This window comes from Siphateles boraxobius, unplaced genomic scaffold, assembly GCF_051911475.1.
Source record: "Siphateles boraxobius isolate OS27281-9 unplaced genomic scaffold, OSU_SipBor_1 12, whole genome shotgun sequence".
Lineage (NCBI taxonomy): Eukaryota > Metazoa > Chordata > Actinopteri > Cypriniformes > Leuciscidae > Siphateles > Siphateles boraxobius.
In genome coordinates, this window is record NW_027508722.1 from 3,099,412 (window position 1) to 3,171,500 (window position 72,089).

General features: G+C 42.8%; 7 non-coding genes across 7 annotated transcripts; all 7 read right to left on the reverse strand.

The window, feature by feature from the left end:
- Nucleotides 1-34,957: 34,957 nt before the first annotated feature.
- On the reverse strand, nucleotides 34,958-35,038 carry trnal-uag (transfer RNA leucine (anticodon UAG)). The gene has a single exon. It is a non-coding gene; the product is annotated as a tRNA-Leu (tRNA).
- A 220-nt stretch (nucleotides 35,039-35,258) lies between these two features.
- On the reverse strand, nucleotides 35,259-35,340 carry trnal-aag (transfer RNA leucine (anticodon AAG)). Its single transcript has one exon. It is a non-coding gene; the product is annotated as a tRNA-Leu (tRNA).
- Nucleotides 35,341-36,736: 1,396 nt separating this feature from the next.
- On the reverse strand, nucleotides 36,737-36,818 carry trnal-aag (transfer RNA leucine (anticodon AAG)). The gene has a single exon. It is a non-coding gene; the product is annotated as a tRNA-Leu (tRNA).
- A 3,340-nt stretch (nucleotides 36,819-40,158) lies between these two features.
- Nucleotides 40,159-40,240, reverse strand: trnai-uau (transfer RNA isoleucine (anticodon UAU)). The gene has a single exon. It is a non-coding gene; the product is annotated as a tRNA-Ile (tRNA).
- Nucleotides 40,241-40,704: 464 nt separating this feature from the next.
- On the reverse strand, nucleotides 40,705-40,786 carry trnal-aag (transfer RNA leucine (anticodon AAG)). Its single transcript has one exon. It is a non-coding gene; the product is annotated as a tRNA-Leu (tRNA).
- Nucleotides 40,787-44,534: 3,748 nt separating this feature from the next.
- Nucleotides 44,535-44,616, reverse strand: trnal-uag (transfer RNA leucine (anticodon UAG)). The gene has a single exon. It is a non-coding gene; the product is annotated as a tRNA-Leu (tRNA).
- Nucleotides 44,617-44,836: 220 nt separating this feature from the next.
- Nucleotides 44,837-44,918, reverse strand: trnal-aag (transfer RNA leucine (anticodon AAG)). The gene has a single exon. It is a non-coding gene; the product is annotated as a tRNA-Leu (tRNA).
- Nucleotides 44,919-72,089: the final 27,171 nt, after the last annotated feature.

The following is a 72,089-nucleotide window of genomic DNA, read 5'->3' on the forward strand; positions in this document are numbered from 1 at the left end:
GCTCCTCTCAATGCTACGGGAATACTGACTAGTGCAGTGGACGTAAGTCTATGGAGCACGAACTGGACACAGTCATTGAAGTTTCTACTGCTCCAGTGTACTAAAAGACAGAGGACTGAAAGCTTCAAGAATGACCGGATGCACGATCGAAAATGGTAGATGGAACTTTAGCTAGATAGTCAGGGTGAGAGTGCAATATAGCTCATGTGCCAGCTGATATCTTTTCCTGCAGAAATTCTAGCACTGAAACAATCTGGCAATTAACTGGGTCTACACAGCGTGCAGTACACTACCTTTCAAAGACACCCCATTTAGTGGAATAGATTCTTCTTGTCGAGGGACCTCTAGTACTCAGAATAGTTTGTACAACATCAGCTGGAAGCTCAGCATCTCTCAGTTGGTCCCCCCCAGGGGCCAAATGTGAAGGTTCTGAAGCTCGGGCAGGAGATGAAATATTGTCCCCTGTGCCTGAGACAGAAGGTCCCACCTGTTCGTAATTGCCGAGGGTGAGCTGTCAAGGAGGGATATTATTTCGGTTGGCCGCCGAGGTGCTATCAATAAGAGGCAAGACCCTTTTTGATGGACATTGGCCAGGACTTTTGGGAGCAGAGTGATCGGTGGAAATGCATACAGGCACATTCTGAACTGTATATACGCAATAGCATCCAGACCCAGGGGGGCTGAGTGACTCAGAGAGAAGTAGAGGGGACATTGCATTGTCTATTGAGAGGCGAAGAGGTCCCCTTCTGCTTTGTAAAATCTTTTCCAAATCTGTTTGATTATCTCGGGGTGGAGTTTCCAATCCCTGTGTGTCACAGCCTGTCTGGATAATAAATCTGCATGGTAGCCCCTTAATTGCTGGAGGAAGTACTTCAGAGCCAGAGTACTTCAGTACTTATCAGGATGAGAACCTGGGCTGGATGGACATCTAAGACCTCTCCCCAGCCCGTACAGGAAACATCTGTTGTTAGCATCATGCGACTACAACATGCACCTAGAATGGGACCCAAGGTGAGGAAATGGTGTCCCCTGAAATCCCCTGGCTTTGAGCCACACCTGCAGAAGGCCCATAGGTATCACCGTGGATGCAGCTGCCATTCTTTGAATTGTTTGAGATGGTCTTGACACATGCGGGAGACCGTTTTGCCCGCATGGTGACCGAGTCCCATACAACCCTTAAGAACGGTCCTCTGGGCAGGAGAGAGACTGCTTTTTTCTTGTCATTGAGTCTGAACCCCAGAGATACAAGATAGTAAGGATGACATCCCGATGTGGAAGCTCAAGCTCTTAAGACAAGGCCAGGATGAGCCAGTCGTCTATGTAATTCAATATGCCAGTTGATGCTGTTAGCCAGTTGCCGTGTAGCCAGAGCTGCATCAATACATTTTGTATATGTGCAGGGTGACAAAGCTAGGTCGAATGGAAGAACCTGATATTGGTAAGCTTTGCCCCTGAAAGCGAACCTCAGGATCTTCCTGTGTTTTCTGGGCAGGGGTGGCAGTGGATCAGTTGCTCATGTATGTTGTCTACAAACCGGAAGGTTGGTGGTTCAATCCCCGGTTCCACCTGACCAAGTGTTGAGGTGCCATGAGCAAGACACCTAACCCCGGCTGCTCCTGACAAGCTGGATGGTGCCTTGCATGGCTGACACCTCCATGGGTGAATGTGAGGCATTATGTAAAGCTCTTTGGTGGCCATGGTTCTGTTAAAGCGCTACATAATATTATATAATATTTTCTATATGAAAACATGTGTACTTGAGAATGCCTGTGACAAACCAATCTTTGTGTTGGATTTGCGACACAATCATCTTGAACTTGTATGTTCGGAGAGAATGCTTTAGACCGTGAAGATCTCAAATCGAACGCAACCCCCATTTTGTGACAGCAAATGCGTCTTCTCTGGTTCCACGGTACTGGAGATCAGGCCGTTGAAATGCGGAGAGCAGTGTGCAAATTGTATTCTGTAAACATTTTTACTGTTTTTAGGACCAAAGGAGAGATATTTGGCAGTAGTTCCCACGCTGCCAACTTCTCTGAAAGGGGTACTAATTCTGATACTTGGTCTTGTTTGAGTACGGCAGGAAAGAAACTTGATGAAGCCTCCTTATGCCCTTTGCCTCCCGGAATCTGCTGACGAAAGTGTTTACTGAGTCCCCAAACAGTCAAGAAGGCGAAACTGGGGCATCAAGCAGGGACCCTTCTGTCTCTTTTTTTATCGACAAGAATTGCGTTTTTTAAAACGCTCTTTAAGTCCAGAAAAAACGTGAGACTTTTCAGACGCACACTCAAACTTCACCTCAGCACCAGGCACAAGTCGAACCAGTGCGGAAATGTACAGGTGCTGAATGAGCTTCAGCAGAACAACTGTGAATGGCGAATAGTAAATATAGAGTCAACAGTTTTGAGTGAGACGCATAATGTGCAGTCAAAGAAACAACAACCAATGTAATTCTCTGTTTTTCTGATTCCACTTTTATTTTGAAAGATATGTGTGAAAGCTGGTGACACTTTTGTCAGATGCTGAGAAAAAAGTGTTCTCCTTATTCAGTAGGCTATCTGCAGTAAGATGAGATGTTGCCAGGCCAAATGTCATTAAAACTCAGAAAAACTATCATTTCTGACCTGTCTGCCGTTTTACTGTGCTCGCAGTATTCACATCACGTGCAAATGTGGTGTGCTGTAGCCGTAGTTCTCATGAAATAATAAAAAAAGGCAATTAAAGCTGTGTCAAAACTGTCAGCATCCATGTATTTGTTATATATGCGTCACATGTCTTTGGACTAAAATATTCTTCTATGTGAGATCACAATATACGACACAAACTGATATGTAATTGTTTAATGCACAACTTCATTAACTTTCTTTTCCCGCCGTACCATGCTTTGGAATCGGTCGCTAGGACATTCTGATCTGAAGAGAGAGCGAGCGAAAGAGCGAAACCATCTCTAGCTCCTCAGCCAGATCGACTTGCGAGCCCGACAATCTCATTGTGGGAGCTTGCCCTTCAAAAGATGTTAGACGAGCAGAAAGCACTTTCATAGAAAACAACTCACAGTGCTCACACATGCCATGCTTGAACGCAAGGGCCGCATGTTCTTCCCTAAAACACTCAAAACCAAACTCATGTGTGTCATGAGTTTGGTACCAGGGATGGGCCGTGAACAGGGCGGCACGCATTTCCTAATTGTTTGTGACATGATGTTCTCTTTTTCTATTTTTTCACACTGAGAAAGATTCTGCACACTGACAACTGGAACTCTTAACTCCTACAAAGTGAACAGATAGAGAGGTAATTTTCACACACGCACACACACACACACACACACACACACACACGCACGCACACACACACACACACACACACACACACACACACACACACACACACACACACACACACACACACAAAATGCGGTCTCTGAAGACAGAGAAACCTGAAGGCGCACCTGTTTCACGTCTATTTATAGCCTTTCACGAGAGTGCATTCTTGTGACGTCATCATCAGAGGTTATTTAAAGTCAAGTTCTTGGTGTGTTTGCCACACATACTTCACAACCGGTCAAACAAAGATGTTTTCCCGTAGCACATTGAACAGCATTGAGAGTAGCTTTTGAAAGGGAATCAGAGATACAAACAGTGTAGTAAGGAACAAAACAGTGACTGCTCTGTGTTCTAACAACTTTTAACCGCAGTGAAGAACAAATATCATCAGAAGTATCTAGGAAGCCTTTTTTCCATAACTGCAGCCACATTACTAACTTTAAAAAGCCACCAAAAATGACATTTCAGTAAAATCACACAATGTTTCGCTGACAGATTAACTGAATATTAACGGTATGAATGTGAACGAACTACAAATATACAGTATAAAGAAATATATAAACACAATGGGGTCCAAAAGTCTGAAGAACATTGAAAATCTGGGATTCAAATATAAATAATTAATTAAATCCTGGAAATAAAGTTGCAGGCTTTTGGAAAATTTTGAACAAAAAAAAAATGTCAGTCATTGTTTAATCAAAAATCAAGCCTGAGTGCTGATGTCATTAAAGAAAAGGACAAACCACATATTGATACATTCACAAATTCATTTACATTTCCTTCAATAAACTTCACAGTTTATATACACACACTATGCCGGTCAAACTCTTGGAATAATTAAAATTCTTTAATATTTCTTGAGCAGCAAATCAGCATATTATAATGATTTTTGAAGAAGAATCATGTCTTTCTTTCTTTGTTTCTTTCTTTCTTTCTTTGTTTCTTTCTTTCTTTCTTTCTTTCTTTTACAAACATTCAATGTTTCTCTCAATGTCTTTAGACAAATCCTTAGACAAATACAGGCAGGATGTGATAAGGGTAGATGAATATTTGTCTTCCTTTATGCGGCTGATAGCTGAGAAACTTCAGCTGGGCCAGACACCTGTCATCCGTGCAAGGGAACATGGTTCCTCTTCCACTTCTCAATAGGGTGGATTCTGTTACACACTAAACAGGATACTGATGCTACTGAAGCTAACCGATGAGTCAATCGCTTCATCAACATTACTAAGATTTTATCTTAAACAGTGATCGTTTTCTGTTTGCTCTTTTACATCCTACCCTTCGTATGAAGTATATGACACACATAATTTCTAAGCACAGCTGCTTTACGCTCAACTGAGGTAGAATACATTATTAAGGCGATCAGGCATGTGTCTCGCCACAGTCCTGACCTCATGACTACATCACTACTCCCACAGAGTTCCAGATGAAAGTGCGAGAGGAGCAGTAGATTTCTTCCAGTACAAAATTACATTCTGCAATGGAATCTATACAGCATTTTTTTTTTTAAAGGAATTAATTTTTTTAAATAAAAATAAATTGATGAAAAGTGATAGTAGCTATGTTTCCATCCAAAGTTAAACAAAACATTTGTGAATAAAGCAGCGTTTCCATCCAGGGAGTTGAAGAGAACAAAATGGTCACATCCTGATAAATTGGCGCCAAATATCACTAAGAAAAATGGAAGTTACTGCAGTAGGAGAAGCCACTGTGGGTCTTTTTTCATATATATATATATATATATATATATATATATATATATAATGACTTGCGTTTTAGAGCATGCAGATAAAACACAACAAACAATGTCATGTTAGTTTTCTTTCTGAGGCGGATGCCTACTGTTGGAGAACACAGTCGTTTAAGACATTTCTGGAAGGTAATTATGTCAAACCAGACTTTGGCTAAAGAATTTCAGTATGACCAAAACAGCATTTAAGATGCTGTGCAATAAGATCAGTGTGCTGGTTTGTCCATTTATGCCGTCCCATCGTGCAAAGTCACATGACCTTTTTTGATGCCCATCGAGTCATTTTTTTGGTAAATATGTTTCCATCGTAGTTTATGCATATGTTTTCTTATCAGATAAAAATATATCTACAATCCAATTTTCGCCCATACATATTTTATGCACAATTTTTAGAATTTATGCGAATCTTGACTTTACCATCCATTGTTTTCTTTTTTTTATGGGATATTTAGTAAAGTCATTTGTAATCTTAAAAAATATTTTTATTTAACTTTGCAACTCAATGTCAACTAACGCACAGTTGTGTACTAACGTGTGTAGTAGAATAAGTTGACAAGTACTTGCAAAGTTACTTATAGTCAGTTGAATGTCTGTTGGGAGCATCAAAATAAAGAGTTAGAATATTAATCAGACAGTCTAATACTCTAAGTTAGCTGACATGGAGTTGCAAAGTTACTAATAGCTACTAGAATATCCAAAGTGGGCCATCGAAAAAAAGTGTTACCTGAAATAATTATTAAAAAACAATGACACAGCATAGAGATTAATAAACATCTTAAAAAGGTGAGTTTGTTCACATCTTATTATTAGATCTTTTAGAAGCACCATGGGTTCATCGGGTTTCCCTCTCGTCTCTCACACACACTGAAACACAGTGTTTATAGGCTGTAGTTGTTTAGAGCACTGACACTTAGACCCTTCAGTAGTCACTAACCCTCTGTGATTTGCGCTTCAAACTGATCTGTGGTGAAGTAGTGTATGTTTTCCAGCAACCACTGCTTTCTCAGTTCAACTTGGATTAAAGTCTTCGCAACCTCCGTTAAGATGCTCTACATGCTAATGTACTTAGTAGACACTGTACACAGATTACTTCTTTTGCCTCTGAACAAGTCTGGATTTTAAAATGTTCTTGCATAAATTAGTTTTAAATGACATTTTGGGAATTAAGTGACTACGACATAGTAGGCACACATAACTAGCTAGACGCGTTATTTCAAATCCCAAGTACGTCATAAAGTGCATGTAGTCCATTGGGTTGGGGCCGGGGAGAGGAGCTATGTGTTCTTCCTCTCGTATGCACACCATTCGTGAGCAGTTGCATTTTCCAGATGTAGATGATGACTCATTGCAGTAATGCACTGCGGCCACACGCACGCACTGGATGAGTCCTCCTCTGTTTACACAGTGATGTCTTTCAGTCTCGTCTGCCATATGTACACGTGCTTCCAAGCACTCAGGCAAGTCTCATTTTCCAGCTTCACTTTTACTCAGAGCAGGACGTTACATCACTGCACCTCTGATGAAAGCATGACAAAGATAGGATGCAGAGGTGTCATTTCCTCTTTGGGGTTTAGTGAATATTTGGCTAAATCCTCACACAGTGCAGTCCAAAAGTCTCAGACCACATTTAAAATCTGGGATTCAAATCTAATTTAAAGAGAAAGTTTTAGGGTTCCCTTTCAAGGGAACTCGAGCTGCGTTTGAGACGCGGTGGGGACGCTCTGCGTGATATGTCGTGAAGCACGTGTAAAATCAGTCTAATGGAAGCCCGCTACGACATAGGTGACGTCATTGACCAGGAAACTATAAAGCACCCTTGAAATCAGACCGCGACAGCTTCTGCACCTTCAGCAAGCGCTCTCTGTATATCTGTCCTTGTCTATTTATTGTTGTCTGTCAAGCCCAATATATCTATCATTATTATGGCGAGCAAGCAAGATTATAGACGGTGTGTTGTTCCCTGCCCTCGTTTTATACGGGTGGGGACACACACATCAGCTTCGTGTTGCTTGTTTGGGAGTGGAGCATGCTCAGTCAGTCCTCGAGGGGGCTGATTGTGAGCATTGTATGAGTCTATCTATGAAGACGCTCCGCTCTCGCCGATCGTTCTTTGAGGAGGGCGGTACGGTTTGTGCTCCCCGCACGGGTCCCGCTGTTGCCTAGACACGGCGGCGACTCGCATTTTGGGGTTCGAAAACGGATCTGACAGCGTGGGTTGGGACGGGCCCCGCCCTATTTCAGCTTTCACCTGCAGATCCAGTGTGCTGCGATTTCCAGTTCTGAGGAATTGGTATCGTTAGTGTTTTGTTAAGAAAAAGTGAACAAAACAAATAAAAATATTAAGAAAAAGGCAGATGTTTGATTTTTCAATAAATAGGAAGCTCATAACTCTGTTGAATAAAGAGGAGCTTTTAAAAGGAGGTTTTTCTAATGCTGTTGCTCGTTAAATATTTACTGGACAGCTGAACATTATGAGAGTGAAAATAAAAAGAGTTTATTAGATGAAATACATCAAAAAAAAAAAAAAAAGAACAGGAAAACTCTGTATCTCAGCCTCCTCGTCGGGGACTACTGGTTTTTCCCTATCTCCACACTTAGGTGTCGAGATCGTGGAATAAACCGGTTTCTATTTTATTTGTTTAATACCCAAACGTCTAACTAGAGTAATGTTATGGGTATTAAGTATCATGGTATGACAGTGCCTTGGATTATAGAGACGCTTGCGAGCTTTCTCTCTCCTGAGTCGGCGTCATCATTTTTAACCCCGACGTTACCCATCAGCCATCTTTAATAATAAATAAATTGTATTAGCTAGTACTGGTGGGTAAAGTATTTAAGGACATAGATGAATGTGAGGATGTCAGCATTGACTCTATTCGAGAATATATATATATATATATATATATATATATATATATATATATATGTGTGTGTTTATATGTATACGTTTTTCTAATATAAAAATAAAGAAAAAGAAAGATAAAAATGACTGTTCTTCTGGACGCTCCGCTTTCAAGAAAACTAAACCTTTCAGCGGCGTTCCAGAGGTTTCTTCCTCACCAATCTATGTTCCTGAAACTGGCATAGAGTGCAAAGAAGAAGACCTGATGCCGAGGCTATCAGGCTTCTAAGGGTGGTCCCCTCCGGGGTAGGGACGGTTTTGAGAAATCGTTTCTCCTCGGCGCCCTCTGGGGTGCGACTCTCTGAGGAGGGTCGCAGCGCTGCCAGTTCGGTTGTTCCCTGCCGGTTCCCTGTTCAGGGCACCGAGGTGTCAGCGTCCCCATACGATCCTCCGAGGAGGGTCGTAGAGCAGTCAGTTCGGTCTCCCTGCCGGTTCGCCGTTTCAGGGTGCCGAGGTGCCTGCTTTTTCCTAGGATCCTCCAAGGAGGGTCGTAGGAACTAAGCTAGTTAGAGGTAGGCAAGATCTGAGGACTGTCGTCATCTCTGATAAAGCTTAGACAAGAAGTCCTGTCGAATGAAAAAAAGAAAAAAGAGGGACGGTTTTGAGAAATCGTTTCTCCTAACGGCGCTCTCTGGGGTGCGACTCTCTGAGGAGGGTCGCAGCGCTGCCAGTTCGGTTGTTCCCTGCCGGTTCGCCGCTTCAGGGCGCCGAGGTGTCAGCGTCCCCGTGCAATCCTCTGAGGAGGGTTGTAGAACGGTCTGTTCGGTTGTTCCCTGCCGGTTCGCCGCTTCAGGGCACCGAAATGATTGTTCAATCAAATCCAGAGGCCAGTCTCAAGAGACTGGTGCCCTTATCGGAATTTCTGGCAGCGTGGAAACTTCTGCCAAATATTTCTCTATGGGTCCTGCACATAATAGAAAAGGGTTAAACGGAGTTGTGGAAACGGTGGGCTTGGCCTCTGAGGGGGCCCAGCTCATAGAATCCGGTCTCTCGACTGAGGTCGTTGAGACCGTCCTTCAATCCAGAGCTCCTTCCACGAGAAAACTATGTACATTGAAATGGAAACTGTTCTCTACATGGCGTGGAGAACGTTTTTTAATCTTGTTAACTGCCCGGTTGGTACAGTTCTCGATTTCCTACAAGACCGTTTTTCTGCTGGATTATCTCCCTCCACCTTAAAGGTGTACGTAGCGGCTATATCTGCTTATCACCCCTCTCGGGGCTTCTTCTCTTGGGAGAGATCCTCTTATTATTTGTTTTCTCCGTGGTACATTGAGGCTCAGGCCTGCACTGCAATCTAGAGCACCGGCTTGAGATTTGGCCATTGTACTTGAGGGTCTGGCCTTGGCTCCCTTCGAGCCCATCTAGGAGGTTTCAGAAAAATTCCTCACTCTAAAGACTATATTTCTCCTTGCTATTTCATCTATCAAGAGAAATGTTGATTTACATGCTCTGTCGGTTGCTCCTTCATGTCTGGAATTTGCACCTGGTATGGTGAAAGCATTCTTCTACCCTAGACCGGGTTATATTCCTAAGGTCCCACTAAATGTTGGGGGCCCAATAGTGCGGCAGGCCTTTTATCCTCCACCCTTTAATACCCCAGATCAGGAACAGCTTAACCTGTTATGTCCAGTCCGGGCTTTAGATGCCTACGTTCACAGAGCTGCTCTGTGGCGTAAATCTGAGCAATTATTTGTTTATTTTGGGTCACTCAAGAGAGGATGCCCTGCATCTAAACAGGTGATGAGTAAATGGATAGTCGAGGCTATTTCATTGGCTTATGAAGCGGCCGGACAGCCTTCACCTATGGCTGTGCGGGCCCATTCTACTCGGAGTATTGACCTCTCCACTCCTGGGGCGAGGTTGCTTGCTTCTTAGTGTGCGCAGGACTTCACACAGAACGGGCATTTGTCATTATGGCATAGTGGGGATGGGGTTCCCACCGCGTCTCAAACGCAGCTCGAGTTCCCTTGAAAGGGAACGTCTCAGGTTACGTATGTAACCCTGGTTCCCTGATAGGGAACGAGACACTGCGTTTGCCTGCCATACTTCCTGCATGCCCTGATCGACTTGCTTCAGGCCTTTCAGAAGCTGTCGCGGTCTGATTTCAAGGGTGCTTTATAGTTTCCTGGTCAATGACGTCACCTATGTTGTAGCGGGCTTCCATTGGACTGATTTTACACGTGCTTCACGACGTATCACGCAGAGCGTCCCCACCGCGTCTCAAACGCAGCGTCTCGTTCCCTATCAGGGAACCAGGGTTACATACGTAACCTGAGACGTTTTTGCACCATTTAAAATGGTCATGATGCTATTTTAAAAGTTCATTATTTTGTTTATTGGGTGGAAAAGAATAAGTTAACATACTTTAATGCTAAAAACCTCATTATGTTTCACATTCTGTACATAATTGCAGTACCTCTTCACAGTCTGTCGGAAGCACGCTGATTTCTATAAAGTCCCGAGCCAATGGCAAAGAAATGCCATGGGTCTGCGGAATTTGCATGGCGCAACTCCGCCCCACCTCGTGGGTATAAAAGGAAGACGCTGGCAACATGCAGATATGTTTTCGCTTCGGTGCCAAGAGTGTCTCTTCACTCTACAGCCATTTCTGACTTCACTCTACAAGACAAGCGACTCTCCTGTGTTGGTGTGACGGCAATCTCCAGCGAGTTCACATTGCCTGCTGATCTGTGCAGTATCTGCCAGCGAGTGTTTTCTCCCTGCTCGCTTCAACATACGCAGATTTTTTTCTCTCACAAAAGAGCTTGCATGCGGCACGTCTTGGCCGCTTCTTCAGACTGAGAGCATCGGACTAGAGTGGAACCTTCCACCCTGTCCTGAGTGCTTGCTGCTGGACGATTGGTTTTTTGGTGCGACCGCTGACAACTGTCAGCGTCCAACCCCAATACATTTCTTCCCAGATGTACATCAGGAGATCTCAAAAATCCTCGAAGACCCCAATGTCTTCCCGGGATCCCTCGTTGATCTCCTCCGCCTTTCCTCCTCTCGACGGTGCCGCTGCCCATGGGTACACTGGGGTCCCCCCGATTGAACGCTCCATTGCGATGCTACTGTGTCCTCAGAGTGCTTCTTCTCGGCGCAATCCTAAGCACCCGTCCGAGGGTGCACCCAACACCGAGTGCACCCTCCCGCGGCTCCCACCCCGCCCGTTCACCCGGGCTGGCTCTGGAGGACACTACAGCCCTCTCCAGCGCCGCCCCCCGCTATGCGCCAGGCTAAGCGGCGCTCCTGAGACGGGCTGCTCAGATGGGACTCAGTTCTTTCCAGGAGCTGGTAGCAGGGCCACTCCTGTCTCCGGTGGAGGGCCGGTGGCGAATCCTTATTCTTAGAAAGAACTGACTCTCCCGTCTCTGAGCACACAGATTTCTCAGATGACAGTGCTTGCCGCCCCTGGGCCCCCCCCGCCAAAGCCTTTTTTATCGATGAGTGATGTAGAATAGAATGACTGCTGCGCTTGACAGGGCGCGCACTCTCACGTCTTCAAACAACACGAGCGCTGTCTTACTCTCTCTCCCTCGCGCATATTAATCAAAATCAATTGCATTTAGAGCTTTTAGAGATTAGAGACTCTAGGAACAACATCTCAATGAACAACATCTCAACACTTAATTATAAAGGCCTGTCTCATATAGATGCCTATCTCAAATACAAGCCGGTGCAGTTCAACGATTTGGGAAAATAAAAGCCTGGGCTATTATTTGAAGTTTTACGGTATGTCTGTAAGTGGGCATTGTGCTCATATTTCACATTGTGAGGAAGACGCTTGAGGAAGTAATATCTGGACTTGGATCGAGGTGTTTTGGCAGGTCTGGATCAGTGTTCTCTGTTAGATGCAATAAATCCCTTTGTATAAGACTATGAGCTGTGTAACTTTGCTGATCGTATAAACAGATACATTACTCTAAAGAAAGCAGAAAACAGTAAAAAGCATTATATGACCCCTTTAAAGTCACCATGAAATCAAAATAGACAACTATTGTTTTTTTAACGGAATATTGCGGTATTTATTATAAATGATTTATCAGTGCACATTATTTGTTAAACTCAAGCGCCTTGTAATCTTGAATCAAAACAACTTCTCCCTCTTGCAGTGACATCTCTTCTCTTCTCTTATGATGTGTTTACAGGCGCGAGGGTGGGATAACCTGTCAATCACAAGAGATCCACCAATAGCAAACCATCTAACCATCCAATCAATTCCCCATGGACAAAATCAAGCCCCGCTCTACATTTATTCTTGTTCTAAAAGCAGTTTCACATACGTCACAATAGGGAAGAAAAGACCATCGCAACTTTCATTTTATACCGACTTTAAAACATGATGTAAAATAAAGAAATATAGGTCAATAATCAATTGCAAGTAAATGAGTGACTGATCATGTGAGTGTTTGAACAGACGGTCAGATTTTCTTCTTGCAATGAAGCTTAAGATGATGAAATCATGCAGGAGAACACGATTACCAGGTTTTATGTCATGACTTTAGACTTGGACAATACCATCAGAAGCAATCTGGTATAAATTATACATTTATGATATTTTTATGGTGTTTTTGCATTTTTAAATATAATGATAAATGGACCCCACTGTATGCAACATCTGTTTTTTTTAGTAGCCAGACATAAAAATATGGATCTCTCAGGGCCAGAATGCATGAGGAAAATTATTTTACTTGAATTCAGATCCTGGGTAATAGTTTAGTTGCTGGCATAGTAGTGAGCAAGAAAGGTAGATTACAGAGCATAAAATGAACAAAGAGAAGGGTGTGTCGGGTTGAGTGAATTGAGACGGTGACACAGCATTCTTTCTGGTTACTCTGTTGTTTGGCTGTATTCTCCTCATGTGCCCTTTATGTCTCAAAAATAGAAAGCTCATCCATACCAGGCACTGGACCAACAATAACACCTTTTAACCTATTATTAACTGATAGTTATGATCAAAAGCTTCTATTTAACCTCTATTAGCTCACATCATGTTACCACAGGATTTTTTGTTGTACTGAAAACCGGAAACATTCCATAAAATTGGCACCAAGGAAATTACATGATTCAAACCCTTCATACACCAAACAATTCAACCCTGTTACCAGAATGTATCTCACATATTATACATTGCACAATGCACTGGACTGAATTAAAAGACACATTGAGTTTGTGTTCCTTTCTCAGCGTGGATTATTTTGGTCCTCAACACTCACGCTTGAAATGAAACAGAAACAATGTGTGCTGTCAGCAGATTTCCAGCAATTCAGGGCTTCTCAAATAAAATATTTAATTTACCTCACCACATAACCTGCCCATCCCTTGTGTAGATTCACAACTGCGTGCACTTTGAAGACAATACTCATCCAAGCACATACACATACATGTGGCCGGACACTTCAGCATTAGAGAAACCCTCTTCATTCAAGCTTTGCCTTAATTACCAAATAAATATTCTCATGTAAAGTCACTTGGCAAGCACTCTCACCCACATCTAGAGGCTCTGAAGCAAAGGGGAAGCAGGAAAGCTGCTGCCTTTTGTTCCACACAAACGTCTCTGACTGGCCATTAACGCATGTTTCCGGGGCCTCCAAAAACAGGGGGCCCCTTCCCATTGGAGCCCCTCTTTCTGCAGGACTGCATCCAGCATTTCTGGGTCACTCACGTGCTCCTATTCTCTGCCCTGCTACCCCACCGAGAATGTAACAATGGGAAGCAAATCAAAACTCGATTTGATACTAATCCGTCTAATTGAGGAGCCAAATCCCAAGGTAGAAGGTGGCTTTGATCTGGGAAAAGGGGCGGGTGGAGGTGGGGGTGTGCTATAGATTAGCAAAGGCTTAGCTGCTTTAGTGCAGTACAGAGAAACTTAGTGTTTTCCAGATTTCTTCTCTTTCCTGCTGTTCTGTTCTTAGTCTTCATTTCTCCAATGTAAAAAATAAATCTGTGAAAGTTACAGAAACACATGTGACACTAATATAATGCAACAAACATTCAAGTTACCAGCATTTTTCATCACTTTCATAAAACTTCGTAAAGCCCCCAGAATATATATTTTTTTATGAATATCTGAATACCTCTACTTTAATACAAAATATATTTATATATTATAGCTTCATGCATTCTTTTTTTAAGTAAGTTGGTAAGTTTAAAACAAAAGCAAATTTTATAACAAAAAGCTGAGAAAAACATGACTTGTCAAAGACTACGCCCGGGTCAGATTCACAATGATGATCAAAACATAGACGGAGTAGATCGCTTCAGTCAAAACCCCCAGCACTTCACAGTCCTAGACCACTTCTTGGGTCGACATTTCATTCTGTACCGTTAGGCAGTTTTTATTTATATGCGGTTTAATTTTTGATGATCGTGTTTATTTTAGGGCCGGGACTTTAACGTGTTAATTAAGATGAATTAATTACAGACTCTTAACGCGTTAATTAAGATTAAACGCGTTAAACATTTTTCAACATTTTTCCGGACCCCGGAACGTTTCTCACTGGATGAGTTTCGGCGGACCGATTATACTGTAGCACCAACTAGCGTTCATGACTTCAGACAACAATAAACCTAAAGGTGTTTCTCAATGTCAAGGATACTTCCTTGGCAGGATTGATCCTTCCAAGTCATTTCCTTCAGAGGCTAGGCGAGGCTCCTCTTTAGCATTCAGAGAACACGTAAATGGAACAGGCTAGCAAGTGCACGTCATTACGTCAGTGAAAAGGTCCGCTTTTGGCACTGCAAAAATTTAAAAAGAACAAAAAGTTGTGATGTACACTAGCTTTCAAAAGATTGGGATCAGTATGATTTTAAATGCTTTTAAAAGAATTCTCTTCTGCTAACCATGTTAAATTACTTTGTACAACTTAACTAGTTATTTGTAAAAGTAATGCCGGTGACGGCAACCAAACTGTTAAATGACAGGTCCGGTTCAGTTAGCCATCAATAATGTAATTTGTATATATTTGTAGAATTTGTAATATCAATATGGTAGTAATTTGTACTGGCATTTTAACGTTAAACTGTACTTATATGTACTACGGTTATAACAAATGTATGGTAACGTAAATATACTTACATTTAAAAGCATATTGCCCCGTTATTGCTCCGACTCCGCTAACGTCCGACATTTTTTTTTTTTTTGAACAAGATAGCAAAGCTGGCGCATAGGATTGTGGGTGATTTGAGACCGCGAAGGCTACACATATGCATCCTTTCCTGTGTATGGGATATTTTCGAACGAAGGACTCAGTCCTTGGTTGAAATTCTGAGGATCCTCGACATTGGAACAGTCCTTCGATGACGTAGCATCCTCAAAATAACGGCTTCCGAGGATCCTTCCTTGACACTGAGAAACACCTACAGTGAACATGAACGAAGAAGCTGACGAGACCGCTTTGGTTGGCCCCGTGGTTGGAAATGACGATAAGAGCATGGTTGTGTGCAAGTTATGCAACAAGGAATTCGCATATCACCGCAGCACATCGGGCCTCAAGTATCACCTCAACGCAAAACATAGAGCAGCTAGCGTGGACCTATAGGCTACCTGAATTTCTGAAATGTACTATATTTCTAAATATGCTATTGCTACACTTAATGGCAAAAATTGCACTGGTCTGCTGGACTTGGTTGAACAAAAATAAACAATATTTTGTTGCTTAAGCTTATGTAATCAGTCATTATTCAATGGTATACTAAAAATCCATGTGAAAAAAATTACTTCTCACTGTTCTCAGGTCAAATATTTATGCAATTAAAATGCGATTAATTTCGATTGATTAATTACAAAGCCTCTAATTAATTAGATTAATTGTTTTAATCGAGTCCCGGCCCTAGTTTATTTACATGTTCATAAGCATGCTTCTATCACTTGTTTATGTTTCTTCCGCTGTGTTTTAAAGCTATGGTATACGATTTCAAAGATTGTTCATTATTAATATCCTCGTTTAGATGCTGGTTATTGTTATATAGTACAATCCTAACAATATGAATAGAAAAAATAATTTAAAAAATCCATTCACTCTATTGGCTGTACAGCCGCAGAGAAGTTGACCAATGTAAGCTGTCCGGCCGGACAGCTTACATTGGTCAACTGCTCTCATCCAATTACCAGCTCCACTTGAAACTCCGCCTGGCGCTCGCCAAAAATCGTGTAATTTAAAAAAAAAAAAAAAAAAAACCTGCATGTAATGAAGATAAATGCCCAATAAAGTAGACACAAATATACAGCTGCATACAGAAATGCTCAGCATTTGGGTCTCATGGCTTGTTACAACGAGTGGCGTCTAGAGACCAGGGGCCTCATTTATAACCGTTGCGCACGGACAAAACAGGCCCTGAAAGATGCGTTCGCTACTTCCGAAGCATAAGTTGTGATTTATAATAACAAACTTGATGGGAAAATGTGCGCACCTGCACGCAAACTCTGACCCATGCGTACAAACGTTTTGGAGATGGAGCAGTTTGGCGACACCGATGGTGAACTGGAGTTAAATGCCTTTTTGGTCACTTTTAGACAGAAAATCTAAAGACAATTATACATATACAGAAAAGATAATACAAACATAATTTCACTCACCAAGCCTATCACATGAAGCAAACATCCAACCCTTCTTAAATGTCCGCGCCAGCGGGCGCGTTGGGCCGTTTAGTGAAACTGACGCAGCCTATCTAAAACCGTAAATCTTCATTATAAGTCCTAATCATAAATGCAGTGCATGTTCACAATAACAGTTTAAATAAATAAAAGAATGATTCAAACTATGTTTTACTTCTGATATAAACATTTAGATTAAATATGCCAATCTCATTAATGGTGTTAAACACTTAAACTACATGAAATCATTACTGAGAAGTTACAACATGTGTATATTCAATAAATATAAATATTTGTTGTGAATGCAATGCTTTTGAACACTTTTCCTCTGGCATGCTATGTTTTAATGTTTTAACTACAGAGATTAATTGCTTATCATGATAATAGCAGATTAGCTGAGAAAATAATTTTGTGCAAATAATGCACAACAAGGTCTGTCTTTTTCCATTAAAAATATAAATCAATTAAAAATACTATTTGGCCAGTGGAAAAGATTGAGAAAACCTTTATCTGAATTGTATTTTACACTATTTGATTTATTGAAAAACAAGGCAAGGATAGGCTATTAAATAATTTTTACTAATGACATCCGTATTCCATATTTTCGAAATGTCTGGAACCGTTAAACATGTTATCACGTGGATGAATAATGAGGATGAGGATATGCATAGTAAAACTAGGTGTGGTAAGCTCCATATATGGTTATTTCGGGGTGGAGACGCATGTGCGCACAATGTTACGATGACTGGGATTTATAAAGTGAATTCAGCGCAGATTCTGGCGTACGCACGGTTTTATAAGTCTCAATTTTTGTTTGCGTACGCCATTTTTGACTTTCGGGCGCACGTACACTTTTAGTAAGGATTCTACGCACAGTTTTATAAATGAGGCCCCAGATACTCAGCATGTCTTCACTCTGCCACCTTTACTCAGCACCAATGGCAAGTCTTGAGGAGAGCAGTAGTGCCCCCTGTCTGCCAAAACATGCCATTCAATATTAATTTGCTCTACAGTGTGGGTGCCCTATTTAAGAGTATCACCAGATAAAAACTTCATCTGATAAACTGCCAAGACAATCATACACACTGAAATCAATCATACACACTGGAATCAATTTCAAATTGTCTAGTTTCGGTTTTAAGATTTAAAGGTGCACTCAGAAGTTTTTCATATTGTACTGACCAATCCACCTGTTATGCTGCTTGATATTGCAAACTGGTATTTGCTGTAATATTATTTGCATGTATTATTGTAATAATAAACACACTGGTTTATATCACAAATAGTTTTGTTGTTTAGTTATTTACCTATAGCAGCCAATGAATCAGAAGTCTGGTACATTCAAAGGATATAGCTTACTTCTGATTTGGAAAAATATGGTGGATATGACAGTGGTTTTGTGCATCACACTGACATACTAACTATTGGTATGGATGAAGCCTCACTCAAAAGTTTTAGCACTGTAATTTTTTGTAAACCATGACTTTCAATCCATTGCTGATTAACAGTCCAATAACTGGAGTTGCTAAGATAAAAAACTGGTTGCTGATTTGTGTGATCTTATGTCAGGCCATATGAGGTGAGCATGTTACAGTTTTTTACAATCACTTTGCTACTATTTTCAGAACCTTGATGTAATTTTTCAAAACTCCAGACACAAATTGGTTATCACTTGTAACACAGGCTGTCTAATGTTCAAAGCATTGCATTGTGCATTCACATCTTTAAAGAAATCTTGCACTTGCACAATCATTGGTTCAAAAAACAAATTTACTGTGAAATACCATTGACACATAACGATAGATCACCCACACACAAGCAACCCATAGTTTCACTGTCATTGTTCGTACTATCATTAAATATTGTAGAACAAAATAGGTGATACAGGTTTCATTATGGTACTACATGTACAGTAAATACATCTCTGTAAAAGTACTGCAGTAGTAGAGAGAAAACAAAACAATGTTTGTAATATATTGATGCAAAACACTACAGCACAATCACAACATAGGTTTATTTAAATCAAAGCAAAGATAATTAGCTATGAAATAGAAAAGAAAGTACTGTAAAACATCAAATGCAGTGTTCCTCAACTTGCTTGCTTGTACAGTAAGAAAAATAACAGGAGTGATTACTGTACTTCTACATTGTCATCAACTCTGTGTTGTGGATTTGGCCACAGGTTCACCATCTACATCACAATGGATGTTTTCATTAGCCAAACATCTTGGAAAAAAGATTTCCCTCGTGTTTTAATATTTTTCCTTATAATAATGTATCATTTGCAAAAAGGAAAATGCATCTGTGTAGATGAGAGAATCATCTACAGTGTATGCGCGCTGTTCACACTTTGTATTATGGCCAAGCATTCACGCTTAAAATAGCATCTGAATGTAGGCACAACGCGCCACTGACTTTAGACTAGGTTTTTTCTGGTCAGTGGCGCAATTGTTTTCTGGAAGTGCACAATAGCACCAGGGATTGTTTGCGCTGGAAGACGCCTCCTTTTTTGCGCTGAACCGCCCAGGGAGCGCAAGTTCATTCCATAGTTTGTCGCCGTGTGTCTGTGGAGGGAAAAGTCCGCTTTGCGCGGGTGAAAAATACGAATGATACATGCGTCGGTGTACAAAGTCAATTGCGCTGGGTGCGAGATAGGGCCCAGTGTCTGATGAAGCATTACAGTATGATAAAATATTAGGCCACGTCCACAACAAGCCAGAGCTTTCCCTATCCGATCTTTTTTTTCCTCGGTCTAAAAAAAAAAATTCCGTAAACACTGCGCCGTCTCAAGAAATATCTGCGTACACACGAAACCACTGAAACCGGCTCAAACCGATGTAGTATACATGCCAGACCAGTATGAGGCGCTGTATTTCTGAAACAGGTACACTAAAAACAGAGCAGAAGACTTGCGCATAAACCTTGCGCGCTGTATACAATAATATTAGGAACAGTAGCTTCTTTTTTTTCTTTCTTTTTAACCAAGAACTTTATTGAACAATATGAAAAACCATAAATGGCCTGCACAAAATAGGAATGAGTCACGATATTCGATTAGTAAGCAGACGCATAAAACTTGCCACAAAGAGCCGGCAAATAGCCTAATCATTATGAATATGTCAAATATAGCAAGGAGACATTTTAATTATTTATTAATAAATGTTTTCTGTGACGATGCTGACTCGCCACCTTCGCAGTAGGTGAAGGTGCTTATAGAGATAAATGCACACTTCATACGGATTGTAAGAGAGTTGTCTGTTTCTTTTCGTTTTGAATTGTTTTGTTTAAAAGCAGACATTTCAAGCTTAGATATATTTCTGAGTTTCTGTTCATTTATGAGACAAGCTCCAGTTCACGTGCAATGCAAGTTATATCGCGTCGGCACCTCCATGTCCTGATTATAGGCTGCTATATTTGCTTCTTATTTATTAAATCCAGGCAATTGGTTGATGAAACATTGATTAAAATTAAGATACAATTTTATACAAAACGAAATTCACTTTAAAGAAAGGCTTTATATAAAACAAAACTTAATGAAGTGGTCAAAATGATGTCTCGATATTGCGCATCTTATGATTAGGCTACTCACGCTGTTCAATTTTCATATAATCAACATATATGAAATGGAAAAAATGACATATTATTTAAACATAAATATGAAACTAACTTTTCTTTAATGGCTACAACATGTAGGCCTACAGTACAGAGAAATATAATGTCGGAGCGAACGCCGTGTTACCGGTGAGCATGAGGGGCAGAGGTGCGTTTTTTGAATAGGCCTAATAATCAAATAATTCGACGAATATTATTTTTGCTTGAAATGCCCATCCCTACAAAATATGAAATGTCTTAATCAGACAAAATACAAGCATCATAGCATAAGAAAGAAATATAAACAAATAAAGAAGTAAAATAAAGAAATAAAATAAAAATACATTAAAGTAGGACTAAATAATAAATAAAGAAACAAAAGAGGCTCAGTAGCTTCTGAAGCATGAACTCAAGCAAGTAGTCACAGTTGTTGTTGCTGTTAGCCTACTGATTTATCGTGTCTGACTAGTCGACACGTGGGGTGGTGACATCATCGTTTCACAAAATATACGGATTGGCCGTACACACGAAGACGCAAGGGTGTCGTTTTCAGATTTATCCACCCTGGGACCCGGTTTCAAAAAATAGCGGTTTCAGTCTCCCAAAACGCCGGATCCGTCTGGACGAAACGCCGGATCCGTCTGGACGAAACGCCGATCCGATAAAAAATTTGTACGTATACAACTAAACGCGTCTCCGTGTGGACAGGGCCTTAGGCTAGATCCATGGATATTGTTGTCTAATTGGTTCATGCTCCACGCTAATGGTGACAATGAATCTCGTTATCTTGAAACTTTCATGATTTCCTGTAAACATGGAAGATTGTTTGTCTGTTTCCACACAACTATGCATTAAGAGTAACGCAATAGTTACTTATCATTTTTGGCAGTTGTATCAATTGATAGTTAGATCATTGTAAGGAAATGAATAGACACTCATTTGAAATGTAATGTGTTAATTGCCTTTTGAAATAGTAGTACTTTGATGTTGTGTCATATTGAACAGGTGATTTTTGTTGAATGAACAAATGCTTTAAGTTTAATGTGTATTGTATCCAAGCAATTGAGAAAATGTTTTGAGTTTTGAAAAATGTGCATTTTGATCATTGGTTATGAGTTTTGTGTCTAGAGTTGTGAAAATTAACATCAAGGTTCTGAAAATAGTAACAAAGTGATTGTAAAAAACTGTAAATATAGCAGCTTTTACTAGGCTTTCATTTTTAACATTTAAACAATAATTGCTTTATGTATAAAACGTTTAAAGAGTGGAAAAGTGCATATATGATAGTGATTAAATTACTAGATTTACAAATCCACCAGTAGTGTGATTAAGACAATGATAATATGCGTTGCTTAATAAACAGGTGTGTGTGTGTCTTAGTGTGTGTGTGTGTGTGCGTGCGTATGTGTGTATGTTTGTGTGTTAGAAGTGACTTTAAAAAAAAAAGGACAGGATGAGATTCAGCCTCTTAAAATGACCTTAAAACTCAAAGTCTGGCCACTACAACATCTCAACTTGGTATGCTCTCTATTTATCTTGGGCTCTAAGTGTTTAGTTAAGCACAGAGGGCATGTATGGTAACTGGTACGGACTGTCTGTGTGTGGGTAAGAGCTAATCTACCGCTTATTTTATGTTGTCTTTTGAGCTCAATGGAGGCTAACGTTATGGCACTAGCTGTCCCACCATTAACTTCTTTATGCGGGACAGCTTAATACCTCCTGAAGTGGAGTTCCTGCTTTGTAAATCCCCCTGGTGTGTGCTTTCTGGAGATTTTCAGAGGCCATGTCGAGCACTGACATAGGCATCTCTGATTTCAGTGAAACGGCTAACCAGACAGTCCATCTTTAAAGAGCTAGAGAGATGCAGAGACACAAGTCAAAGAAAGAGACATTGTTATAGTTATAGTTATATAGTCTCTTTTGTGCTTTTAATACATTCAATAATTTCTGTAAGAATGAAGGGGAGATTTCCACGAGATTGTCAGTAAAACATGCTAATCATAAAGTGGTATAGTTGATTGACATATTCTTACATGGGCTTGAATTAATTGTGACCTTTCAAAGATTTGTATGGGCTTTTTTGGTAAATCTCGAAAATATTACACTTTTCACTAGTGTATTTTTTGAAAACCTGCCTGTGTAGCATTTCTGCAAAATTGTTATTATGTTGTTTTTTTGCACAATTCGTGATGATTTCAAAGTGAAATATCCGGAAAGTGGTGCTAAAAGCACAATCAGTTTTATCCCAAAAAGATGAACATAAATTTAGCTATGCTTTATTACGTAAGTGGTTGAACAAATCATTCAGAAATTAAATGTCCGGTGAGTGGTGCTAAAGGGTTAATGCTCTATTGCATTTGAAAATAACCAGCTACACTGAAAAATGTTTTAAGGCAGGTGTGTTTGATATGGATTGGAGATGAACTATGCAGGACAGTCGATCGGCAGGAGCAGGATTGGGCATCCCTGTGTGCTATACATTATTAATATATTTAAATTCATTTTTGAAGTGTCATTATAATAATTGCAAGTTATTGTTGTCCCTGATTCAAGAGGGTGCATATTTTCCAGCTGATTTTGCGCCTTTTCAGAGAACACTTTAGGAGTCTGTCCCTCATTAAAACCTCTGCTGGCAGCTGTGGGATTCGAACCCACACCCCCGAAGAGACTGGAGCCTGAACGCCAGCTGCCAAAGGATAGTCCGTCAAAATGGACCGAGGAATGAGCCGAAATGAGCCGAAGGTGTACAAAGTAATGACATATCCTGAGGGGCGTGTCAGAGGTCAAAAAGTTCAGACGTCGAGTATCACAGTCACGGAGGTGAGGCAGCATCATTTTACGGAGGACTGCAAAACTTATTTTTCGGTAACTTTAACAGTATTTTCGGACAATGTCATTTTATATTTGTATATAATTGTATTTATTATAATTGTAAATATCGTGTGTGCTTTTTTTTAAAGAAATACTAATTATTGATAGTAGCTTTGTTCAAAACGATATAACCTAACCGTTAGCCCCCCAACAAAAAAATGTCTGGCAAAAAATCCCATAAAGCCATGTCAGATACTGACTGGATTGCAAGGCTAAAAAAGTTTGCCAGCACAGGAGTTTGGCCATCAAATGAGGGTAACAGGCCAGCTCCTCGACAGAAAAAGTGGCATGACGTGTATCAAAGGGTGAGTGTGCTTTTGTCACCTTTGCATGATGTAATAATTCTAATACTAATCATTTAATTCAATGTCATCATTATTTATAGATATGTATGTAGATAATGTTGCAGGTATTTGAGATTTATGTTTATTTATGTAAACAAAACATTTTTTTTTGCACTGGGAGATTCAGAGATTTTAGGCAGTGGGGGTGGGGATGTTGAGTGAACCGATGTTTTGAAGGTGTGACATGTTCCTCTCTTGTTCTTTTAAAGGAGGATACAAACTTTACTCACTCTTTATCTCTAATTTTACAGTTTGTATCTCCCCTTCAAAGAACATGAATACAAATAAATGGCACACTTCCTGGAAAATTACAATAAAATAATTTGCCATTCATCCTGATAAGTTAGAAATCCATGTATTCTATATTATATGTGTGATAATATTTACAGATTGAAAGATGTCCGATGCAGTCTCGCGGCCAGACAACCTTGCTCGGAGCGGTCCCAAAGTGCGTGTGTGGTTTTCACACTCAAAAGGTAACAATGTAAAGATGTAACTTGTATTTTTTTTTATTTTTTTTATAATTTACTGAACAAATTCTTCTCGTTCAACAATTATTGTAGCCTATGTATCTTTGTGGTTGTCTTAAGCAGGACACAACCTCTAGTGGACAAGCACCAAGGGTTGATGAACAACAGTCTGCCGCTACTGGACCAGAACAGGAGGTCATGGCGCAGAGTCAGCATCAGCTCCCACCCCAGCTTACTTTTCAAATAATACCAAGTTTGTCAAAGGTAATAATTTTTTTTTTAAATAATTGCAATTTTAATATACGTTTAGTATAAAGGTTTAAGTTCAGTGGAAATGGCTGGTATGTTTTTACATCTACCTGCCAGCTGTGACACCTTGAACAGGGGCGGCTGTAGTCTGCTTATTGGTCAGTTTCACTGTCTCAGGTGGGTTTTAGAGCAAGTTAAATGGTGAAAGAACAATGTAACCTATGTGATCTCACTTTCTTCTCTGGGCTCTGCTCTTGTATTCTCCTCTTCCTCTCTAATTGGGCTTTGCCATTATGGGTTAAAGGACACTCACGTCCTTCAAGGCATCTCTCTTGATCTTTTTCAACTGGCTATTGAAGCTACAACTTTCATTCTGTATTTCTCAGGTAACATTCCACTTATGCACAATAAATTATACACGTATTATTAATTAAGTTATCATGAATCTGCTTTGTAGCCATTTCAAGTGTAACCTTCATTACTGTTAATAAATGCTTTCTCTTACAAACTATGTGCAAACTAGTTTTGATTTTAAGTCATTTTTAAAAGTTACTTGTTGCATTACTATATACTCACATTCTAGCAATACCTTCCCAATGTGCCTTTTGCCAATGTGCTGTTACAATTCAATTAGTCTTTTGATTGAAATTGTTTTGCCCTTTTTTAGTTTACCAAGCCAAGATTTGGTGGGTCCCACATTTCTGCTGCAAAGCCAAATCTCAGTGTGGCGAGGAGACCATCTCAGGTTGTTGACCAACCCAGCGCAGCAGTGTCCAGTGCCCCTACACCAAGCACCACTGTCTCTGTAAGTACTGGCATAATCCATATTGGATTCTAAGACACATTCCACATCTTGGCACTTTTTAGAAACGTATTTTGTATGCAGGAAATCTTATCATAATGAATTAAGAGGAATACTATACAGTACTAAATAATGTTTGAATGAAATAGATTGTATATACACTACTGTTCAAAAGTTGGTGGGGCTTTTTTATAGTATTTACAAATGTTAACACGCACCATCCCACAATAGCAAAAACAATATTCCAAACCTTAGATACAGTATAAAAACCTCTGCTTCTGCAATGATATCAGTTCAAAAACAATATATATCAGCTGATAATAAACAAATAATTGAATAATTGACACACAGCTGATTTATGTTGGGTAAATTGGGCCAACCATAGCTGATTCCAGTCTGGCTTAGACTCAGTGGCAGGGGTTATTTTTTTCTATTACATTGACACTTATACAGTAAAAGAGGACATTGAGAGTGATGTTTTTTGGTCTGGACGAGGAAGAGTAAGAGCAAGGGGCCCAGGGAGAAGAGCAGGCCCAGTGAGAGATGCAGTGAGAGATGCAGTGTGAGATGTAGTGAGAGGTGCAGTGAGAGGTGCAGTGAGAGAGGTGCAGTGAGAGAGGTGCAGTGAGAGACGCAGTGAGAGATGCAGTGAGAGAGGTGCAGTGAGAGAGGTGCACTGAGAGATGCACTGAGAGATGCAGTGAGAGAGGTGCAGTGAGAGATGCAGTGAGAGATTGGTGAGAGATGCAGTGAGAGAGGTGCAGTGAGAGATGCAGTGAGAGATTGGTGAGAGATGCAGTGAGAGATGCAATGAGAGAGGTGCAGTGAGAGGTGCAGTGAGAGATGCAGTGAGAGATGCAGTGAGAGGTGCAGTGAGAGATGTGCAGTGAGAGGTGCAGTGAGAGATGCAGTGAGAGAGGTGCAGTGAGAGATGCAGTGAGAGATGCAGTGAGAGATTGGTGAGAGATGCAGTGAGAGATGTAGTTAGAGATGCACTGAGAGATGCAGTGAGGGGTGCTGTGAGAGATGCAGTGAGAGATGTGCAGTGAGAGTTGCAGTGAGAGATGCACTGAGAGATGCAGTGAGAGGTGCAGTGAGAGATGCAGTGAGAGATGCAGTGAGAGAGGTGCAGTGAGAGATACAGTGAGAGATGCAGTGAGAGATTGGTGAGAGATGCAGTGAGAGATGCAGTTAGAGATGCACTGAGAGATGCAGTGAGGGGTGCTGTGAGAGATGCAGTGAGAGATGTGCAGTGAGAGATGCAGTGAGAGATGCACTGAGAGATGCAGTGAGAGGTGCAGTGAGAGATGCAGTGAGAGGTGCAGTGAGAGATGCAGTGAGAGATGCACTGAGAGATGCAGTGAGAGATGCACTGAGAGATGCAGTGAGAGGTGCAGTGAGAGATGCAGTGAGAGATGCAGTGAGAGGTGCAGTGAGAGGTGCAGTGAGAGATGCAGTGAGAGATGCAGTGAGAGGTGCAGTGAGAGATGCAGTGAGAGGTGCAGTGAGAGGTGCAGTGAGAGATGCAGTGAGAGATGCAGTGAGAGATGTGCAGTGAGAGGTGCAGTGAGAGGTGCAGTGAGAGAGATGCAGTGAGAGGTGCAGTGAGAGATGTGCAGTGAGAGATGCAGTGAGAGTGGTGCAGTGAGAGGTGCAGTGACAGGAACAGGGCCAAGGAGAGGGCAAGGTAGAGGTGTAAGAATGCGTGGTGGTGGCAAGAACAACAAGGGCTGCAAGAACAGTAGTCAGTGATGAAATTCGTGCCACAGTCATTGACCATGTAATCAACCATGGTCTTTCACTAAGAGAGGCTGGTAAACAGTAAAGGGAAAAAAACTGATTAGCTTTTACAGGAATGCTTTTGAATGTGAACATTACTGTACATGTGGACATACAGTTCCTAACCAAGAAATTTAGTGTAAAAACGGTGGATTGCATGTTTTGCATGCAAATACCTGTAAAACTGAAACACAAAAGTCTATAAAGTTTTTGTAATGTCAACAATAGCCAGTATTTTGAAACCAAGTAAGGTTTCCAGTGTTTTGGTAAAGTTAGTGTGTGCAGAGAAAGATGTGTTCTATTTTGAAATGAAGAGTTACACCAAAATGTGTTTTTGAGAAGAAAATTATCCATTTGGCCAGTTGTGTTTTGTAGGTGTGAGTCTGTGTTAAGAGTTTAGAAAAAGTATCTGAAGTATGGGTAAGCGCTTGTTAGCGATTGAAAAAAACTGTAAATACATTTGAAAACAGATTCAAATAAGGGGCGATCCTAAATTGTAATATTTTTTCCCACTGTTACTGTTTTTGACTGTATTTTAATCATATTTCAAAAACAAAAAGAATCTTACTGAACATAGACCTTTAAACAGTATCGTATGCCTATCTAGGATTAGTTAAAATTATTGGACAACATATATCATATTATATGCAACATATATCATATTTCATTGCATGTTGTCTCGGTAAGAAATTTCAAATTTTATTGGTCTAAAATAATTGAAATTGCCCCAGCCACGGCCTACTGCATCTGTGACATCTAGGATAATACCAAGTTTGTCAATGGTAACAACATTTTTATTAATACATGTATTATTAATTCAGTCATCATGCATCTACTTTCAAGTATAACCTTAATTACTGTTAATAAACACTTTATCTTACAAGCTATGTGCAAACTAGTTTTGAATCAATGTCATTTTTTTCAAAAGGTACCTGTTGAATTACAATAATACTCACATTCTACCAATGCCTTCCCACTCATTTTTCTATTCTAACTGTGCTTACTTCAATCTATAGTAATCTAAAGTAGCAGAGGGTGGTAATACATGAAATAAATTAACGAAACATGTACAGCAAGAAAGCAGTTCATTTAGTTATATGACATATTGAAACAACAGATATTTTCTCATTTAACAAAAATGTAATTTTATTTTTTGCCACTGTGCTGTTACAGCTTATTTTGTCATTTAGTTGAAATGGTTTTGCCCTATTTTAGTTTACCAACCCAAGATTTGGTGGGTCCCACATTTCTGCCGCAAAGCCAAATCTCAGTGTGGCTAGGAGACCATCTCAGGTTGATGACCAACCGAGCGCAGCATTGTCCAGTGCCCCTACACCAAGCACCACTGTCTCTGTAAGTACTGGCTTAATCAACATTGCATTCCATGAATACACATTCCACTCCTGTCCACTTTCCTGTGCACACATATCTTGTATTCCAGGAAATCTTACCATAATGAAGTAGTAACAGTACTATATACTCTTTGAATTAAATATATTTTATATACAGTACTGTTCAAAAGTTGGTGTGGTCAGTAAATTGAGACTTTTTTCAGCAATGACACATTAATGAATACATTAAAATAAGCAGCAATATTATTTCCCAGTATAACTGTTTTTTGACTGTATTTTAATCTTCTTTCAAAAACATAAAATAAACTTACTGACCCCAGACTTTTGAACAGCATTGTATAATTCCATTCAGGATGAGTTATAATTATTGGACAGGTATGTTTGACTGTTTCTCTTGTTATATATACAAAATCTATTATATTTCACTGCATGATTTTACAGACACAAGATCCTGGAGTTCCAGCCTCTGTCCCCAGAACCACTGCAGATGGGACCAGTCTTGCGGTATTGTCTCGGTAAGCAATTTCAAATTCTATTGGTCTAAAATAATTGATTTTGCATATTAACTGTCACAACTCACTAGAGTTGCACAAAATAGCGCTAGCAGCTGACACAATTCTGAAAACATTTGGAAAAAATGTACCAATTATATTCTATTACCTTAAGTACGTATTTGACATCCAATATTTTCTATTTTATGTGAGGGTAGTCTTGGATAGATAAAGCGCTAATTAAATAAATGACCTGCTAGACTATATGTTTTTTTCTTTTTCCTTCACAGACTGCACCTTCACAGACTGCTCCTTCCGGGGCGTCATTGCAAGTTCCATCTGCAGTTCGACTGCATCGCTTGTGGTCGGAGACCTTGCCGCCAGAGGATCACAGGTGGATTGCCAGCAGGCTTTTTAAAATGGGGCCCAAGGGAAAACCAGAGCTTCGAGACAACCTACAGCTCTGGTATTACCCACCACAGCCAGCACTTATTTACAACCAGGCTCCATCTCCAGACAGATTTTTTTGTCATGCTCTGTTGCTGTGGATGCCGTACAAGCTGTGGAAGATCAAGGCTCTCTGTCCCAATTCTGCCTGCGGGCAGCATCAGCTGACAGGAGGCGGTCTGCACAAAAGGGCACGGCAGGTTCTGGACATCGATAGGATGTACAACATGGTCACAGAAACCCTCATCTGTACCAAGTGTAAAGCCTCGCATGTGTCCTGGAGTCAGACTGTCCTGCAACAGCTGGATCTGGGCCATCGCTCTGAATTTCGGGTCATCCTCACGCGGAAGTAAGTACACTTTAATTCCACATCCAGTTGATAGCTCATCATCACATATGTTTGCAAATACTTTACAAATCAAAGATGTAAAATATATGAATGTGTGGATTTTGCTTTTCCTAAGGTATGCCTGTGATATGAGAGTCATTCGGCTCCTGCGTGAGCGTGGCCTAGGCAACAGTCCCACGCGGGTCATCAAACAGCTGCGTGAGAACCACAGCGAGGAGTGGCTCCAGCGTATGGCCCAGTACACCACCCAATGCGGGGACTTCCTCAAACGACCCGGGGTGTTGCAAATACAATTCCAGGAACCCCCAGAGCCTACAGTGGTGCCAAGCTGCAAGTGGCTGCTCACCGTGTATAGCCAAGATACCTGACAAGGCTGGATGAAATCCATGCAAGGATAACATCCACGTATGGTTCAGTCTTGAAGATGGATTCCACTAAAAAGGTTAGCAGGGGATTTTTGTTAATTTATGGTGTTTACTGTTATATCATTATCAGAGCATGAGTATTATATTCTACATGGTATGATGTTTCATTACATTGCATGCTTCCTGTCATCTACTGCAGATCACTAAGACGCTGGCTGGGACGGCAAGGGGAACGGTACTGTGGCTTACCTCTGTTGGCAATGAGTTTGGTCAGGTGCTCATGAGTGTGCTGACAGCACAGGAAGGAGCAGGACTGGACATGATGGTCGATGGTCTGGTGAAAAGGTACCAGCAGACTAGTGTGGATCCACCTGCTGTTTTGTACGTGGACTGTGGCTGCTGCACTGATGTGGGTGAGACCAAGCTGAAAACCAGATTCAGAGGTTGGCCTGATCTCATGATTCGCTTCTACATCTGGCATTATATGCACAGGATTGCCATGGGGTGTACAACTGATGCCCATCAGCTGTATCCTATCTTCATGTCACGGCTGTCAGCGTGCATTTTTGAGTGGGATGCGGCTGATGTTTCTATGCTTCGCAAAGCAAAGAGAGAGCTGTTGATATCCCAGGGTTGGCCTGCGCTGACAGATGAAGATGTCAACAAGTATCTTACCAGGGATGAGCTGGCACTCCATTGCCGGAGGAGGACCTGCAGAGAGGAGACTACCATCCTTCTCCTTGAGCGGCTGCTTACAGAGCTCCTGAGCAGCAAGGGTAAACACTCCCTAGGTGTTCCTCTGCTGGACCGAGAAAGGATGGAGCACATCTGGAATGTCCAGAAGAAGCATGTGAAATGCATTCAAGACCCCCCTGGTGTTGTGCTCTATACAGAGACAGGGAGCCTAAACAAGGGAGGCGTGCTTCTGAAGACCTACAGATGTGCCAGAGGCTCCACTTCTCTCGAGTCCTTTCATTTATACCTGAACCGTTTCATCCCATGTATTGTCTTTGTCACACACACTGTGCATGTGTAAAGAAAGAGCATTAAGTGTTTTTGTGTGTTTCTTTAACACCCCCTAAACACTGTTGTGTCTATTTAAAGGGACCAGTGCAAACAGTCTAAATTTTCAGATTTATCTGCTGAAGGGTCTACACCGGTGGAACCAGGACCGGGAGGCTGCTTCCCTGTCATCGGAGCCATTAGCTACACAGGAGAACTTGTTCACTGTTTAAACGGCAATTATGAAAAGCTGTTTGGCATGAAAGTGGTCCCCACGTTTTGTGCCCCTGCATGTTACACCGGTGAGAATTATTTTATATATTTTTTATTTTATCAACTTGCAATTTCTGTGTAACCTCCGTCTAAATGTCAGATTTAACCCTATAGAGTCGATTGTATCATAATTGATGTGCAAGTTTCTAAAGGCCTCTAAATGATCAACATGATCAAAACTTTTCAGGTAACATGCCCTCTGTTGCCTGATTGATTATAGTCTTTTAGTATAATTTTAAAAGTGTCCACCTTCAGCTTGTGCTTCACGTTTCTTTTCACTGTGAAACCTTTTACTGATTTTTATAAAGTAATTGTAAGAATAACTTTTATATTGTTAGTAATATGTAATGACTAGTTGCTAGACTGAAACAGCTTGGGTTCACTTGATTAGAAAATCATGTTACATGTAAATATCAAAATGATCATCAGACTTTTCTCTCAATCATCATTGTATTGCATTTCATTTCATGTTTTGCTCCCATAATTAAACGTGTTGGGCCTCTGAATAAAACTGTTGTGGGTTTTTTCTCCTTGACGATGAGCTCTACATTCTCACACTATATGAGCTACTACAAAAGCCTAATGTATCATATATGATACACAACATTCTATTTAATTTCTGTTTGTTTATTGTTTTTATTTCAGGTGAGCTCATTGGAGTGCAGTATCTGTTCCAGCAGACTGGTTAGGCACTGCAGGACATGAATCCAGACTCTGAGCAGACGGCAGAGCTCAATAAGGATCTCAGTGTGGAGGAGCAAGATGAAGATGAGGGCTTCTGTGACATCAGCGAGGATCGCACAATAGCAGATCCGGAGGCTGTTCTGTCACCACCCTCTTCCACACTGACACTGGGTTCTTCCACCCTGGTCACCAGCAGTACCACACCTGTACTGGGCTCCACATCCCCTTCTCTGGTCCCCTAAATACTACTCCTTTGTATGTCTTTCAAATTAACTAGAATAATTATGATGAATTAACATCCAGTGCTTTAAATCCAGACTTTCCACATATTTTACATTTAAAAGTACAGCCTAAATTCATTTGTAAGCTGCAAATACACATCAAGTCAAGTCATCTTTATTTATTTGGTGCTTTGTAAAGAACATGTTGAGAAAATGTCAAGAATGGCGCTCTCTGCTTTGTACTATACAGTGCTTACGGTGATAAACAGGAAAATAACACAATCAGTTATGGAATTATGCATTAGACAGATGTGATGCAATAATTGTATTGCATGTTTGTGTTTTTTAATAGGCTGTTGACTATCAAAATGTCCCGGGTTATCAACATGTGGATCAGCTGGCAGAATATCTGTTGGATCTCCGGGCCCACACAGCCCTCAGCCTTACCAACCAGGAAGCCAACACCATAATTGCTCTTTGGCAGAACCTGGATGACAAGGACAAGGAACGGGTGGTGTATGACAGTCGATGCCGAAAGAGACTGCTGAGTGGACGCTTCAAGGTCCCGAAGAAGCCCACTCACCCTGGTGTAGAGAGCACCACCAGATGTGTGCTGGGTGCAAGCAGCGCACCTGCTCAGTGGCCTGACTGTTGCCATCTGGTGGAGACCATCTTCATCAGACTTTGTACTATCCACCCAAGCCCTTAAAGAAAAGGCAAGGGAGCTCTGTTAAGATGGTCTCTGATCCTGCAAGACTATCGCAGGATAAGGCAGCTTGTACTGGGCAACAGCTTGGTGATGGGAGGAACATCCATGCAGCTGGTGGAGGTTAACCAGAACACCCTGATTCAGTGGTACAACAAAAGACAGAAAAAGCAAGAGCTGTCTGTGCTGCTTCAGGGCATTCAGTTGCCTCAGCCCCTCCCTGAAGCTCATGAGCCTCTCCAGGTAGCCAAAAGTCTACGGACTGAGCAAGAACAACCAGGGGAGCAGCACCAGTACAAGCTACCAGAGAGCACAGCTGGTCAGGCAAAGCAGAGGCAGACTTCTGTTGGGCGACCCCCTCTCAGACCCAAGGCACCAGCGCAGAGTCAGACATTGCTGACACCATCAGCACCTGGAGCATCAATGCAGATGGTACCAAATATACTTATACCATCAGCACCAGGTTTCCAGGGTGTGCCAATGTTTCAGGGTGTGCCAATGTTCCAGGGTGTGCCAATGTTTCAGGGAGTGCACATGATCCAGGGCATCCCAATGGTCCAGGGGATGCAAATGGTACACCCACTGTTACAGCCAACAGCTGTACAGGGCACCCGCTTACCCGCTTCACCAGCTGCCAATCCAGACGCCATGCCCAAGAGACCCTACAGGAGAACCGTAGAGGCCAACACTTGCAAAAAATGTGGGCAATTTAAAACAAGTGCAACAGTACAGGGGCAGGGTGTACTGCCCACAGACTGAGACTGTTTGCAAAAGAGGTGTGGTTAGAGGAAATGCGGGGAACCATTTCCAAATGATGTATATATTTTCCTGTATAGCATCATGTATATAGTGTGAACAGTTGTTTAAATAGTTAATACTTGTGTTGAATATTATTAAATTTTTTTAATAACATTATTTAACATTTTAACATTTTATTTCTTGTTTTTGAAAACCTATTTAACTTTTCATTTTATTTATTTATTTTTAAAACATGTTACCAGTATTTAAAATTTTAATATTCATTACTGTTCTGTTGACATGATTTCTAGTGATTTCTTTTTGACTTTGACTTTCATATAACACTAGTTCATCAGAACACTGCAACAATATAACTTTTGTATAAAAAATGTATACATTTTGTTATTCTTGTGTTTGACATTTCCAGCATATTAGTTACTATTTAATAGGTTGCATCTTTGTTCATTACAAATAACAGATTTGCAAGTGTCTTGTTTGAATGTAACCTAAAAACATACTTAATCAGATCAGTAATAATACAACAACTACTAAATAATAACACTGTTCCATTGGCAATTATATATTTTTATGAAAGAATATCAAAGAAACACAACAAACAAATTATATACGTATATTTTATTAACACTGGAACAGTATGCATTCAAAAATAATTTGCTTATTTACTTTTACTTTCATATAACACAATATTTCATATAAATGCATTTTCACACACGAAAAAAACGGAAAATGTATCATAAGACCTATGCTAATGAAGGCATCTCTTTGGACATCAAATTTCAGCCTTTCTTTACTTCGTTTTTTCTTTCTCTTCTTCCCCTTCTTTTTTTTCCTCCCTCCTTTTCTTCCCTTCTTCTCCACCTTTGTTGGACTATTGTTCCCCAGCATTAATCCAACACCTTAGACCGCTCGGCCACGCTACCTTGTGAGAATACCGCCGTGGACCATTTTCACCAATTTTTTCTTTTTTCTTTTTTCTTCTCACGTCTCCATATTTAAATCAGTTGAAATTCTTTGTGCCTTGAAGGAGCTCCTCGACAGGTGGAAAGGCCTACCAAGTAGAGGGGGGACGCAGTTATACTCCTGTAGGCCCCCCTCCCTGCAGATTGCAATTCCATCTCTAATCAAACACACCTGAATTACCTAATCAAAGCCTTTGGGCCATACTCCAAAATGGCAGCCAGATGTGTCGCAGTTAAACTCAAAATCAAGAGGTAGCTGCCAGTTCACCAAAAACTCTCAATGAGTCAAATTTGCAAACTCCATTATTATAGAGCAGGGTTGCCCAATCCTGCTCCTGCCTATCGACTGTCCTGCACAGTTCATCTCCAACCCTAATCAAACACACCTGAAGCAACCAATTAAGGTCCTAAAGATCACTTGAAATCATAGGCAGGTGTGTTTGATTAGGGTTGGAGATGAACTGTGCAGGACAGTCGATCGGCAGGAGCAGGATTGGGCACCCCTGTGTGCTATACATTATTTTTATATTCAAATTCATTTTTGAACTGTCATTATAATAATTGCAAGTTATGTTGTCCCTGATTCAAGAGGGTGCATATTTCCCAGCTGATTTTGCGCCTTTTCAGAGCACACTTTAGGAGTCTGTCCCTCATTAAAACCTCTGCTGGCAGCGGTGGGATTCGAACCCACGCCCCCAAGAGACTGGAGCCTAAATCCAGCGCATTAGACCCCTTGGCCACGCTACCCCAGCTTGGCTCTTTTCGTGGGCTATTTTCTGGCAATTAAACTTCAGAGATAGAGAAATCGTTGGGTGCAGACCTTCATCGTCAGGCTCTGAAGCCCGCCGAGTTCGGCCAAGAAAAACAAGAGCGGCTGAGTTTGGATGAGACTGGAAGCAAGCAGTGTCACTTCTCCAGTTGTTTCGCTTAGGCACAGCAGCCACAAGTGCCTTCTAAAATGCAGACTTGGCAGTGGTGGGATTTGAACCCACACCCCCGAAGGGACTGGAGCCTTAATCCAGCGCCTTAGACCGCTCGGCCCCACTACCTTGTGAGTGTACCTCCGTGGGCCATTTGCTAATCAAACAGAACCGAAATACCTAATCATAGCCTTTGGGCCATACTCCAAAATGGCAGCCAGATGTGTCGCAGTTAAACTCAAAATCAAGAGGTAGCTGACAGTTCACCAAAAACTCTCAATGAGTCAAATTTGCAAACTCCATTATTATAGAGCAGGGTTGCCCAATCCTGCTCCTGCCGATCGACTGTCCTGCACAGTTCATCTCCAACCCTATCAAACACACCTGAAGCAACCAATTAAGGTCCTAAGGATCACTTGAAATCATAGGCAGGTGTGTTTGATTAGGGTTGGAGATGAACTGTGCAGGACAGTCGATCGGCAGGAGCAGGATTGGGCACCCCTGTGTGCTATACATTATTTTTTTATTTAAATTCATTTTTGAACTGTCATTATAATAATTGCAAGTTATGTTGTCCCTGATTCAAGAGGGTGCATATTTCCCAGCTGATTTTGCGCCTTTTCAGAGCACACCTTAGGAGTCTGTCCCTCATTAAAACCTCTGCTGGCAGTGTGGGATTCGAACCCACGCCCCCAAAGAAACTGGAGCCTAAATCCAGCGCCTTAGACCCCTCTGCCACGCTAACCCAGCTTGGCTCCTTTCGTGGGCTATTTTCTGGCCATTAAACTTCAGAAATAGAGAAATCGTTGGGTGCGGACCTTCATCGTCAGGCTCTGAAGCCCGCCGAGTTCGGCCAAGGAAAGCAAAAGCGGCTGAGTTTGGATGAGACTATTGCTGCGTTTCAGTCCACTTTTAGACACGCACTTGCAAACTTCCCTAAGCACTTCCCCTCGGGGAAATCCCTGCTGCCATTTTGAAGTGCGTTCCACTTCGTGAAGTGGACGAGGAAAATTTATATGGACAGACACTCGTTCCCTCGATCTTGACCCAGGGAGCGAGTCTACTTCATATGTACACTTCAGGCAGTTCCATATACCACAATGCAACACGATTGTGACGTCACCGCCGATCTCGTCTAATCACCACCACCACAAACAACTCTATTATATATTAATTCGATTTTTTTAATGTAAAACAACCCAAACACACCTATATACATTTGGATGCTGCATTAAACAAATTCTTAAAGGGAAAAAAATTGTAAATAATAAATCAACTCCATAGCTGATTCCAAGTGATCAAGGGCTTAGGACGTTCCAGTTCAGCCCATTGCAGTTTCCGCCAGAAGTGGACACTCGTGCAACGTAAGCAATGACGCACATCCGAGTGAACGAGACGGAGGGTAGTTAGCGAGTGAAGGGCTTGACAATTTTGGACTGGAACGCAGCCTGGGTGCAAGCAGTGTCACTTCTCCAGTTGTTTCGCTTAGGCACAGTGCCCACAAGTGCCTTCTAAAATGCAGACTTGGCAGCGGTGGGATTTGAACCCACGCCCCCGAAGAGACTGGAGCCTTAATCCAGCGCCTTAGACCGCTCGGCCACGCTACCTTATGAGAATACCACCGTGGGCCATTTTCGCCAATTTTATCTTTTAGTGTCTCACATCTCCATAGTTAAATCAGTTGAAATTCTTCGTGCCTTGAAGGAGCTCCTCGACAGGTGGAAAGGCCTACTAAGTAGAGGGGGGACGCAGTTACACTCCTGGAGGCCCCCCTCACTGCAGATTGCAATTCCATCTCTAATCAAACACAACAGAATTACCTAATCATAGCCTTTGGGCCATACTCCAAAATGGCAGCCTTAGACAGCTCGGCCACACTACCTTGTACGAATTCCTCCGTGGACCATTTTCGCCAATTATTTCTTTTAGTGTCTCACTTGTCTGCACAGTTCATCATCAACCCTAATCAAACACACCTGAAGCAACCAATTAAGGTCCTGAGGATCACTTGAAATCATAGGCAGGTGTGTTTGATTAGGGTTGGAGATGAACTGCGCAGGACAGTCGATCTGCAGGAGCAGGATTGGGCATCCCTGTGTGCTATACATTATTATTATATTTAAATTCATTTTTGAACTGTCATTATAATAATTGCAAGTTATTGTTGTCCCTGATTCAAGAGGGTGCATATTTTCCAGCTGATTTTGCGCCTTTTCAGAGCACACTTTAGGAGTCTGTCCCTCATTAAAACCTCTGCTGGCAGCGGTGGGATTCGAACCCACGCCCCTGAAGAAGCTCGGCTCCTTTCGTGGGCCATTTTCTGGCCATTAAACTTCAGAAATAGAGGCTCAGTTAAAATTGTTCATGCCTTGAAGGAGCTCCTCGACAGATGGATAGGCCTACTAAGTAGAGGGGGGACGCATTTACACTCCTGGAGGCCCCCCTCCCTGTAGATTGCAATTCCATCTCTAATCAAACACAACAGAATTACCTAATCATAGCCTTTGGGCCATACTCCAAAATGGCAGCCAGATGTGTCGCAGTTAAATTCAAAATCAAGAGGTAGCTGTCAGTTCACCAAAAACTCATAATGAGTCAAATTTGCAAACTCCATTATTATAGAGCAGGGTTGCCCAATCCTGCTCCTGCCGAACGACTGTCCTGCACAGTTCGTCTCTAACCCTATCAAACACACCTGAAGCAACCAATTAAGGTCCTAAGGATCACTTGAAATCATAGGGCAGGTGGGTTTGATTAGGGTTGGAGATGAACGTGCAGGGCAGTCGATCGGCAGGACAGTCTAATCAAACACAGCTGAAGCAACCAATTAAGGTCCTAAGGATCACTTGAAATAATAGGCAGGTGTGTTTGATTAGGGTTGGAGATGAACTGTGCAGGACAGTCCATCGGCAGGAGCAGGATTGGGCATCCCTGTGTGCTATTCATTATTATTATATTTAAATTCATTTTTGAAGTGTCATTATAATAATTGCAAGTTATTGTTGTCCCTGATTCAAGAGGGTGCATATTTTCCAGCTGATTTTGCACCTTTTCAGAGCACACTTTAGGAGTCTGTCCCTCATTAAAACCTCTGCTGGCAGCGGTGGGATTCGAACCCACGCCCCTGAAGAAGCTCGGCTCCTTTCGTGGGCCATTTTCTGGCCATTAAACTTCAGAAATAGAGGCTCAGTTGAAATTGTTCATGACTTGAAGGAGCTCCTCGACAGATGGAAAGACCTACTAAGTAGAGGGGGGACGCATTTACACTCCTGGAGGCCCCCCTCCCTGTAGATTGCAATTCCATCTCTAATCAATCACAACAGAATTACCTAATCATAGCCTTTGGGCCATACTCCAAAATGGCAGCCAGATGTGTCGCAGTTAAACTCAAAATCAAGAGGTAGCTGTCAGTTCACCAAAAACTCTCAATGAGTCAAATTTGCAAACTCCATTATTATAGAGCAGGGTTGCCCAATCCTGCTCCTGCCGATCGCCTGTCCTGCACAGTTCATCTCCAACTCTATCAATCACACCTGAAGCAACCAGTTAAGGTCCTAAGGATCACTTGAAATCATAGGCAGGTGTGTTTGATTAGGGTTGGAGATGAACTGTGCAGGACAGTCTAATCAAACACAGCTGAAGCAACCAATTAAGGTCCTAAGGATCACTTGAAATCATCGGCAGGTGTTAATGTTGTCCCTGATTCAAGAGGGTGCATATTTCACAGCTGATTTTGCGCCTTTTCAGAGCACACTTTAGGAGTCTGTCCCTCATTAAAACCTCTGCTGGCAGCGGTGGGATTCGAACCGACGCCCCCAAAGAGACCCCTAAATGCAGCGCCTTAGACCCCTCGGCCACGCTACCCCAGCTTGGCTCCTTTCGTGGGCTATTTTCTGGCCATTAAACTTCAGAAATAGAGAATTCGTTGGGTGCGGACCTTCATAGTCAGGCTCTGAAGCCCGCCGAGTTCGGCCAAGGAAAGCAAAAGCGGCTGAGTTTGGATGAGACTATTGCTGCGTTTCAGTCCACTTTTAGACACGCACTTGCAAACTTCCCTAAGCACTTCCCCTCGGGGGAATCCCTGCCGCCATTTTGAAGTGTGTTCCACTTCGTGAAGTGGACGAGGGAAGTTTATATGGACAGACACTTGTTCCCTCGATTTTGACCGAGGGAGCGAGTCTACTTCATATGTACACTTCAGGCAGTTCCATTTACCACAATGCAACACGATTGTGACGTCACCACCGATCTCGTCTAATCACCACCACCACAAACAACTCTATTATATATTAATTAGATTTTTTTAATGTAAAACAACCCAAACAAACCTATATACATTTGGATGCTGCATTAAACAAATTCTTAAAGGGAAAAAAATTGTAAATAATAAATCAACTCCATAGCTGATTCCAAGTGATCAAGGGCTTAGGACGTTCCAGTTCAGCCCATTGCAGTTTCCGCCAGAAGTGGACACTCGTGCAACGTAAGCAATGACGCACATCCGAGTGAACGAGACGGAGGGAAGTTAGCGAGTGAAGGGCTTGACAATTTTGGACTGGAACGCAGCCTGGGAGCCACTCCATTAATGGGAGCAAACTCCATTATTATAGAGCAGGGTTGCCCAATCCTGCTCCTGCCGATCGACTGTCCTGCACAGTTCATCTCCAACCCTATCAAACACACCTGAAGCAACCAATTAAGGTCCTAAAGATCACTTGAAATCATAGGCAGGTGTGTTTGATTAGGGTTGGAGATGAACTGTGCAGGAGCAGGATTGGGCACCCCTGTGTGCTATACATTATTTTTATATTAAAATTCATTTTTGAACTGTCATTATAATAATTGCAAGTTATGCTGTCCCTGATTCAAGAGGGTGCATATTTCCCAGCTGATTTTGCACCTTTTCAGAGCACACTTTAGGAGTCTGTCCCTCATTAAAACCTCTGCTGGCAGCAGTGGGATTCGAACCCACGCCCCCGAAGAGACTGGAGCATAAATCCAGCGCCTTAGACCCCTCAGCCACGCTACCCCAGCTTGGCTCCTTTCGTGGGCCATTTTCTCGCCATTAAACTTCAGAAATAGAGAAATCGTTGGGTGCGGACCTTCATCGTCAGGCTCTGAAGCCCGCCGAGTTCGGCCAAGGAAAGCAAAAGCGGCTGAGTTTGGATGAGTCTATTGCTGCGTTTCAGTCCACTTTTAGACACGCACTTGCAAACTTCCCTAAGCACTTCCCCTCGGGGAAATCCCTGCTGCCATTTTGAAGTGCGTTCCACTTCGTGAACGTCCAGTTCAGCCCATTGCAGTTTCCGCCAGAAGTGGACACTCGTGCAACGTAAGCAATGACGCACATCCGAGTGAACGAGACGGAGGGGAGTTAGCGAGTGAAGGGCTTGACAATTTTGGACTGGAACGCAGCCTGGGTGCAAGCAGTGTCACTTCTCCAGTTGTTTCGCTTAGGCACAGTGCCCACAAGTGCCTTCTAAAATGCAGACTTGGCAGCGGTGAGATTTGAACCCACGCCCCCGAAGAGACTGGAGCCTTAATCCAGCGCCTTAGACCGCTCGGCCACGCTACCTTATACGAATACATCTGTGGGCCATTTTCGCCAATTTTTTATTTTAGTGTCTCACTTCTCCATAGTTAAATCAGTTGAAATTCTTCGTGCCTTGAAGGAGCTCCTCAACAGGTGGAAAGGCCTACTAAGTAGAGGGGGGACGCAGTTACAGATTGCAGATTGCAATTCCATCTCTAATCAAACACAACAGAATTACCTAATCATAGCCTTTGGGCCATACTCCAAAATGGCAGCCTTAGACCGCTCGGCCACACTACCTTGTACGAATTCCTCCGTGGGCCATTTTCGCCAATTATTTCTTTTAGTGTCTCACTTGTCTGCACAGTTCATCATCAACCCTAATCAAACACACCTGAAGCAACCAATTAAGGTCCTAAGGATCACTTGAAATCATAGGCAGGTGTGTTTGATTAGGGTTGGAGATGAACTGTGCAGGACAGTCTATCGGCAGGAGCAGGATTGGGCATCCCTGTGTGCTGTACATTATTATTATATTTAAATTCATTTTTGAAGTGTCATTATAATAATTGCAAGTTATTGTTGTCCCTGATTCAAGAGGGTTCATATTTTCCAGCTGATTTTGCGTCTTTTCAGAGCACACTTTAGGAGTCTGTCCCTCATTAAAACCTCTGCTGGCAGCATTGGGATTCGAATCCGCGCCTAGACTGGAGCCTAAATCCAGTGCCATGGACACCTTGGCCACGCTACCCCAGCGTGGATCCTTTCGTGGGCCATTTTCTGGCCATTAAACTTCAGAAATAGAGAAATCGTTGGGTGCAGGCCTTCATCATCAGGCTCTCCAGTTGTTTCGCTTAGGCACAGCAGCCACAAGTGCCTTCTATTATGCAGGCTTGGCAGTGGTGGGATTTGAACCCACACCCCCGAAGTGGCTGGAGCCTTAATCCAGCACCTTGGACCGCTCGGCCACGCTACCTTGTGCAAATACCTCCGTGCGCCATTCGCTACTCAAACACAACAGAAATACCTAATCATAGCCTTTGGGCCATACTCCAAAATGGCAGCCAGATGTGTCGCAGTTAAACTCAAAATCAAGAGGTAGCCGTCAGTTCACCAAAAACTCTCAATGAGTCAAATTTGCAAACTCCATTATTATAGAGCAGGGTTGCCCAATCCTGCTCCTGCCGATCGACTGTCCTGCACAGTTCATCTCCAGCCCTATCAAACACACCTGAAGCAACCAATTAAGGTCCACGACAGGACAGTCTAATCAAACACAGCTGAAGCAACTGTAGCGACAATGACTTGTTTTGGGGAAATTATTAGCTTAAATGGGGAATAATATTCATCAGATCATGAATATTCATTGTCTACATACATTAAATTATCCCAAATAGGGAATAGACTAAACCTCACCGTATATGAACAATTAACACGATTGTTCGTATTAATTATTAATATAGGTCGGTAAATTCATATAAATTATGCGAATAAATTTTGATATGATTCAAGTTCAGTTATCACACAACCTGTCCGTCCAGCGGACGTGGAGGAGAAGACTTCCTTTATCACAATTTACTAGCCGGTACCCAACGAAAACACACTTTCCTGTGGCCACAAGGAAGGATATTTTCGTGTCAGGCACTTTTGATACTTCAATAGTTAAACCAAATAGAGCTTGGAGCTTATATCGACATTTTCAGGGACTTCAAGTATGGAACCATGAGACAGATTCTATTCAAAGGATTATGGAATTTAATAAAACAAGACTAAGGATTACATAAACTACTTAAAATCACGCAGGAGTAAATATGCATAGCAAAACAAACAATTACAACGAAACAGAAAATGATGGCAATACGAAATATTGGAGAGAGAAAGTTAGAGGGTGAGAGAGAGAGAGAGAGAGAGAGAGAGAGAGAGAGAGAGAAATCTTCTCAGCACAGAACAGTTCAAACAGTTACTTCAAAATGAGACCCAAAGGCTTTTTAGGAAGTTCTAGACAACCTTAAAACAGCATTCTATTTTAGATTATACTTGCATTGATATGGCCCCTTTTGTGCAGCTGGTTTGAAAGGAAACGTAGGCTGAATGTCCGAAGTTTCGTTCGGACGGAGGTAGATGTTGCGATCTCTTCAGCTCGTACGACGGATGCTTAATCTTAAATTCGTTTCGTTCGTGAGTGCACTGAACGAAGGAAAACTATCAACTGAGGTAGATAACGGAAAGAAAACTTAGATTAAAACGAAATTTAGAAAGCAAACGAAGAGCTCCGGTTGGAGTTCTTGTTGAAGAAGGGAACCTCTCTCTGGCGTAGGACTGCTAGCACAGAGGAGACATGGCGCTCCTGGTTTTGAAGGCGCTCGAGACACGCCTTTCGTACGCGTCTGATCCAATCGTTTGGGAGGAGGCGTGTCGGCAAACCTCGTGGTTCGCGAAGTACACGCCTTCTGGGTCATGTGCATAGAGACCACAAATTTAGTAATAATACACTTCTAAACTAGGATTTAATAAAGTATGCCTCATACTGCATTTTGGGTTAGTGATTCGATTTTATTTGATTTCTCTGATTCCAATCATTCCACTCGCGGCATTCCTAGGGCTAGTAAAATGCAGATACGTGATTTTTCGTGATTAAACGAATGTCAGACTGCTCACATATCATAAAAGCTTACAGTTATATCAATTAAGTCACAAGGGAATCCTGAAAACAACCAGAAAACATTTGTACATTTGAAACGTTACGTTTAACTACACGTGGTTCACAATGATTGTCTCTTTGTGTGTGTGTGTGTGTGTGTGTGTGTGTATTCAGAGTTCGTCGCGTGGTCAGTCACGCGTTGGACTCCTGATCGTCTTCAGTTCCGTGTATGTGTGTGCGTCCTTCGGATTTGATGAGTTTTAAGTCTGGATAACAATGACCAGTGTGGTTCGATTACACAAGGTTGTCTGTGTTGGTGAGGTGTCGTGCAGAGGGGACACCACGGGATCTCCGGCCAGAGAGGCGCCCCTGGTAAGACAGAGGATCCTGTGATTACTTATCAGAGAGAAACGCCGCGGGGCACTTCTGGCGTCGGTAATTTAATTAAGTCCCAGCACCATTTGCTTCGTGTGTGAATTGGTAACTTAAAAAGTCCCATGACATCTGTTTTTGTCACAATCTGAAGAGTGGAGGAGTGTTTACTTAATTAGAATCTAGTTGATTAAAACCACATGATTGCGCTGATCATCTGATTATGGCTACACAACCAATTAAGGTCTTAAGGATCACTTGAAATCATAGGCAGGTGTGTTTGATTAGGGTTGGAGATGAACTGTGCAGGACAGTCCATCGGCAGGAGCAGGATTGGGCACCCACGCCCCCTAAGAGACTGGAGCCTTAATCCAGCGCCTTAGACCACTCGGCCACACTACCTTGTACGAATTCCTCCGTGGGCCATTTTCGCCAATTATTTCTTTTAGTGTCTCACTTGTCTGCACAGTTCATCATCAACCCTAATCAAACACACCTGAAGCAACCAATTAAGGTCCTAAGGATCACTTGAAATCATAGGCAGGTGTGTTTGATTAGGGTTGGAGATTAACTGTGCAGGACAGTCGATCGGCAGGAGCAGGATTGGGCATCCCTGTGTGCTATACATTATTATTATATTTAAATTCATTTTTGAAGTGTCATTATAATAATTGCAAGTTATTGTTGTCACTGATTCAAGAGGGTGCATATTTCCCAGCTGATTTTGCGCCTTTTCAGAGCACACTTTAGGAGTCTGTCCCTCATTAAAACCTCTGCTGGCAGCGGTGGGATTCGAACCAACGCCCCCAAAGAGACTGGAGCCTAAATCCTGCGCCTTAGACCCCTCGGCCACGCTACCCCAGCTTGGCTCCTTTCGTGGGCTATTTTCTGGCCATTAAACTTCAGAAATAGAGAAATCGTTGGGTGCGGACATTCATCGTCAGGCTCTGAAGCCCGCCGAGTTCGGCCAAGGAAAGCAAAAGCGGCTGAGTTTGGATGAGACTGAGAGCAAGCAGTGTCACTTCTCCAGTCATTTTGCTTAGGCACAGCAGCCACAAGTGCCTTCTAAAATGCAGACTTGGCAGCGGTGGGATTTGAACCCACACTCCCGAAGAGACTGGAGCCTTAATCCAGCGCCTTAGACCGCTCGGCCACGCTACCTTGTTATAATACCTCTGTGGGCCATTTTCGCCAATTTTTTTCTTTTAGTGTCTCACTTCTCCATAGTTAAATCAGTTGCAATTTTTTGTGCCTTGAAGGAGCTCCTCGACAGGCAGAAAGGCCTACTAAGTAGAGGGGAGACGCAGTTATACTCCTGGAGGCCCCCCTCCCTGCAGATTGCAATTCCATCTCTAATCAAACACAACTGAATTACCTAATCAAAGCCTTTGGGCCATACTCCAAAATGGCAGTTAAACTCAAAATCAAAGAGGGAGCTGTCAGTTCACCAAAAACTCTCAATGAGTCAAATTTGCAAACTCCATTATTATAGAGCAGGGTTGCCCAATCCTGCTCCTGCCGATCGACTTTCCTGCACAGTTCATCTCCAACCCTAATCAAACACACCTGAAGCAACCAATTAAGGTCCTAAGGATCACTTGAAATCATAGGCAGGTGTGTTTGATTAGGGTTGGAGATGAACTGTGCAGGACAGTCGATCGGCAGGAGCAGGATTGGGCACCCCTGTGTGCTATACATTATTTTTATATTTAAATTCATTTTTGAAGTGTCATTATAATAATTGCAAGTTATTGTTGTCACTGATTCAAGAGGGTGCATATTTCCCAGCTGATTTTGCGCCTTTTCAGAGCACACTTTAGGAGTCTGTCCCTCATTAAAACCTCTGCTGGCAGCGGTGGGATTCGAACCAACGCCCCCAAAGAGACTGGAGCCTAAAGGGTGCACCTTTTCAGAGCACACTTTAGGAAAGCAAAAGCGGCTGAGTTTGGCTCCTTTGTGGGCCATTTTCTGGCCATTAAACTTCAGAAATAGAGAAATCGTTGGGTGCGGACCTTCAGACAATTGCGCGTGCGGTTTGTGTTTGGAGCTCCGTTGAATTGATCCTTAAATCCTTGATTTTCTTCTTTACCCCTCATTTATAAACAAGCACTTTCTATTTTATAGCATATGAACTTATCTTCGATACTTTTCCTTATAAAAAACAATCGGATTGCTTTGATTTCGCTACTTAGATCCAACTTTTCGAATCTTCGCTACTAGCCTTTAGCCCGCTAGCATCGCACGCGTGGCCTCTCGGCTATTGATCGTCTCATTTACACCCGTTTCACTGAAAGGATACGGGTTATATCCAGGATTTCAGTCCTGTCAAATTAGTAGTGATATTGGTAGTATCACTACTAATTTACTGTTCATCTGTTATAATGGCAAATATATCGAATGTGTGTCTAACGTTACCTCTGAGTGCAGGTGAGGACACATTCGAGCTGCATTCGGTGCAGTTGGAGCTGGAGTCCGTGGAGAAGCAGATCCGTGGTCTGCTAGAGAGGCAAGCCGAGCTGCGAGACCGGAGATCAGCGCTTGAAACATCACGCGCCGATGCTCACAAGTCAGTGGTTAGTAACTTTGTGACTCCAACCTCGTCTACTCTGTGTGCTTCTCTGCATAGTACGCAAGCACCCAGAACGCGATCATCTCTGGCTTCATTCACTCCGGCACCGACACAACACCATGGGCCCTGGGTGATTCCTCAGCGGAAGACACGAGCCAGGACCAGACCAAGAACCTCTCCGCCTCTCCCGGTCTTCGAGATCTTCACCCGGAACCGCTTCTCCCCTCTTCGCGAGTCGGTACGGGACGACGCCGTGATCATCAGCAGTTCCATCGTCCGTCATGTCCGTGCTACCTCAGGTAAAGGTAAGGTGCGCAATCACTGCTTTCCTAGTGCTCGTGTTCTAGATGTCGCTGCACATGTTCCCAAGATCCTGAACGGTGACGAGCGCGTCGGAGCTGTTGTGCTGCACGCGGGAGTGAACGACATCAGGCTGCGGCAGACGGAGGTTCTGAAGAAGGACTACAGGAGCCTGATCGAGACGGTACGCAGCACGTCGCCTGAAGCAACGATCATCGTGTCTGGACCGCTTCCCACGTACCGACAAGGACAGGAAAGGCTCAGTAGATTATTTGCACTAAATGAATGGTTAATGTCATTGTGTAATGAAAAGAAACTACTCTTTGTAAATAATTGAAATCTGTTCTGGGAGCGACCTAGGCTCTACCGTGCTGATGGCCTACACCCCAACAGAATCGGAGCGGCTGTTCTGTCGGACAACATCTCCAAGACGTTACACACTATATGACTAGTAAGTCAAAGTCCAAATCACAGTCTTTGCTGTCCCAACTTAATTGATATAAGTAGTGTAGAACATTATATAGAAACTGTGTCTATTCCTCGTTTAGTGAGGCCAAACAATAAATCAACTGTAGGATCTAGGAAAAATCTTATTGTAATTAAACCAGAAAATCTCAATATCAGTGAACAAAAACAATTTCTAAAGCTAGGTCTTCTAAACATTAGATCGCTCACACCTAAGGCGGTTATTGTAAATGAAATGGTCACAGATAATAGTTTCGATGTATTTTGCCTTACTGAAACCTGGCTTAAACCAAATGATTATTTCGGTCTAAATGAGTCCACTCCACCGGGATGCTGTTATAAGCATGAGCCCCGTCTGATCGACGTGGCGGCGGTGTTGCAACAATCTATAGAGATATTCTAAATGTTACTCAGAAAACAGGTCACAGGTTTAATTCATTTGAAGTACTTGTTCTAAATGTTACGCTCTTAGATGTAAGAAAAATATCCCTATTATCTCTAGCCTTGGCTACTGTATATAGACCTCCAGGGCCCTGTGCTGATTTCCTAAAAGAGTTTGCAGACTTTCTCTCAGATCTATTGGTCAATGTCAATAAAGCAATAATTGTTGGAGATTTTAACATACACGTAGGTAACACAAATGATGTGTTAGGGGCTGCATTTACAGATTTATTAAACTCCTTTGGGGTCATGCAAAACGTCAGTGGTCCCACTCATCGTCTAAATCATACACTAGATTTAATTATATCATATGGAACCAATCCAACCGATATAGATATTGTACCGCAAAGTGATGATGTCACTGATCATTACATGATAACTTGCATAATACGTACTTCTGAAATTTGTCATGTTGCGCCACGTTATCAACCAGGCAGAACAATCCTTCCAACCACTATAGATAGATTCTCAAATAGCTTACCTGATCTATCTCAGCTGCTCAGTGAACCCAAACAAACAGATGAACTAGAGGAAATTACTAGCAGGTTGAGCACCATTTTCTCTAGTAAACTAGAAATTGTTGCACCAATTAGATTAAAAAAGGTTAGAGAGAAAACTAAAGCACCATGGCACAACAGTGCTACGCATGTTATCAAGAGAGAAACTCGTAACTTAGAGCGTAAATGGAAACGAACTAATTTAGAGGTCTTTAGAATCGCGTGGAAAGACAGTATGTCACGTTATAAAAAGGTTCTAAAAGCAGCCAAGGCTGAGCATCTCCGCAAACTAATAGAAAATAACCAAAATAATCCAAGGTTTTTATTCAACACCATAGCTAGACTAACAAATAAACAAACATCACCAGAGCAAAATATTCCGTTACAGTATAGTAGTAATGATTTTATGAATTTCTTCAATGAGAAAATAGAAAGCATCAGAAACACAATTGTAAATGTACAATCTTTTATGGTGTCTTATGATTCAGCCTCAATTATCACCCCTCAAGAACAACTACACCGCTTTACAACTATAGGACAGGAAGAGCTAAATAAACTTATCATTGCATCTAAACCAACAACATGTTTATTAGATTCAATACCCACTAAACTACTGAAAGAAGTGTTACCTGTAGTGGAAGAGCCTCTTCTCAATATTATTAACTCATCTTTATTGTTTGGTCATGTTCCAAGAATATTCAAACTGGCAGTAATAAAACCTCTCATTAAGAAACCGCAATTAGATCCAAATATCCTAGCAAATTACAGACCCATTTCAAATCTTCCATTTATGTCTAAAATTCTAGAAAAAGTTGTGTCCGCTAAATTGTGCTCTTTCTTGCAAGAAAATGATATGTATGGAAAATTTCAGTCAGGATTCAGACCGCATCATAGCACAGAAACTGCGCTAGTTTAAATTAACAAATGATTTACTTTTAGCTTCGGACCAAGGCTGTATCTCAATACTAGTTCCACTCGATCTTAGCACTGCGTTCGACACTATAGATTATAAAATACTCTTGGATCGACTGCAAAACTACACTGGTGTTCAGGGACAGGCATTAAGCTGGTTTAGATCGTACTTATCAGACCGTTATCATTCTGTCTGTTTAAATGGGGAAAAATCGAAAATAACGTCAGTAGACTATGGAGTGCCGTAAGGATCGGTGTTAGGCCCTCTGCTATTCTCAATATATATGCTGCCACTTGGTAATATTATAAGAAAACATGGAATTAATTGCCACTGTTATGCTGATGACACTAAATTATATATTTCATCACGACCAGATGAAAACACTAACTCATCTAAATTGACAGAGTGTCTCAAAGATATTAAATGCTGGATGACATGTAATTTCCTGCTATTAAATTCAGATAAAACGGAGGTATTACTCATTGGTCCAAAAAACTACCCACAAAACCTTGTACAATACAACTTTAATTTAGAAGAATGTCCTGTTACTTTATCCACTACAGTAAAAGACCTGGGTGTTATACTAGACCGCAACTTGTCTTTCGAAAATCATATTTCATATGTTACAAGAACAGCCTTTTTCCACCTTAGAAACATTGCTAAGCTATGTAACATGCTATCTGTTTCTGATGCAGAAAAGTTAGTTCATGCATTCATGACCTCAAGACTAGATTACTGTAATGCTTTATTAGCTGGCTGTCCTGCATCCTCAATAAACAAGCTACAGTTAGTGCAAAATGCAGCTGCTAGAGTTCTTACTAGGTCAAGAAAATATGATCATACACACCCATTTTATCATCTCTACACTGGTTACCTATTAAGTTCCGTATCAATTACAAAGTAATACTACTGACCTATAAAGCCCTAAATGGTATAGCTCCTGTGTATTTAATGGACCTTCTATCGCCCTACAATCCATCACGTTCTATAAGATCACTAAATTCGAGGCTTCTGGTCATTCCTAGGATATCTAAGTCCACTAAAGGAGGGAGGGCGTTCTCGCATTTAGCTCCTAAACTCTGGAACAGCCTTCCTGATATTGTTCGAGGCTCAGACTCGCTGTCCCACTAATATACTAGATTAAAGACGCATCTCTTTAGCCAAGCATTCACATAATGCTTACCTTTTATACCACCGTTGAATAAGATCGAATGCATTAATATTATGAACAGCAGCTATGCTAATTATTTCCCATCTGCTTTACTGCTGTTATCTCGGGACGCTAGTCCCGAGGTAAATAGCGTTCGTCAGCTCCAGTTTGTATCCAGCCTCTCACGGAGACTTCAGATCCCCCAACACCTGCGATGAGATGACTAAACGCCTGTGAAGAGACGACTCGACGCCTGTGAAGAGACGACTCAACGCCGGCGATATGTTATGCCCAAAATTACTACATGATTAACTAATTGTATTTTTTCTATGTACATTTCTGAAATGCACTTTCTGTAAAGCTGCTTTGAAACAATATGTATTGTGAAAAGCGCTATGCAAATAAATTTGAATTGAATTGAATTGAATCGTCAGGCTCTGAAGCCCGCCGAGTTCGGCCAAGGAAAGCGAAAGCGGCTGAGTTTGGATGGACTGGGAGCAAGCAGTGTCACTTCTCCAGTCGTTTCGCTTAGGCACAGCAGCCACAAGTGCCTTCTAAAATGCAGACTTGGCAGCGGTGGGATTTGAACCCATGAGGAGACTGGAGCCTTAATCCAGCACCTTAGACCGCTCAGCCACGCTACCTTGTGCGAATACCTCCGTGGGCCATTTTTGCCAATTTTTTCTTTTAGTGTCTCACTTCCCCATAGTTAAATCAGTTGAAATCCTTTGTGCATTGAAGGAGCTCCTCGACAGGTAGAAAGGCCTACTAAGTAGAGGGGGGACGCAGTTATACTCCTGGAGGCCCCCCTCCCTGCAGATTGCAATTCCATCTCTAATCAAACACAACTGAATTACCAAATCAAAGCCTTTGGGCCATACTCCAAAATGGCAGCCAGATGTGTCACAGTTAAACTCAAAAACAAGAGGTAGCTGTCAGTCACCAAAAACTCTCAATGCGTCAAATTTGCAAACTCCATTATTATAGAGCAGGGTTGCCCAATCCTGCCCCTGCCGATCGACTGTCCTGCACAGTTAATCTCCAACCCTAATCAAACACACCTGAAGCAACCTATTAAGGTCCTAAGGATAACTTGAAATCAAAGGCAGGTGTGTTTGATTAGGGTTGGAGATGAACTGTGCAGGACAGTCGATCGGCAGGAGCAGGATTGGGCACCCCTGTGTGCTATACATTACTATTATATTTAAATTCATTTTTGAAGTGTCATTATAATAATTGCAAGTTATTGTTGTCCCTGATTCAAGAGGGTGGATATTTTCCAGCTGATTTCGCGCCTTTTCAGAGAACACTTTAGGAGTCTGTCCCTCATTAAAACCTCTGCTGGCAGCGGTTGGATTCGAACCCACGCCCAGCTGCCAAAGGGTTAGAAATCCATGTATTCTATATTATATGTGTGATAATATTTACAGATTGAAAGATGTCCGATGCAGTCTCGCGGCCAGACAACCTTGCTCGGAGCGGTCCCAAAGTGCGTGTGTGGTTTTCACACTCAAAAGGTAACAATGTAAAGATGTAACTTGTATTTTTTTTTGGTTTTTTTTATAATTTACTGAACAAATTCTTCTCGTTCAACAATTATTGTAGCCTATGTATTTGTGTGGTTGTCTTAAGCAGGCCACAACCTCTAGTGGACAAGCACCAAGGGTTGATGAACAACAGTCTGCCGCTACTGGACCAGCACAGGAGGTCATGGCGCAGAGTCATTATTTGTTGTCATGGCGCAGAGTCAAATAATGACATTATTTGTTGTCATTATTTGCAGGTCATGGCGCAAAGTCATTATTTCATGGCGCAGAGTCAATAATTGTTGTACGGAACAAAGGTATCCTGACTCTCTTTTAATCATTCTTGGGGATTTTAATAAAGCAAATCTTTCCCGTGAACTACCAAAATACAGACAGCACGTTACATGTCCCACAAGAGACAGTAATATACTGGACCACTGTTACACCACAATAAAAAATGCGTATCACTCCGTCTCACGAGCAGCTTTGGGGCTATCTGATCACTGTTTGGTTCATCTCATACCGACCTACAGGCAGAAACTGAAATCAGCTAAACCTGTAATAAGGACTGTAAAAAGATGGACTAATGAAGCAGAGCAGGATCTACAGGCCTGCTTTGATTGCACTGATTGGACTTTTTTTGAAGCTGCTACCAACGATCTGGATGAGCTCACAGATACTGTAACATCATATATAAGTTTCTGTGAGGATACATGCATTCCTACCAGGACATTCTTATCATTTACTAATGATAAACCATGGTTTACTGGGAAACTCAAACATCTTCGTCATGCCAAAGAGGATGCTTACAGAAGTGGGGATAAAATCTTGTATAACCAGGCCAGAAACAGACTGACAAAGGAGATCCGAGTTGCTAAAAGAAGCTACTCTGGAAAACTGATAAACCAGTTTTCAGCCAACGACCCATCATCAGTCTGGAATGGCCTGAGGAACATCAACAACTACAATGTCACCATCCCCCCAATCTGTTGACAATCAACACCTGGCTGATGATTTAAACTCATTTTATTGCAGATTTGAAAAGCCCTCATTCACACCACACACTCGGTCTCATCTGCACTTCACACATTCACCATCGCCTCCTGCACTCCCACTCCCCCCTCCTGCCATCCAACCTGAGCTTAAGGTCTGTGTGGAGGACGTGAGCAGAGTCTTTAAAAAACAGAAGACTAGGAAAGCCTCAGGCCCAGACGGCATCTCATCTGCTTGTTTAAAAGCCTGTGCTGACCATCTGGCCCCGGTCTTCACACAGATCTTCAACAGATCATTGGAGCAGTGTGAAGTTCCCTGCTGCTTCAAGCACTCCACTATTATTCCGGTCCCCAAAAAAACCCAAATCACTGGACTTAATGACTACAGACCTGTCGCTCTCACGTCTGTGGTCATGAAGTCGTTTGAAAGACTGGTGTTGGCCCACCTGAAGGACATCACTGGACCCCTGCTGGATCCCTTTCAGTTTGCTTACAGAGCAAACAGGTCTGTGGATGATGCAGTCAACATGGGACTGCATTATATCCTGCAACATCTCGACAGACCTGGGGCTTATGCAAGGATCCTCTTTGTGGACTTCAGTTCGGCCTTCAATACCATCATGCCTGATCTTCTCACAGCCAAACTGACCCAGCTCTCCATACCATCCTCGATCTGTCAATGGATCTCCAGCTTCCTGACTGACCGGCAGCAGCGAGTGAGACTGGGGAAACACACATCCAGGACTCTCACCACCAGCACTGGCGCACACCAAGGGTGCGTTCTCTCCCCACTGCTCTTCTCCCTGTACACTAATGACTGCACTTCTAAAGACCCCACTGTCAAGCTCCTGAAATTTGCAGACGACACCACTGTCATCGGTCTCATCCAAAACGGTGACGAGTCTGCTTACAGACTGGAGGTTGAACAGCTGGCTGTCTGGTGCAGTTATAACAACCTTGAGCTGAACACGCTCAAAACAGTGGAGATGATCGTGGACTTCAGGAGGGACAGCCCAGCACTCCCCCCACTCACCATCATGAACAGCACTGTGGAAGCGGTGGAGTCATTCAGGTTCCTGGGCACTATCATCTCTCAGGACCTGAAGTGGGATAATCACATTGACTCCATTGTGAAAAAAGCCCAGTAGAGACTGTACTTCCTTCACCAGCTGAGGAAGTTCAACTTGCCACAGGAGCTGCTGATTCAGTTCTACTCAGCCGTCATTGAGTCTGTCTTATGCACTTCCATCACTGGCTGGTTTGGTTCAGCTACCAAATCAGACATCAGGAGACTACAACGGACAGTCCGGACTGCGGAGAGGATTATTGGTGCCCCCCTGCCAAACCTCCAGGACCTGTACTCTTCCAGAGTGAGTAAGAGAGCAGGTAAAATCATCACAGACTCCACTCACCCTGGACTCCAGCTGTTTGAACTGTTACCGTCAAGACGGTGACTCAGATCACTGGCCACTAGAACATCTAGGCACAGGAACAGTTTCTTCCCACAGGCCATTTCCCTCCTGAACAGTTAACACTCCTCCCAAGGCATATGCCTTAAGTGCAATACTCCCACTGTTTAGTGCAATACCCTACAACTCAGGCGATACTTATATGTAGATTTATTTATTTATAATATGCAAAACAGTGTAAATATGTTCATAATCTGTAAATCTGTAAATGTCGACTATTCTGACTAAACCCAACTGTGATACTTTTATTCTCATATATTTCTATTTCTATTTTTTATTCTTATAATTTGTAGTATTATGTTCTTGTTGTATCTGTATTTGTATATGTCCACTGGAAGCCTCAGTACCAAAACAAATTCCTTGTGTGTGCAAGCACACTTGGCAATAAAGCTCTTTCTGATTCTGATTCTGATTCTGAGACTCAGCATCAGCTCCCACCCCAGCCTACTTCTAAAATAATACCAAGTACCTGCCAGCTTTCACACCTTGTACAGGGGCGGCTGTAGTCTGCTTATTGGTCAGTTTCACTGTCTCAGGTGGGTTTAGATCAAGTTAAATGGTGAAAGAACAATGTAACCTATGTGATCTCACTTTCTTCTCTGGGCTCTGCTCTTGTATTCTCCTCTTCCTCTCTAATTGGGCTTTGCCATTATGGGTTAAAGGACCCTCACGTCCTTCAAGGCATCTCTCTTGATCTTTTTCAACTGGCTATTGAAGCTACGTCTTTCATTCTGTATTTCTCAGGTAACATTCCACTTATGCACAATTAATTATACACGTATTATTAATTAAGTTATCATGAATCTGCTTTGTAGCCATTTCAAGTGTAACCTTCATTACTGTTAATAAATGCTTTCTCTTACAAACTATGTGCAAACTAGTTTTGATTTTAAGTCATTTTTAAAAGTTACTTATTGAATTACTATATACTCACATTATAGCAATACCTTCCCACACATTTTTCTATTCTAACTGTGCTTATTTCAATCTGTATAAGTAGTAGAGTGTGGTAATACACAGACAAAAAAATAAGTTAAAGAAAGAAAGCAGGTCCTTTAGTTATATAATGAATTCTACGATCAATAGATATTTTCTCATTTTACATTTTATTATATTTTTTGCCAATGTGCTGTTTCAATTCAATTTGTCTTTTCATTGAAATTGTTTTGCCCTATTTTAGTTTACCAACCCAAGATTTGGTGGGTCCCACATTGCTGCTGCAAAGCCAAATCTCAGTGTGGCGAGGAGACCATCTCTGGTTGTTGACCAACCCAGCGCAGCAGTGTCCAGTGCCCCTACACCAAGCACCACTGTCTCTGTAAGTACTGGCATAATCCACATTGCATTCTAAGACACATTCCACATCTGTGCACTTTTTAGAAACGTATTTTGTATGCAGGAAATCTTATCATAATGAATTAAGAGGAATACTATGCAGTACTATATAATGTTTGAATGAAATAGATTGTATATACACTACTGTTCAAAAGTTGGTGGTGTCAGTTTTTGTGTATAAAGAAATTGATACTTTAATGAAGCAATGATGCATTACTGTAAATACATTTGAAAACAGATTCAAATAAGGGGCGATCCTAAATTGTAATATTTTTTCACACTATTACTGTTTTTGACTGTATTTTAATCATATTTCAAAAACAAAAATAATCTTACTGAACATAGACCTTTAAACAGTATTGTATTCCATCTAGGATTAGTTAAAATTATTGGACAGTTATGACTGTTTCTTTCTCTTGTTATATATGCAACATATATTATATTTCATTGCATGTTGTCTCTGTAAGTAATTTCAAATTTTATTGTTCTAAAATAATTGAATTTGCCCCAGTCACGGCCTACTGCATCTGTGACATCTAGGATAATACCAAGTTTGTCAATGGTAATAACATTTTTATTAATACATGTATTATTAATTCAGTCATCATGCATCTACTTTCAAGTATAACCTTAAATACTGTTAATAAACACTTTATCTTACAAGCTATGTGCAAACTAGTTTTGAATCAATGTCATTTTTTTCAAAAGGTACCTGTTGAATTGAAATAATACTCACATTCTAGCAATGCCTCCCCACTCATTTTTCTATTCTAACTGTGCTTACTTCAATCTATAGTAATCTAAAGTAGCAGAGGGTGGTGATACATGAAAGAAATTAACAAAAAATGTACAGCAAGAAAGCAGTTCATTTAGTTATATTAAAAATATTGAACCAACAGATATTTTCTCATTTAACAAAAATATAATTATTTTTTGCCACTGTGCTGTTACAGCTTATTTTGTCATTTAGTTGAAATTGTTTTGCCCTATTTTAGTTTACCAACCCAAGATTTGGTGGGTCCCACATTTCTGCTGCAAAGCCAAATCTCAGTGTGGCTAGGAGACCATCTCAGGTTGATGACCAACCAAGCGCAACAGTGTCCAGTGCCCCTACACCAAGCACCACTGTCTCTGTAAGTACTGGCATAATCCACATTGCATTCCATGAATACACATTCCATTCCTGTCCACTTTCCTGTGCACACATATCTTGTATTCCAGGAAATCTTACCATAATGAAGTAATAACAGTAATTTATACTCTTGGAATTAAATATATTTGATATACAGTACTGTTCAAAAGTTGGTGTGGTCAGTAAATTCAGACTTCTTTTCAGCAATGACACATTAATAAATACATTTGAAAATACATTTAAATAAGCAGCAATATTATTTCCCGGTATAACTGTTTTTGACTGTATTTTAATCTTCTTTCAAAAACATAAAATAAACTTACTGACCCCAGACTTTTGAACAGCATTGTATAATTCCATCCAGGATGAGTTACAATTATTGGACAGGTATGTTTGACTGTTTCTCTTGTTATGTATGCAAAATCTATTATATTTCACTGCATGATTTTACAGACACAAGATCCTGGAGTTCCAGCCTCTGTCCCCAGAACCACTGCAGATGGGACCAGTCCTGAGTCTTGCAGTATTGTCTCGGTAAGCAATTTCAAATTCCAATGGTCTAAAATAATTGATTTTGCATATTAACTGTCACAACTCACTAGAGTCGCACAAAATAGCGCTAGCAGCTGACACAATTCTGAAAACATGTGGAACAAATGTACCAATTATATTCTATTACCTTAAGTACGTATTTGACATCCAATATTTTCTATTTTATGTGAGGGTAGTCTTGGATAGATAAAGCACTAATTAAATAAATGACCTGCTAGACTAAATGTTTTTTTCTTTTTCCTTCACAGACTGCTCCTTCCGGGGCGTCATTGCAAGCTCCATCTGCTTTGGATAAAAGGATGTACAACATGGTCACAGAAACCCTTATCTGTACCAAGTGTAAAGCCTCGCATGTGTCCTGGAGTCAGACTGTCCTGCAACAGCTGGATCTGGGCCATCGCTCTGAATTTCGGGTCATCCTCACGCGGAAGTAAGTACACTTTAATTCCACATCCAGTTGATAGCTCATCATCACATATGTTTGTAAATACTTTAGAAATTAAATATGTAAAATATATGAATGTGTGGATTTTGCTTTTCCTAAGGTATGCCTGTGATATGAGAGTCATTCGGCTCCTGCGTGAGCTTGGCCTAGGCAACAGTCCCACGCGGGTCATCAAACAGCTGCGTGAGGACCACAGCGAGGAGTGGCTCCAGCGTATGGCCCGGTACACCACCCAATGTGTGGACTTCCTCAAACGACCCGGGGTGTTGCAAATACAATTCCAGGAACCCCCAGAGCCTACAGTGGTGCCAAGCTGCAAGTGGCTGCTCACCGTGTACAGCCAAGACATCCTGACAAGGCTGGCTGAAATCCATGCAAGGATAACATCCACGTATGGTTCAGTCTTGAAGATGGATTCCACTAAAAAGGTTAGCAGGGGATTTTTGTTCATTTATGGTGTTTACTGTTATATCATTATCAGAGCATGAGTATCATATTCTACATGGTGTGATGTTTCATTACATTGAATGCTTCCTGTCATCTACTGCAGATCACTAAGAAGCTGGCTGGGACGGCAAGGGGAACGGGACTCTGGCTTACCTCTGTTGGCAATGAGTTTGGTCAGGTGCTCATGAGTGTGCTGACAGCACAGGAAGGAGCAGGACTGGACATGATGGTCGATGGTCTGGTGAAAAGGTACCAGCCGGCTAGTGTGGATCCACCTGCTGTTTTGTACGTGGACTTTGGCTGCTGAACTGATGTGGGTGAGACCAAGCTGAAAACCAGATTCAGAGGTTGGCCTGATCTCATGATTCGCTTGGACATCTGGCATTATATGCGCAGGATTGCCATGGGGTGTACAACTGATGCCCATCAGCTGTATCTTATCTTCATGTCACGGCTGTCAGCGTTTATTTTTGAGTGGGATGTGGCTGATGTTTCTATGCTTCGCAAAGCAAAGAGAGAGCTGTTGAAATCCCAGGGTTGGCCTGCGCTGACAGATGAAGAGGTCAACAAGCATCTTACCAGGGATGAGCTGGCACTCCATTGCCGGAGGAGGAGACTACCATCCTTCTCCTTGAGCGGCTGCTTACAGAGCTCCTGAGCAGCAAGGGTAAAGACTCCCTAGGTGTTCCTCTGCTGTACCGAGAAAGGATGGAGCACATCTGGAATGTCCAGAAGAAGCATGTGAAATGCATTCAAGACCCCCCTGGTGTTGTGCTCTATACAGAGACAGGGAGCCTAAACAAGGGAGGCGTGCTTCTGAAGACCTACAGATGTGCCAGAGGCTCCACTTCTCTCGAGTCCTTTCATTTACAACTGAACCGTTTCATCCCATGTATTGTCTTTGTCACACACACACTGTGCATGTGTAAAGAAAGAGCATTAAGTGTTTTTGTGTGTTTCTTTAACACCCCCTAAACACTGTTGTGTCTATTTAAATTTTCAGATTTATCTGCTCGAGGGTCTACACCGGTGGAACCAGGACTGGGAGGCTGCTTCCCTGTCATCGGAGCCATCAGCTTTGCGCAGCTACACAGGAGAACGTGTTCACTGTGTAAACGGCAATTATGAAAAGCTGTTTGGCAGGAAAGTGGTCCCCACGTTTTGTCCCCCTGCATGTTACACTGGTGAGAATTATTTTATATATTTTTTATTTTATCAACTTGCAATTTCTGTGTAACCTCCGTCTATATGTCAGATTTAACCCTATAGAATCGATTGTATCATAATTGATATGCAAGTTTCTAAAGGCCTCTAAATTATCAACATGATCAAAACTTTTCAGGAAACATGCCCTCTGTCGTCTGATTGATTATAGTCTTTAAGTATAATTGTAAAAGTGTCCACCTTCATCTTGTGCTTCACGTTTCTTTTCACTGTGAAACCTTTACTGATTTTTATAAAGTAATTGTAAGAATAACTTTTATATTGTTAGTAATGTAATGACTAGTTGCTAGACTGAAACAGCTTGGGTTCACTTGATTAGAAAATCATGTTACATGTAAATATCAAAATGATCATCAGACTTTTCTCTCAATCATCATTGTATTGCATTTCATTTCATGTTTTGCTCCCATAAATAAACGTATTGGGCCTCTGAATAAAACTGTTTTGGGTTTTTTCTCCTTGACTATAAGCTCTACATTCTCACAGTATATGAGCTACTACAAAAGCCTAATGTATCAAATATGATACACAACATTCTATTTAATTTCTGTTTGTTTATTGTTTTTATTTCAGGTGAGCTCATTGGAGTGCAGTATCTGTTCCAGCAGACTGGTCAGGCACTGCAGGACATGAATCCTGACTCTGAGCAGACAGCAGAGCTCATTGAGGACCTCAGTGTGGAAGAGCGAGATGAAGATGAGGGCTTCTGTGACATCAGCGAGGATCACACGATAGCAGATCCGGAGGCTGTTCTGTCACCACCCTCTTCCACACTGGCACTGGGTTCTTCCACCCTGGTCACCAGCAGTGCCACACCTGTACTGGGCTCCACATCCCCTTCTCTGGTCCCTGACCCCAAACTTGTCCTCACACAGTCTCCTTCATCACCTGTTCCCTCTGAAACATCTGTTTCAACTCTCCCCTCAGAGCCAGAGGATGCTGGTCAGGATGATGATGAAGAAGAGACGGTAAATACTACTCCTTTGTATGTCTTTCAAATTAACTAGAATAATTATGATGAATTAACATCCAGTGCTTTAAATCCAGACTTTCCACAAATTTTACATTTAAAAGTACAGCCTTAATTAATTTGTAAGCTGCAAATATACATCAAGTCAAGTCATCTTTATGTATTTGGTGCTTTGTAAAGAACATGTTGAGAAAATATCAAGAATGGCGCTCTCTGCTTTGTACTATACAGTGCTTTACGGTGATAAACAGGGAAATAACACAATCAGTTATGGAATTATGCATTAGACAGATGTGATGTAATAATTGTTTTGCATGTTTGTGTTTTTTAATAGGCTGTTGACTACCAAAATGTCCCGGGTTATCAACATGTGGACCAGGTGGCAGAATATCTGGTGGATCTCCGGGCCCACACAGCCCTCAGCCTGACCAACCAGGAAGCCAACACCATAATTGCTCTTTGGCAGAACCTGGATGACCGGGACAAGGAACGGGTGGTGTATGACAGTCGATGCCGAAAGAGACTGCTTAGTGGACGCTTCAAGGTCCCAAAGAAGCCCACTTACCCTGGTGTAGAGAGCACCACCAGATGTGTGCTGGGTGTAAGCAGCGCACCTGCTCAGTGGCCTGACTGTTGCCGTCTGGTGGAGACCATCTTCATCAGACTTTGCACTATCCACCCAAGCCCCAAAAGAAAAGGCAAGGGAGCCCTGTCAAGATGGTCTCTGATCCTGCAAGACTATCGCAGGATAAGGCAGCTTGTACTGGGCAACAGCTTGGTGATGGGAGGAACATCCATGCAGCTGGTGGAGGTTAACCAGAACACCCTGATTCAGTGGTACAACAAAAGACAGAAAAAGCAAGAGCTGTCTGTGCTGCTTCAGGGCATTCAGTTGCCTCAGCCCCTCCCTGAAGCTCATGAGCCTCTCCAGGTAGCCAAACATCTACGGACTGAGCCAGAACAACCAATGAGCAGCACCAGTACAAGCTACCAGAGAGCACAGCTGGTCAGGCAAAGCAGAGGCAGACTTCTGTTGGGCGACCCCCTCTCAGACCCAAGGCACCAGCGCAGAGTCAGACGTTGCTGACACCATCAGCACCTGGAGCATCAATGCAGATGGTACCAAATATACTTATACCATCAGCACCAGGTATCCAGGGTGTGCCAATGTTTCTGGGTGTGCCAATGTTCCAGGGTGTGCCAATGTTTCAGGGAGTGCAAATGATCCAGGGCATCCCAATGGTCCAGGGGATGCAAATGGTACAGCCACTGTTACAGCCAACAGCTGTACAGGGCACCCGCTTACCCTCTTCACCAGCTGCCAATCCAGACGCCATGCCCAAGAGACCCTACAGGAGAACCGTAGAGGCCAACACTTGCAAAAAATGTGGGCAATTTAAAACAAGTGCAACAGGACATAGCCAGTACAGGGGCAGGGTGTACTGCCCACAGACTGAGACTGTTACAAAAGAGGTGTGGTTAGAGGAAATGCGGAGAACCATTTCCAAATAATGTATATATTTTCATGTATATAGCATCATGTATATACTGTGAACAGTTGTTTAAATAGTTAATACTTGTGTTGAATATTATTTTATTTTTTTTAATTAACGTTATTTAACATTTTAACTTTTTGGTTTTCTTGTTTTTGAAAACCTATTTAACTTTTCATTTTATTTATTTAATTTTAAAACATGTTACCAGTATTTATCATTTTAATATTCATTACTGTTCTGTTGGCATGATTGGAAAATAAAAACAAATTGGCAAGTGATTTCTTTTTGACTTTGACTTTCATATAACACTAGTTCATCAGAACACTGCATCAATATAACTTTTGTATAAAAAATTTATACATTTTGTCATCTTTTGATTGACATTTTCAGCATATTAGTTACTATTTAATGGGTTGCATCTTTGTTCATTACAAATAACAGATTTGCAAGTCTCTTGTTTGAATGTAACCTAAAAAAAATACTTAATCAGATCAATAATAATATTGATTATTCTATTACTAATCACCCAACAGATCAACTACTAAATAATAACACTGTTCCATTGGCAATTATATATTTTTATGAAAGAATATCAAAGAAACACAACAAACAAATTACATATGTATATTTTATTAACACTGGAACAGTATGCATTCAAAAAGAATTTGCTTATTTACATTTACTTTCATTTAACACAATTTTCATCAGTACACTGGACCAATATAACATTTGTATTTAAAAAGATAATTTGTTCATTTTGTTATTCTTGTGACAGATATAATATGACATTCTTCATATTAGTTACTATTTAATGGGTTGCATCTTTGTTCGTTGCATAATAATTATGTTTCATGATATAATATCAGAAAACACACCAAAAAAATTAAATATGTATATTTTATTAACACGGGAACAGTATGCATTCAAAAACAATGATTATTTATTCAAATAATAAATATTACAAAAAGTTGTCTTTAGCTGGATTCGAACCCCGTCTTGGTGAACACCTGCAATCGTCTCGGTTACATATGGTAACCCTCGTTCCCTGAGGTAGGGAACGGAGACGTAGGTCATGACTGACCAATAGGAATCTCGCTAGAGAGGCCAATCTACTTCGAGTGAAACTAAAACAAGCCAATACACATTGGCGTGCAATCATTTGAAACAGCTGTGCAGCCTCGCAGCGCGGGTATTTAACAAGCAGCTGGTGCGATTGCACACTAGTTTTTTGCTGAGGAGCCAAGCCTGAAAAAGCTGGCCGCCCCGGCGGGCGGCAGCAGATGTGGCGACAGGACCTACGTCTCCGTTCCCTCCCTCAGGGAACGAGGGTTACCATATGTAACCGAGACTTCCCCATCGGTCAGTCACTACAACATAGGTCATGACTGACCAATAGGAATCCCTACCAAAGCGCCACAGCTGCTGCACCCCATCCAGCGCCCCCATGCAAGCCTCTACACCTTCTTGCCTGGAAGGACGATAGGCGGAGGCTTACACAGAGTGAGTCTGACACTGTTGTTCCGTGATAACCCATACAGTGAGATATTGGATAACACTGGGAAAGCGTGCCCTTTCTGTTTAGGAAGGAACGCTGCGGAAGCCACTTCTTCAAAGAGTTATGTGGAAATGCATATGGACTAGCCCGAAGGCTGTACTGCATATGAAATAATGGGTGACTTAGCCCAAGGGAAAGACACGGGCTTCCGATAGGAGCAGCCGTGGAATATACACATATGGGATCCCCGTAGGGTCATACATATGGAACCCAGCCCAGATCCGGTTCTCAAGGATTCAGCGGATAAGGGCCTGGCGCCGGACGCTCCGCCAAGTCCGGGCCGAGGGGTTAAGGAGGACTCGACAGGTTTTACTCTGGAGCAATAAGGGTGCACAGTAGGGTGCAGCAAGCCGACAGAGCCAGACCTCTCAGTGCTTCTACCCGTCTAGGGTGAGAACACGGGAGGAGACCGGCTCTACACGTAGGCTATAGTATCTAGCGAACGTGTTAGGTGTCGCCCAGCCCGCAGCTCTACAGATATCTGTTAGCGAGGAGCCACGTGCCAGTGCCCAGGAGGATGTAACGCCTCTCGTGGAGTGTGCATGCAACCTGAGGGGGCAGGGCACGCGTTGTGCTTGGTAAGCCAAGGCGATGGCATCCACTATCCAGTGGGCCATCCTCTGCTTGGAGACAGCCTTTCCCTTCTGCTGGCCTCCGTAACAGACAAAGAGCTGGTCTGAGGTCCTGACGCTTTGAGTTCTGTCCCCGACATACACAGAGCGCGAACGGGACAGAGCAAAGCCAGGGCTGGGTCTGCCTCCTCCAAAGGCAGCGCTTGCAGGTTCACTACCTGGTCTTTGAAGGGAGTGGTAGGAACCTTGGGCACATAGCCAGGCCGGGGTCTTAGTACCACGTGGCTGTCACCCGGCCCGAACTCTAGGCACGATTCGTCGACTGAAAATGCGTGTAGGTCTCCTACCCTCTTGACAGAGGCCAGTGCAACCAGCAGCAAAGTCTTCATGGAAAGAAGCTTTGAGTCTACTGACTGCAGAGGCTCAAAGGGAACATCCTGAAGTGCTCGAAGCACCAGGGAAAGATCCCAAGAGGGTATGGAGGGGGGTCGAGGAGGAGTTAATCGTCTCGCCCCCCTAAGAAACCTGACGACCAGGTCGTGCTTTCCAACTGCTTTGCCATCTATGTGGTCGTGATAAGCTGAAATAGCGGCAGCATGTACTTTGAGGGTGGAGGGAGACAGTCTACGCTCCAACCCCTGCTGCAAGAAGGAAAGCACAGACCCTATCGGACATCTTCGGGGGTCTTCTCGGCGAGAAGAACACCACTCGACGAACAGGTTCCACTTCAGGGCGTAAACACGTCTCGTGGACGGCGCCCGTGCTGAAGTGATGGTGTTAAGTACCTCAGGGGGTAAGTCACCTAAAACCTCCGCGTCCCGTCCAGGGACCAGACATGGAGTTTCCAGAGGTCTGGACGCGGGTGCCATAGGGTGCCCCGCCTCTGAGTAAGAAGGTCCTTCCTCAGAGGAATGGGCCAGGGAGGGACTGTCACAAGGAGCATGAGTTCTGGGAACCAAGTCCGGGTGGGCCAATAGGGAGCCACCAGAAGGACCTGCTCCTCGTCCTCCCTGACTTTGCACAGTGTCTGCGCAAGTAGGCTCACTGGGGGAAACGCATATTTGCGAAGGCCCCGGGCCCAGCTGTGTGCCAGTGCGTCCGTGCCGAGTGTTCCCTCGGTCGGGGAGTAAAACAGCTGGTAGTGGGAGGTCTCTGAGGAGGCAAACAGGTCTACCTGAGCCTCCCCGAACTCTCTCCAGATCAGCTGAACCGCCTAGGGGTGGAGTCGCCATTCTCCCGGGAGCACAGCTCGTGATAGCTCGTCGGCCACACGGTTGAGCAAGCCGGGGACATACATGGCTCGAAGCGACCTCAGATGCTTCTGACTCCAGAGGAGGAGATGGCGGGCGAGTAGCGGCATGCGACGGGAGCGTAGACCACCTTGACGGTTGATGTACGCAACGGTCGCAGTGTTGTCCGTACGGACCAGCACGTCCCTGCCCTGTGGCGAGATGTACTGCCAGCAACTCGAGGCAGTTGATGTGCCAATGCAGTTGAGGGTCCGTCCACACCCCTGACACTGCATGCCCGTTGTACGTGGCACCCCAGCCGGTGGCAGAGGCATCTGTGAAGCACTAGGTCCCTGTGTTCGCATAGCTGATCTCGAGAGTGTGCTAGTATGAGCCAGTCGTCGAGATAGTTGAGGATGCGAACGCCCTGTTCTCTCATGGGAACAAGGGCCCCCTCCGTGACTTTCGTGAAGACACGGGGGGACATGGACAGCCCGAAGGGTAGGACTTTGTACTGATATGCTCGACCCTCGAACGCAAAGCGCAGAAATGGCCTGTGTCGAGGAAGAATCGAGACATGAAAGTACGCGTCCTTCAGGTTGATCGCTGCAAACCAATCTTGGGGACGGATGCATTCGAAAATGCGTCTCTGCGTGAGCATTTTGAACGGTAGCTTGTGGAGGCTCCGATTCAAAACTCGCAGATCCAAGATCGGTCGTAACCCACCACCTTTCTTGGGTACAATGAAGTAGGGACTGTAGTGCCCTGACCTCATTTCGGCTGGAGGGACCGGCTCTATCGCATCCTTCGCCAGTGGGACTGCGATCTCCGCACGCAAGACATGGGCATCGGCTGCTCTCACTGTAGTGGAGTGGAAACTTGGGGGGACGCCGGGCGAACTGAATCGCAAAGCCGAGCCTGATGGTTCGAATGAGCCAGCGAGACGGCCTGGGGAGCGCTAACCAGGCTCGCAGAGACTGTACAAGTGGGACCAAAGGAACCGTAGGCGTACCCGGAGTGGGGCAGCGAGGGGGAACACAGGGACGCGGCTCGGGAGGCTCTCTTTGGGAGGCGGCCCGTAGCGGGGTCTGAGTGTGCTGTGCAGCACTTACCTGGTTCCACGGGGCAGGAGGTGCGGGAGGCGGCTCGGTGGCGTTCTCGGACCGTACGCAGCTGCCGGCTGGCGATAGAAGAGGCGGATGAGAGTGGTAAGGATTCCGACCCCCCACTGCTCTCCGGGCCCTCTTCGGACCCAGAGATGATAGAAACTGCTCTTTTATTGAAAATTTGGTTACCGCTGGTTTTAAGGCCAGCGGCGGAACACAAACAAAACGAAACAAAGGATCTTCCACCCGGCCCTCTTCCGGGGGAGGGAGCGATGCAGTCATCATCTCCTGGAGAGCAGTCCCTTCCACCTCTGGGTCGCCCGTCCTAGGGCCGCTTACCTTTGGCTTTGCCGCCCCTCTTGGCGGGGGCCTGGACGGGCGGGGCGGCCTGCCTGCGACTGGCTCCACGGTGCCGCTTGGATGGAGGCTGCTGCTGTGGCGCGGGAGCAGGGGCAGACGCAGGCGGACTCCTCGGTCTGCTCGTCGCCGTGGGCGGTGGGGTGGAGGCAGCAGCTGACCGCCGCGGCAGGATGTGTTTAATGGCCTCAGTCTGCTTCTGTACAGCCGAGAACTGCTGGCCGAAGTTCTCGACCGCGTCGCCGAAGAGGCCGGTCTGGGACACGGGGGAGTTAAGGAACCTGATCTTGTCGGTCTCCCGCATATCAGCCAGACACAGCCAGAGGTGGCATTCCTGGACCACTAGTGTGGACATCGCACGACCCACTGACCGCGCAGAGACCTTCGTCGCACGAAGCGCGAGGTCAGTTGCGGTACGAAGTTCTTGGAGAACTTGTGGATCATGACCACCCTCGTGCAGGTCCTTCAGTGCCTTGGCCTGATGAACCTGCAACAACACCATAGCGTGCATGGCAGAGGCAGCTTCCCCACAGGCCTTGTAAACCTTGCCGGTCAGGTCCGACGAGTACTTACAGGCCCGGGAAGGAAGACACGGTTCTCCACGCCAAGTGGAGTTAGGGCACTTACTCCAAAATGGCAGCCAGATGTGTCGCGGTTAAACTCAAAATCCAGAAAATGTTTTGTCAAAAATAAACTCATCAACTAAGATGTTATTATAGTGTTTGATTCCTTAACTTTGAAATATGTATGATAAATGTATACTTAAAAAAAGAAAGATTACATTAATTGAGAAAGAATATTGTTAAAATTGTAATTGTTGTAGATTTACATGTGAACACTTTTTAATAAAATAGCAAAAAAAATATACCCTATTTACAAGGTAGATGTAAGCAACATCTTAATAAGTGAATATAAGCCTTCTCATTAAATTATGTATTACTGTTTTTTTATTAGTTAGTTTTGTGGCCTTATTTCAGAAACTTTAAGTTTTAGTTTTTTCAATAACCATGCATAAACAATATTCTCTCAAAAATACAAACATGTACATACATGTTGCTCAGATATTAGGGTAGCCCTGTTTGTGCTAAATAGAGTGTAATGACAACTTTGACATTAATATGTTTATAAGCAACTGAAAAAGCACAAATGTCAGGGGATGTCAAAACAACTCAAGGACCCCAAAAACACCTTAGACTCCAGAGGGTTACGTGTATACTAACCCTGCACTAAACCTAACCAATAGTGTTAAAAAAAGCAAAGGTGAGCTTAAACCACATTTGCTGAAGCAACCGTGTCATTTTAGCTTGCTTCTACACATATTTGAGTTCAATCATGGTATCCAGTACCAGGCGAGATACCGAGCAAGTTTTCTACATCAGAAAAGCCAAACATATGGAGCTGGTTTTGTGATGGAAACGTCAAAATGCATTAGTATACAAATCTTGCACTATGGTAAAAGTCTTTTGAGCTCATAATATTGTATTTTGAAGTAACAGTGTGAACATAAGTCTTTATAAATGATAATCTGCTCCTGTACTCATATTTTAAGCAGTTTGGTTCACTTGGTCCGGAATAAAAAAACAAACATTTTGTCCTGGCCTGCTTAACGTTCACATTGGCATTTTAACACCGAACCTAAAGGCAGAGGGATATGTTCACAATCTGATTGGACACAACCTGATTTTATTATTTCTATTTCACAATGTAATTTTACCGAACATCCAAAACAATGCTGTGTATTGGGATACATGTGCTCGTTGTATGTGCGTATCCTACATATGAAGGTATTATGACCAACTAAGAACTAGTGAAGGGCTTACAAAATGTGTAAAGGAGTCAAAAAAGTGGCAAGAATCCCTCTGTCACACAAACCAAGATCTGCTGTGAAGAGACGCGGTTCTGACTGAACTGTACTGAACTCTTGACGGGCAACATCACGACGATGATGAGAAAAAACAGAAATGGTTGAACATTCTGTCCTTTTGAGGGTCACATGTTGTGACATCATGTCCTGTTTTTGGTTCATTTACATGTCTTTGGTCCATGTTGTGTTCATATTTCTTCCAAACTGCACCAGATTTCATTTGGATCGAGACTCATCTTTTCAGCGTCTCGGTTCTCTTGACATACGAGGCACTCCAAGACATCATATTGTGAATTGAAAAAAATACGGTTAATCAGTGATCCATGACCAACACATCTGAAATGTGTTTGGTTTGGTAATTATCTTTATAGTCGACTCGACACATTTTCTTTTTTTACCTTCACTTTTTCTCAATTACACACACATTCACAAAATAGAGACCTTGCTCAATGGACCTTGTCACACCTAAACTCTGCCAGATGTAGGTTTGAAGAGATATGGGAAGAAAGTGAGTGAACACACCAGCCAGGCCCGGTTCAGGGGCTAAACGAGTAGAGCCGAGTTCAAGGTAGGTGGGCTTTCCTCTCTGTGCGGTTCACAGCGGGACAAGAGCCAGGTGTGTAAGGGTGTGAGTGGTTCCCTTAGTATGACACAGTGGACTGTGCAAACTAGAATACCCCAGTAATCTAATTAAAGAAGCTTTCTCAAAATAAAAAGGATAAGAAGTTTGGAGAAAGAAAAAATAAAATAATCTGATGTCTTCTGATATCAGACGGATCAACTGCAGCTGTTCATACTGCTATATGTCCTGAAGCAAGAAAGGAGTGTACTGTGGGAACAAGACCTTTGAGGAGATAGAGACAGAGGGAGAGGCAGATCAGCACAGGAAGAATCACATGACTTGAAGGTCTCCAGAGATCTCTCCCCAATTCACACACATCACATTTGACGCACAACAGCAAAGCTCCCCTCATGTTTATGCGGACGTAGACACAGCTGCAGGGAAACTATAAGTCAACAAAAACTCTTACGTCTAAATGGCTATTTCCCATGATCTGCAGAGTTTTGACAACTTATGAGTAAAAAAAAGTATTGGACGTAAACATTCAAGTTTACAAACAAGCAGTTCAATGGATAAAATGCTATCACTTATCCTTATTATGCAAACCACTTCATTACAAAGCATGACTGTTGAACACAAATCAAGCAAAGTAAAACAGATTTCTGAAATGCTTCTACATAATATGAGTCCTAAATGGAACCCTAGGCCCTAGTGATCTTCCTCCAAGCCCACACTTTCATGATGTAAAGTCTGCTGCGGAAATCACGGGCTTGGCAAAAATGCAAATCGAGGGCACATATCAGCCACAAAGTGGGCGCTCACTCTTCTGAAACCTAAAATGACAAATGGGACACCCTATGGTCTTATGGACTTAACTGACATGCGGTGGCCATTGTTAGTCCACAAGACCACAAGTGCACATGAAGTGTGCCATTTGGGACAGGGCCTTAGAATTGTGTGACAAAGTTTGCAAAAGCTTTTAAGCTGGAAAATTGACCTTTTAATGGACTCCAAATACTAACTACTGGTTTCCTATGCTTACTTTATCAATCTTAATATATATATATATATATATATATATATATATAACATTATTGACTTGTAGTGGCTGATTTATTGATCAATAAATCTGCATTCTTGTAAAAATTTAAACAGAAAGCGCTCTCAACTGATATTACCCATTTTGATTTAAATTTATGGCGAAAGTCCAGCATCTGGGCCTCATTATATAACCTGGGCCAGGTTATATAAAAAGTACATGTGGACCTGTCGACGTGCCTGTTTTTGTTCAAAGCCAACATAAGATTAAGAATGTGAAAGAAATTGTTGATCTCCTGGGATTTTCACTTTCAACAGTCTCAACAGTTTAGTGAAAATGGTGTAAAAGACAACAAACATTCAGGGAGTGGCAGTTCTGTTGGTGTAAACACCTTGTTGGTGAGAAATGCCAGAGGAGGATTGGCCTCGTCTAGGGAACGAGGCGCTGCGTTTGAGACGCGGTGGGAACGCTCTGCGTGATTACGTCGTGAAGCACGTGTAAAATCAGTCCAATGGAAGCCCGCTACGACATAGGTGACGTCATAGACCAGGAAACTATAAAGCAACCCTGAAATCAGACCGCGACAGCTTCTGAAAAACCTGAAGCAAGTCGATCAGGGCATGCAGGAAGTATGGCAGGCAAACGCAGCGTCTCGTTCCCTATCAGGGAACATGGGTTACATACGTAACCTGAGACGTTCCCTTTCAAGGGAACTCGAGCTGCGTTTGAGACGCGGTGGGAACCCTATACCCACTACGCCATAGTGACAAATGCCCGTTCTGTGTGAGGTCCTGCGCACACTAAGAAGCAAGCAACCTCGCCCCAGGAGTGGAGAGGTCAAGGTCATAAAACCTGACAAATGTATGCGGAGAGGACAATCCTGCCGCATTACACACGTCAAGAAGGGAAACTCCCGAAATTAAGGCCATAGAGGCCGCCATACTCCGAGTAGAATGGGTGAAGGCTGTCCGGCCGCTTCATAAGCCAATGAAATAGCCTCGACTATCCATTTACTCATAACCTGCTTAGATGCAGGGCATCCTCTCTTGAGTGACCCAAAACAAACAAATAGTTGCTCAGATTTACGCCACAGGGCAGCTCTGTGAACGTAGGCATCTAAAGCCCGGACTGGACATAACAGGTTAAGCTGTTCCTGGTCAGGGGTATTAAAGGGTGGAGGATAGAAGGCCTGCAGCACTATTGGGCCCCCAACATTCAGTGGGACCTTAGGAATATAACCCGGCCTGTGGTAGAGAAATGCCTTCACCATACCAGGTGCGAATTCCAGACATGAAGGAGCAACCGACAAAGCATGTAAATCACCAATTCTCTTGATAGATGAGATAGCAAGGAAAAATAAAGTCTTTAGAGTGAGGAACTTTTCAGAAACCTCCTCGATGGGCTCGAAGGGAGCTAAAGCCAGACCCTTGAGTACAATGGCCAAGTCCCAAGCCGGTGCTCTAGCGTGCAGTGCAGGTCTCAACCTCAATGTACCACGGAGAAAGCGAGTAATTAGAGGGTTTCTCCCAATAGAAGTACCCCCCAGAGGGGTGTGGTAGGCAGATATAGCCGCCACGTAAACCTTTAGGGTGGAAGGAGATAACCTGGCCGAGAAACGGTCTTGCAGAAAATCAAGAACTGAACCAACAGGGCAGTTAACAGGATCTAACTGACGTTCAACACACCACGTGGTGAAAAGTTTCCATTTTAGCGCATACAGCCTTCTCGTGGAAGGAGCTCTGGATTGAAGAATGGTTTCTACAACATCGGTCGAAAGACCGGTCTCCCTGAGCCTGGCCCCCTCAGAGGCCAGGCCCACAGTTTCCACAACTCCGGCCGAGGGTGAAATATCGTGCCCCCGGCCTGAGACAGGAGGTCCACCCTGATTGGGATCTCCAAGGGGGAGCCGTCCAGAAGAGACACCAAGTCCGAGAACCAAACTCGGGTCGGCCAATAAGGGGCTACTAGAAGCAGACGAGCCCCTTCTCGGCGAACCCTCTCCAGAACCCCCGGAAGCAAAGATATCGGGGGAAAGAGGTACAGGTGCGGCCTCGGCCACACCTGCACCATAGCATCCAGACCGAGAGGAGCTGGGTGCGTTAGAGAGAACCACATGGGACAATGG